A 72,089-nucleotide genomic window follows, 5' to 3' on the forward strand; every position below is an offset into this window, starting at 1 on the left:
GGCCCAGTTTTTAAAACTACAGTGTTCAAGGTGAAGCTACTCTGATAGAACCAGAGCTAGCTGGCTCTGGCTCATGTTATCTGGCACAGTATGTTGAAACAGCTTCACAGGATCAGGCTGTGGATGTGAGGAGAATCATGGCTTACTATATACGGTACTAATAATCTGGGGCAGAGACACAACCTAAAACAAAACAAAACAATACAGCACAGTTGCCCCACTCCAGTTAAAAGATTTTCCAAATAGTTACAAGTTTGGTTGGATGAAATATTTTTTAAGACTTTAAAAGAAATTAAGTGGGTGTTTACAATTTAAGTATATAGTTTGAATATTGCAGGTATATTGCAGAATGTCATATGAATTTTTACATCACTATGAGTCGGGACAGACTGAACATGCTGGTCATGCTGTAGAAAAGATCAAAGAGCTAAATAAGAGCATCCCAGACTGTAATGAAAGAATCCTATTTGTATCACACATGCAAAGAGGCAGGCAAATTTATTTATATCCTATACTTTCCCCTACACAGGTGGCACTGTGGTCTAAACCACTGCGCCTCTTGGCCTTGCTGATCAGAAAGTCAGTGGTTCGAATCCCTGTGACGGGGTGAGCTCCCGTTGTTCTGTCCCAGCTCCTGCCAACCTAGCGGTTCAAAAGCAGACCAGTGCAAGTAGATAAATAGGTACTGCTGTGGCAGGAAGGTAAACAGCGTTTCCATGCGCTCTGGTTTCCATTGTGCCAGAAGCGGTTTAGTCATTCTGGCCACATGACCCGGAAAGCTGTCTCCCTCGGTCTGAAAGCAAGACGAGCGCTAAAACCCCAAAGTCACCTTTGACTGGACTTAACCATCCAGGGGTCCTTTACCTTTACCTACACTGGATGGATGGGAAAGTCCCCAGGACCTCATGTAAGTCATCTGCTCTGAGATTTCCACAAGGTGGTTTTTTTTTTTGGGGGGGGGAGTAAAAACAGTGTATTCATGTACAGTGATACCTTGGTTCTTGAACTTAATCTGTTCCAGGAGTCCATTTCGGCTTCCAAAAAACGTTCGCAAACCAGAACAGTCACTTCTGGGTTTGCAGCGTTTGGGAGCCGATTTGTTCGGGAGCCAAGCTGTTCGAGTACCAAGGTACCACCAAATTGATAAAGGTACTGTGGATGTTAGCACAAAATGGCTGCCATTGGCAGCAAAAAATAGTGAGCTGGTCATCTGCAGCAGTGATTATTGCCACCCCACGCTCCACACAAACCCTGGTTAAGACAACAAGGTTGGAGTGAGGTTAATGGGACCAGATGCTAGCTGTTAAACTTCTGCTGAAGTGCACCTTAGATGGTAACAAGCTTGTAAATTACTTTCTGTAATGAATGCCGGATGGTGTTCACACAATATTTAAGGATATCTGGGAAGAAAAGACTAGCAGCAATAAAAACTGCATCATGGACAACTCATGAGGCATGTTGTAAGAGCTGCAACACAGTGTCTGATAAATACTGAAGTAATTTGGAAATGCCCTTGAAATGCCTCAGACAATAAAATGCTGGCAACCATATTTAGCTGGACAGATGATTTTTGTTGTTTTGTGCAATATGCTTGCAGTTTGTCATCCTGCAAGAATTTGGTGAGGAAAAGGCAGCTCACTGGCTAAAAGTTGTCTGTTCCTGTCCTTTGGCTTTTCACAGTTCTTTGCTCACAGCAATATTGGAAAGCGGGTTGATGGGAAGAAAATAGAAATAGAAAATACAAAAACATCTGTGCGATCTCCTACTGGGGATGTGGAAATGTGCAGCTCCCAGTCACTTAAATTGAAAGGATCCGAGTTAACTAGAGACCTTATCCACTGGAAAAACTAAGCTTTGAAAGTTTGCCGCTTTACTACTCCCTCCAATCAAATATTCCTTGCCTCATTTTTCACATGATTAATTTTTATTCTTCTAAATCATACAGTTGATGCCATTGCCTTTGAGTTGTGTTTCCAAGTGGTTTCAAAGGGCTGTCTCTCAGTGCTCATCAGTTGATGGGAGTTGAGAGACTTTGCCTTTTAAGTGTGTTTTCAAGCAGTTACTTCTGAAGTGAAGGCCTGTACAGTGGTAGCTCTGGTTACGTACTTAATTCGTTCCGGAGGTCCGTTCTTAACCTGAAACTGTTCTTAACCTGAAGCACCACTTTAGCTAATGGGGCCTCTTACTGCTGCCGCGCCGCCGCTGTGCGATTTCTGTTCTCATCCTGAAGCAAAGTTCTTTACCCGAGGTACTATTTCTGGGTTAGCGGAGTCTGTAACCTGAAGCGTATGTAACCTGAAGCGTATGTAACCCGAGGTACCACAGTATATGATGCAGAGAGTGGGACAGGTGAATGTGTACTGGGAGCTATGGTCTTGTGGACCAAATATGGCCCCCATTGGGCCTAACAGGACACCTGGGCTCAATGATATTTTAGAAGGTGGGGGCACTATCTTTAATTAGACCACTGCAACTCCTGTTGTTGGAACTATTGGAGAGACATCCTTTCACTCTCTCATAGCAGAGTTAAGCATAATGGTGATTGATCCAAACACACTGAAACATGGTTAAATTTGCATTTGCCCACATCCAACTATAAACAAACATTCCTCACAAAAAATACTTAGGCTAGAATAAATCACAAACACTTAGCTTTGCAAATAAGTGAACGTTTTACTCACAGTTTCCAGAAGTTACCGCAAGCAAGTCTCCATCTTCTGGCAGTAAAATAAAGATGAGAAAAGTACTTTGCTTACAAAAAGAATCATGTGATCTTTGAGTTACCAAAGATGTAGATTTTAAAATCTCATTTTAGAGAGATTCTTCATTCATGTGCAGTAGAACTTCATTCAGTTCTACACACTGAACACATCAACAGAATAAGAGTGGGGCTGGCACACACAAGGACCAGGCCTGCACGTGCCCTTTATACAGCTTGAGCCCCCCTTCTCAGTGATTGAGTGTGAGTGAGTGAATGTGTGTGTGTGTATTTATGTAGCTCAATATATTTTTCCATAATGAATACATTCTTTGGTACCTTGCCATTGCCATGTCTTCTGTAATGACATAGAAATATCAGATAAGCCAGTAGTTGATAAAAAGTGTGGATTAAGAATGCTTATAAATAGAAGGTTTATTTTATTATAGGACCTGCCACAGCAGTTTTCTACTGCTTCAGAAGGCATTTCGTTAGCTGTTGCTGTAATTCTACATCTTGTTCCTCAGCAATCTGAAGATCTACCAAGAATATATGCATTTAGATAAGCATTTAGAAATTGCTGATTTTCGTAACGGTATGCTCCTTGCCAAAATGCTACTTCTAAGGGGATCCACATCTCATCTGTAGCACATACAAACTGAGAAATTCATATTATATGGTTCATTCCAGGGTCAGTGAGAATTAGCCACACAATCTAGGCAATGCTAGCCTATTATAAAACTGTGATACAAAGATCGGCCAGTGGAAGTAGTATTTTTAGTAGTAGTTACATGGTGACATATGAAAACAGCTCAATAATACAATGTAGATGACTATGGAGTGTGAGATAACATAGTAATTGTTACCTTGAAGAATATACAATGTTGAAACAATACAACTGGAAAAAAATATTTATATGGTTTATTGCAACATGGGCTTGATGACCCATGTCCTCAATGTGGCAGTACCACTGACCTCAATAAGAGTACTTTCCTGATGAAATCAACAGAGTTGCTCAAACATTGCAACAGTACTCTGTATGAATTATTATTTCTCAATCTGGAGAGAAATAAAAAGAGCTCTTTAGAATGGCCTAGATTCCTAAAATCTAAAATAAGAAAAACTGAAACACTGACCCAATGTGCAGAAGCTGCAAAAAAAAAGTGGTGTATCTGCTAGATATATTAGGAAAGGAATAAAAAAATTAAAACACTGATCCAGTGTATGCCAGCTATAAAAGGCTGAATTCCATCAGTCTCTCTTCACATCAAAACTGGTTTGTGAGGCTGTGTGCACACTACAGTTTAGTATGTATTTAGTGTGCACTGGTGGTGGTGTTTTCTATATTAACCTGGATCCAGACATATCCCGTTTCTTTCTATGATTTAATGCATTTCCCCCACAAACCAGCTTTGATAAACAAGCTCAAATATGAATAAACATCTCTCAGACATAAAGATTTCAAGCTTCTAAGGTCTTTAAAAGAGAAGCACCAGCACCTTATAGTCATATGAGAAAGGCCAAATCTGTGCCATATTCTGAATGTCTCTGCGGTGCTGTCAGGCTAGTCAACCATGAAGCATGAAAAATATTCACTAATGCATGAATAGATTAATATGCTGTAGATGGGTGTGTTTTCAATTTTTTTTTTTAATAAAAAAGTATGTATATATTGTGCAATCATTTCTAGGAACTAGCAATTACCGTGGTTTGTCATGAGCACTGTAGAATGATGCACTGGGAAAGGAATGTGATACTGTTTTCAAAATAGCCCATGACACTTTTTCAAATCAGCTATCAGTGCGGTAATACAATGAGTAATGTCTCTATAATGCTGAGTTTCATATTTTATGTGTGCCAGTTAAAATGGTAATATTCCACCATGCGCTAATACACTTTTTTTGTTTTGTTTTTTAAAAATGCTGTTTTCTCCTATAGATTAATAAGTACAGTGGTACCTCGGGTTACAGACGCTTCGGGTTACAGACTCCGCTAACCCAGAAATAGTACCTCGAGTTAAGAACTTTGCTTCAGGATGAGAACAGAAATCGCACGGCGGCAGTGGAAGGCCCCATTAGCTAAAGTGGTACCTCAGGTTAAGAACAGTTTCAGGTTAAGAACAAACCTCCAGAAAGAATTACGGTAAGTTCTTAACCCAAGGTACCACTGTACCACGTATCAGAACAAGCTGGCACGGGGGTCAGAGGCTGGCCTAAGTTTCTGCTACAAAATGCAACTGTGGTGAGATTCTTTTTGAGTACACCTTGCTCTGCTTATGTCACCTGTGCTCCTACTGTGAATGGACCCAGATAGGACCCAGTCAGTGACTGATGTTGGGTGCAACAATTTTTTGCGCTCAGTTTTCCCACATGCAGTGTTTTTTTGTCATTTCAGTAGAGGGACTAACACACACACGCACACACACACACACTTAAACCTTTATAAGTATGGATCAAGGTAGATACTGAACTTAGAATCCATATGAACAAATTCAGCCACATTTAATTCACATTGAAGCAATCATTCGCAATGCCTAACCACCCATGTTTACTTGGCAATAAGGCCCAAGTCACACGCCACCAGCTTCTTATAGGATTTGCACAGAAGGCATGTCTAACGTAATTAACTTGAATCCCTTATCTGTCATGGATGCTTTCGTCAAGATTCCTGCACCGCAGGGGGTTGGACTAGATGACCCTTGAGGTCCCTTACAACTCTAAAATTCTATGTTTCTATGATCTTAAATGTTCTTGAATCATAGAGTTGGAAGGGACGCTGAGGATCATCTAGTCCAATGATTATAAAAAGTCGATTCATTTGCTACCAAAGGCAGTAATGACATGAACTGGTGGACTTAAGCTGAAGTGTTGTTGTTGCTGCTGCTGCTGTTGTTAATGTGCAACAATTCTTGATTTTATCTGTAAGTTGCCTTGAGTCCCATCGGGGGGAAAAGTGGTATGTGTGTGTGTGAGAGAGAGAGAGAGAGAGAGGGAGAGGGAGAGAATAGTTCTTTTAAAAAAAAAAAAAAAAAGACAATCCCATAAAGTTTCTCTACATTTGGGGGCAAATGCTGGCTTGCCTGACTAATGATCCTACTGAGGTCAGGATAGTCTGGTACTTGGGCAGCAGGTGGGAAGGATTTAACTGTGCACAAGGCAATCCTTGTCCACTGTGCCAAAATTCCTCAGCAATTTCTATGGTCCCAGCTCGTTAAATATTCTCAAGTTGTAACATAATGGGTAGGTTAATTAGCATGTCCCAGATTGAACAGGCCAGCTGTCCATTTCAGAAATGTGAGATCCCTTCGGAAACCTTATAAGACAGACTAGTTTTTTTCCTTTGAGATGCAAAACGTATACTTACTCTCCATTGAACTACCATTTATTTCAGCACGTGAATCTTCTTCACAAGAGATCATTCCAGCCTGGGGTTGCCAAACGATCAGTGTCTCAAAGTTCTAATGCTCTATGACTCTTCATAGAGGCTGAAAGTGCCCCCAACCATATATGGCATCCCTCACACTTTTCATAATTTAAAGGGGTGCAAAGTTTCCCCTTTTCTGTGTCCTTGAAACCTCTCCCCCCTCAAAAAAACCAAAAACCCTTCAGTGTCCTCCTCCAGCGGCATTGCCGGAGGAAATCAAGCTACATCACATAAGCCTCTTGTGTGTGTTCCCTTCACACAATTATTCAGTGCAGTAGATCATGTAAATAAATATGCAAAATACATTAGTATTTCAATTTGCTATTGAGGAACGAAAGCAAATGGATTTATTCCAACTTGTCCCCCCCCCCGTTACTCTACACAATCTAGTTTCTCATACTCAGAGACGACCCACTGAAATCAAATTGATTACCTGGATGCTCAACGTATGACTTAGTTGAATATCACCCTAAGAGCCTATCCAAAGAGGTAGTAGAGAGCCAGTGTGGTGTAGTGGTTAAGAGCGGTAGTCACGTAATCTGGGAAACCGGGTTCGTGTCTCCGCTCCTCCACATGCAGCTGCTGGGTGACCTTGGGCCAGTCACACTTCTCTGAAGTCTCTCAGCCCCACTCACCTCACAGAGTGTTTGTTGTGGGGGAGGAAGGGAAAGGAGATTGTTAGCCGCTTTGAGACTCCTTTGGGTAGTGATAAAGCGGGATATCAAATCCAAACTCTTCTTCTTCTTCTTCTAGTAAACTCCATGGCTCAAGGGAATGTTGTGGACGCAGTGTATCTTGATTTCAGTAAGGCTTTTGACAGAGTCCCCTGGCCCCATGACATTCTTGTGGAGAAGCTGTTAAAATGTGGGCCGGACAAGGTAAAAGGTAGATTTTTTTAGCTGGTTGACTGACCAGACCCCAAGAGTGCTAAATAATGGTTCCTCATTGTTATGAAAAGAAGTTACAAAGTGGGTGCTTCAGGGTCCTGTCCAGGGACTGCTGTTGTTCAACCTCTTTATAAACGACTTGGACAAAGGAATTGAGGAGATGCTCATCCAATTTGCAGATGACACCAAACTGGGAGGGGTAGCTAATGTCACAGAAGACAGGATCGGGATTCAAGATCACCTTAACAGATTGGGAAACAGGGCCCAAACAAACAAAATGAATTTGAGCAGGGCTGGAAATGTCATATGTCTCCAGGGACATTATAAGGAAACTAACCCCAGGTAAACAGCAGAATCGCTGGAATTCCTCACCTCAGGGTGATGGGGTGCATGTCTCACACTATTAATTGAGCTGTTTTCCTTTCCTTTCTCATGCCTATCTTAAAGCACTTCTTTAGCAAAGCTTTTCCTGATCTACTGCCTCAGCATCCCTTCTTCTCCATATCCACAACTTCCTGATTCTCCTCCACAACCATTCCTTTTCAACCCTGAACTGTCCTTTTACGTTGCGTAAGAGATTATAAAACCTCTGTGCAAGGATTGTGTCAGTTATGCACAGCTATCAATCACACCATTGGACTGTGTACAAAATGCAATAGTTAGAAGTAGAGATTTGCATGATGACTATCATTCTTAGTTGCGGCCACCTGAGGGTACACATCTCCTGAATTTTGTAGCCACCCATTTCCTCAGCATTCTTACATAACATTTTATAGTGCAGGGGGGTATTTTAGATAGCTAGAAGATTAAAGGGCATCCTTGTTTACATTGTCTAGGCCTCAGGGCCTGGGGACTTGCCTTCAGAGAAGACTGCAGCCATGAGCTGTTCCTTGGTGATTCATTCTGTAAACCTTTTTCTGGAGCTGTAGGAGGAAATGATTCATAATTACTGACCTTTACCCTTGCAAAGCAAAGCACATATGTGAGGATTAAGAGAGCTGGGACCATAGCATTCAACCACTAAACAGATCATTTGGTTAAAATGAAAATCAGATAATGTATCATAAAGGTTACCTATGCTGTGCTATCAATTTGATACAGTATTTTAAAAATGGCCACAGTAGGAAGCACTGATTCTTGGAAATGCTTGACTTGAAAGAAGGTGGGATGAGTGGGAGAAAGAGTAGAGAAGGGAAATGGTCCTGTTTTGGAAAGAATTCTATGAAACTGATTCATCTAATTTCTACATTTGGGAAATGCAACACAAACAGCAGATTCATTTCAAGAAAAAAAGTTAAAGGCAAATGCAAAACCAAAACAGGTTTTTGTAAATGAAAAGGCTTTCCATAATTTGAGTAAGTGGCTGCTGCTTGCCACCAATTTGTTAGTCTGACTTTTTGTAGAGCTATAAACACATAATGAAGATGAATACAAAAAATAAAATTATTATTATTATTATTAATTAAAAGTCTATACCATCTGAGTATCACAGAGCAGTTTACAATATAAAAATACAAAAATACACAACATAGTGACAAATAAAAACAATAACCCACTACACACACACAGTTTAAAAGGCTATAGATTATTTAATTAATCAAAGGTTTGGGAATACAGGAAAGAAAGATAGCCTGGTCTTTTTTAAAAAATACCGAATTCCAGAGGGTGCTGCACTGATCAGGGATAGACTGGGAAGAAGTTGATACTGCACCTGGCTACCTATAACCAGAAAGACTTTATAGCATCACAAGGAGTGAAAAGTGAAGGCATTACCACTCGGCGGGCACCTTTAGCGCCCCCCCAACCCACAAATGAACCCACTAACGGGCTCCGGAGTGAAGAGGGGGAAGTGGCGCGGTGCTGAGAGTCAACTGCTTCTTCCGTGGAGAGAAGCCGCACAGCCGTTGCCGGAGAGCGCTGCCTTTTTCCTGGGACAATTTGGCTTCTAAAATAATCACCCGTGAGTACCTAAATTTCAGACAATTGGACTTTAAATAAGGACTTGCATGCAGAAAGGAAAATTGGACTTAAAAGTTTATTTTAATTTGGCACTGAAACGGGAAGGTCTAAACAGGAAGTCAGCCTTCCGTTTCTTTGTAGATAGATTAAAGCAAAGACATGGCAAACTAGAGTTCAGAAAATCGCTTGTAAAAGATTAACTTCCATCATCTAAAATTGTTGAACCCCCTTCGGAAGCAGGAGAAGAGGGGGGATTTTTTCCGGACTGTTTAAACCTGCAGAAGTGAGTGTAAAGTAAAGTAACTTTCCACCGTCCTGATCCTGGGGCAGGGTGTCAGGACTGACGTTTTTTGAAGCTCATTGACCAGAGACATACGTTTTTGACAGATAGCTAAAAGAAGAGAAACATAGTGATTCCATTGTTCCCCTTCGCATTTTAAAGGAACAATTATTGACAAAATATCTGAAAAAGGAAACTTTGTTGTTGGATTGGTCTTTAAAAGAAAAGAACAAATAGAAGTTTTCCCCCTAGAGAGAGTCTGTGAAACTGTAACCAATTCTAAATCGGGGAGCTTGCAGCTGTTACAGATTACGATCATGGGAATAGGCTTCTGACCTTGCAGGACAATGTATTCAGAAGCTCTGTTGGGAGCTCTCTGTAAAACAAGTGCCCTACTGGAACAGCTACATGAGAAGACGGACTTGATGAACTGATGCGATCAGAAATTTTGAACAGGCAGTGGAAAATTATATGGAGCCCACCCAGGAATTAAATCAGGAGTGTGCCCTGACAGAACAGATGAGGGAAGAGGACGTTGCTGAATCTTGGGCGCCAGAGATGGAGGGAGCTGCGGCCCAGCAGGAACATGAGCTCTCGGATTTGACAAATGAACTTGGAAAAAGCCAGATTTGGAAAGATAAAGTTTGGTCTGGTCTGGAAATGGGGGGTTGGATAGACCCCCCTATGCAGGGATGCTTGGACTTTTCAAATCTGGAAATGGGCCAGGAGATGTTTGGAGTTGTGGGGGCTCTTAATTTTGGAGGGACTTTGAAACATGTTCTTAAATACCACATGGAGTTTAGTGTGGACCATGGAAAAGGGGCTGATTTGTCGAGAAGGGTCAAAAACATTGTTAAGCTGGAGTTCCCACGAGTGAAAGGAGCAGGTGACAAAGGAAAATATAGCTATAAATATGAAGAAGAGCCGCGGAAGGGACATGGAAGGGACTTAAGGGCCTCGGATATAAGGCTACCAGGTTAATGCGCTAGATTGATGGGACAAAAAGGACTGACAAAACCCGGGACCAGGAGGAAGGGACGCTGGATGAAGATTGGATTGTTGTTGTTTTTTACTTCTTTTTATTATTAGGATTGTTTTATAAAATGGATGAATGTTAGAAAAATGTTGGAATGAAATTATTTGGCGTTAGTAAAAATGTTTAAAGAATTATGCAAGAATATTATGGTTATGAGAAGTTGGTAAAAATAAGATTTAAGTTTTAAACTTTAAGGTTTTTTATAGTAAGATAAGATTAAAACAGATTAAGGTAATGTAATGACAGAATATTATGAAATATGGAAAGGATTTGCTGCGACAATTAACAATTAGGATACAAAAAAAGGGAGGAGGAGGAGGTCAAAGAAAGAAGGTAATGACAGTTAAGGATTTGAGAATATTGGACTTGTTTTTAATTGTTTGTGATATATTTTTGTGTTTTGAATTTGTATTGTTTGATGTGGTTTGTTTTTTCTTGTTTTTTCTTGTTTTTTCTTGTTTTTTCTTTCTCTTTTTCTACTTTGCTTTCTTTTGTAACTCTAAAAAAATTTCAATAAATATCATTTTAAAAAGAAAAGAAAAGTGAAGGCATTACCACAGCTCCAGTTCACTACTAACTTGCACAATCATAATCCCATTATCTGTAGTGGTGTGCAAGAGTTGCATTCACTAGCTCCCTCAGGTAAGTGAGCTAGAAGCTTTTCTGACATTCAGACTGGACAATTATCATTCATGCATTTGAAGCCTCAAATACTAGACTCTTCTTAGGTGCTTTATGCAGAACTGCCTTTGAAAGCTTTGTAGCAATTGGAAGGGACAAAAGAAGAAGAAGTGTGAAGTTGTAATGATGTGTTCTTTTTAGATACTTTAAATCCTGGGTGCTGTGGACAGAGCATCTTTTATTTTAGGGAAGGATAAATAGCACCTGCTTTAGGGTTCTTTGCAGAATTCACAATTTGACTGCCTCTAAATAATTAGTTGGTGCATGTTTGCTCTCCTGTCTCAGGGATGTTGACAGTGGCTTGTTCATGTCCACAGAATGAAAGATGGCAGGATCCACAAAGACATACTCTGCAGGGAACTGGCTTCAGGCACTAGGCCTGCTGGCAGACCAACTCTTGTGTTATAAAGATGTCCGCGAACATGTAAAGAAGGCTGGCAACATTAACCCCACCATGTGGGAATCCCTTGCAGACAACCTCAGTGCCTGGAGACTGGCAGTCAAATCGTATAGTCACAGCAATGAACAGAGGAGGAATCAACACTGGGAGGAGTGCAGAAAGAAGAAACACCATGCTGTCCCTGCAGCAGCACAACTGGATGCCTTCATCTGCACCAGCTGCAACAAAACATGTCTCTCCCGTATCGGCCTCTACAGCCACAGCAGGCGCTGTAACTCTTCAATGGTTTGACTTCACCCCCAAAGGCACACTGCTTCATTGTCTCTCGAGACAGATATATGCCAACAAAATCATGTTAGAATCCTGAGCTAAAGAACTGAACAAAGGAAACATAAGCAATACAGTTTCTAGTACGTTCTCATGAAAAACATGTGTGTGTGGAGCAGGATGGGATACTATTGATTACCGTAAATTACAGTTAATGCTGCAAAACCCAAATGTCAGTCCTTCCTTTATATACAATTTATTTTGACCCCTAACACTGTAGTGGTGAATTTTCAGGTTGCCCATTAAAACCTTAATTGGAAATATCTCATTAAACACACAGGGATGTCCACAGACAGTTAACAATAAGCTATGCTATTCTATTTAATTTTCTATACGTTTCCTCTGACCTATTGCTGCAGTAAAGAATGGTAATGTCAAACGCAAATATATGCAAAACAAGTTTTCAACTGGTGACTAAGCACAATATTATTTTTCTTCTTACGAGACTGGGATGATGTTGTGTTGTTGATCTCTATGGGCGAGATCAGTTCATTAAAAGTAAAGGTAGTAATGTCAGTCCATAATAATAAAAAATCCATATTGGGCCATTATTAGGCTAAGCCAAAAATGTCGCAAAATAGCATGCAAATTTTCGAGTTCTCCATAACTCTTCAGCAGGCTAGATGGTAAACAAAACAGGTGTGTGTGAGGGACCACAGCTCAGTGGTAGAGCATCTGCTTTTGAACACAGAAGGTACTGTGTTAAACCCGTGGCTGTAATAAAGAGAAACTGGGTAGTGTATTTATTAACAAAACTAGGTATTAATTGTAGGTGGTGTCCTAAATGATAGAAGCCAAACTGAGCAGATTTGCTTAGCGGTTGGAGTGAATGTTCCCTCAGAGAATAAAGTACATTTTAAAGTGGTATAAAGAGTTTAGGATCCCACTGGTGGTCATCTATTTTGTTGAATTAATTCAGACACCATGTCTGAATTACTGGTTGCTGAATTATGGGCTGCTGGTTTGTTTTGTTTTGTTAAAAAAAGAATTTGTGGGAATCCTTATTTTCTGGAGAAATTAACATTGCCAACCTGCCCAAGTTTCGATTTCAGTGTTTTTCCTTTAATTAAAAATCCACGTTCCCTCTGAAGTGTACTTATTTAGGCAGACTAGCTGTCCAGCACTTTTGGCTAGATTAGAGTACACAAATGCACACACCCCATTTTCTTACGGGACTCATGCCGAGAAAGTGGGAATGGGGCCACTAGAAGGTTACTCACATAACTGCAGCTCAGCAAGACATTTGTGCGGAGCAATTGCTGTGTGGAGAACTTGGCACTTGTTTACATCCTCAATGTGAATTTGCAGCAGCGCATTAAACAATCCAATGCAGTACTGCACACAAAGGACTCTCCACAAGCTGAGAATCACTGCACAAATTGGTTTGAAGCAACTGCCAAGTCTAGCCTCCCCTCCTAAAAGCTGGGTTGCCTGCATCAGAGGGGGATTTTGGTAATCTTTCATAATATGGCACCTTGTGTAAGGCTCACATTCAGTGCACCCAAGTGGATCTTTCTCAATATGGATCTTCTCAATGTCGCACGCCTTCTGCGGAGAAACCACCCACCCCACACCCCACAGTGGCTTTCCAGGCTGATTCACACAGTTGATTCGTGCATGCATATGAACTATCAATGTAATATGGAACCAAAAAAGCAGAAGTGCAGAAGTTGTATTAATTAGGCGGGATGTACCTGGTGAAAAGGGACGCGGGTGGCGCTGTGGGTTAAACCACAGAGCCTAGGACTTGCCAATCAGAAGGTCGGCGGTTCGAATCCCCGCGACGGGGTGATCTCCCGTTGCTCGGTCCTTGCTCTTGCCAACCTAGCAGTTCGAAAACACGTCAAAGTGCAAGTAGATAAATAGGTACCGCTCCAGCGGGAAGGTAAAAGGCGTTTACGTGCGCTGCTCTGGTTTGCCAGAAGCGGCTTAGTCATGCTGGCCACATGACCCGGAAAAACTGTCTGCGGACAAACGTCGGCTCCCTTGGCCAGTAAAGTGAGATGAGCATGCAACCCCAGAGTCAGTCACGACTAGACCTAATGGTCAGGGGTCCCTTTACCAGAGGTACCTTTACCTGGTAAAAACAAAGGAATCTACACTCTCGTACCATGTAAAAATCTGTTGAAGGCATTGACACAATCTAGGAGACATAAGGCATAAGGAAGTGGAAGTGGGGGATAAAAACCAAACTCTGTGTTTCCCTGGGTCTCCTAGACTCCTTTCTCTGATACTTGGTCAAAGGCCCTTTACCCTGCAGTCTTGATATTAATTACAATGAACATGTCACTCCAATTCCGGTGAGATGGCTCCAAGTATGTGCTTTTTGGAGTGCAGCCAAGATTTCTACTTACATTAATTGCAGTTGGGCGAAAGAGATCCAAAGGTCCTGTAAGCTGCAGTCCCGTGAGGCTTTTTCTACATTAGGATTTTCCTGCATGTTCAAATACATCTGGCCTCAACTTCTCTGTACTGGGAATACCTTGGGAACATGTGTTACCCTGGTTCATCTTACTCCACTTCCAATAGTCACTTTTGCTGAGGGAGTATTGCCTTTCTGAAAGTTAGATGTAGTTGGAATTTCCGTGTGTAAAACTGAGCAATCTGTATTCCAGAAACAGCTGAAACACTTCTCCAGTCTTTAAAGGCGTAAGCAACCATTAGAATGGCCATTAGAAAGGGAGCCAGGTGCTTTATATGATGTAGATTAAAACCTACAATTAAAACTGAAAGGCTGGAAAGAAAACTGGATTGGGGGAAAGACCACAGCTATCAAAAAGGAGATATTTATTTATGTGAATGCACAATTTATGACTGGAATTCTGGAGGGTGATTTAAAAAAAAAAATGCAAATTGTTACTATGATGATTTCCATCAATTTTTTGTATAAATATCTTTATTGCCAGCCAAATACCATTACTACCACCTGTTTAGTGAATATCAGAAAACAGTCAACCATTTGTTTAGGACAATTAAAGTATATATAGCCAGCCTTTTAAGGCATAACACCCACAAGGACATGTACCCAATGAGATGCAAAACATTAAGCTATATTTTTATCCTGTATTTTTATCTTGTGAACTGCCCTGAGCTCTTTGGATGAAGGGTGATATATAAATTTTAAAATAAATAAATAATATTTGAAGTGTCAAATCATAAGAATACACTATTGTAAGGCAGCTCAAAGTCTCAAGAAACACAGTTAAGGAAAAGCAACATGGAACAGACACGTTTTTAAGACCCAGTTGAACCCAGTGGGGGAAGATGAGCAAGCACCGTCCAGAAAGGGAGTTCTATAACAACAGAGCCACCATCAAGAAGGATCCGTCTTTCATGCCACCAGCCTAATAGATTTTACTGGCAGGCATACAAGCTGGACCTTCGTAGCTGTTCTTAGTATATGGGCAGGATTATACAGGGATTGATGGTTCTTTAGTTATCCTGGCCCAACCCAATTTAGGAATCTAAGGGTTATTAACACTGTACTTTTAATTCTGCCTGGGAACACACCACTAACGCATGCAACTGGTGCAAAATTGGTGCTATGAGTTCAGGGAAACCCCCCCCCCGCCCCGTTGGCTCCCGTCAACATCTGGACAGTTACATTTTGCACAAACTGGAGCTTTTGAACCCTCCTCAAAACCAGTCCTCCGTAGAGTAGCTTACAGTAGTCATCTTTGAAAGTAACTCGTGTATGAATAACTGTAGCAGGTCCAAGCACTGATACCAGTCACAGATGGCGTATCAACCTAAGCTGGTAAACAGAGCTCTCTTTACCACTGATGCACTTATATTAATTCATCATTTATATGTTGTGTTAAAATGGTACTCAGAAACTATATTGTTAAAAATTCTGTTGAGAATAGTATTGCATAAAAAGCGTGGGATAAGATTGAAGCTATGATCATGCATGTGAAAGGAAGAGGTCTTGGAAATACCACAGGGTAAATCGTTGCTATTTCACTTCTTTTCTTCCCTTTATTATTGTTGCTTGAGGCTATAGATATTTTAAAAAATAAAGGGAACTTAGGAAGCAGACAGCTGCAAATTCAAACCAGATTATACCTTAATGAGTACCATTCAGTTTGCAGCTGTGAAAGGGGATGAACAATCCAGACTCGCTACTTACTTCTAATTGCTTTTAAGAACTGTGGAAAGGAGTCTTGAAGGCCATGAAGCATAATTGTCATTGAATGATTCTCTCTCTCTCTCTCTCTCTCTCTCTCTCTCTCTCTCTCTCTCGTCACTTGCAGCGGAGTTTTAATTATTTTCAAAGCTTTTAGCTGTACGTGAAATAATTGCTCTTGGAAGAGTTGCAAAATAAGCAATTCAAAACCCCTCCTCTATATTTTCCAACCACAAGCAAAGTGACCACAAGCATAGTCTATCTATGGGCATAGCCTAAGCACAGTTGTGTTGACAATTCAGTTTTCAAAGGTCTAAGTCACCGTTCCCCATACTTTTTAAATTCAGGTATCTCCTAAGTTAGTATCGCCTGCCAATGCAACCACAACCACCAGTTACAAGAACCTTGCATCTAACCACACTGCCTTCTGAAAGAAACTCCATGAGGTATTTCTATCCATCATGGTGATTATTTCTTACCCTTTCCAGTAAGTAGCCTGCCCCATGAGAAATAAAACACACAATCTAATCTTGTATAACGGCAAGATGAAAATGACAAGTAGGACTCCCTGTATGAAAATGTTACTCTCTTCAGAGGTGAGACAAGTCCCTTTGTCACATGAAGGTATTGTTTGCAGTATCATAGCATGTAGCAGAGCCGTAGCTAGGTGATCTTGCGCCCTTGGCAGAACTTTCCGGATTGCACCCCCTAGCCACGGACTAATTAGCTCTTCTTCCTGCCTCTCCTCCAACATCCCTCCCCCCCCCCCCGCCCTTCCACCCATTCAATTCACCCTCTATTGAAAACCATTTCTTATGAGGCAATAATCAATATTTATATTAATGGATATATTTTTAGCTGATTTTGCACCCCTCCACCGCCTGTGCCCCTGGTGGGGGCCCACCTCACCACCCCCTAGCTATGACCCTGGCATGCAGCAGGGCATTGTCTTTTCTGAGGCCCATAATGTCACATTACCTTGGCAACTACACATTTACCTTCATAAGACAAGGAGATCAAAGGTAAAATGTACATGCTGAAGATACAATAAAACCTCAAAATACATTTAGAAACCCATCCACAACTTTAATGCCATCTTCATTACGGGGAAGCCAGTAGAAAAATGTTCACATGAAAATCTTGTTCAAGTTGGATATTGCTGTGTGGCAAAGGCTCTCGGGAAGTTTTTCACCATTTTGCTCTTATTTTCATAGGGGAAAGAGCAAGATACACATTTATTTTAAATGAAAGCATATGTCTTACCAGTCTTCTGGCAGAACTTAAAGGTCATCCTATACCCTAGGGACCTTTTACATTCCTTAACTGCGAGTGAACAACTTCTTAAGTTTGCCTTTTGCTTCCCATAACAGTCCTGTGAAGCACATTTCGCACAATCTTTTTATGGAACCGTTTGTAAATATGACAAATGCAACATTGTGCTAATGAGAAAGTAGGTGCTGCCACATGACCTTAAGGGGTCATCTGCACAACAGCTTCTCAGATGACTTGAAATGGCCTTGGCTGAAATGAAGTTTGGGGCAATGTGGAGTTAGCACATGGACTGCTGCAAGACCAATATACATCCCATTCTTCTCTCTGTTTGGCATGTGCATAGGCATGTAATTGACATAATACATGCAAAGGGACCAAATAGCTTGCTAAAGTGCATTCGTTGAATAAACTCATCAGAGACCTTAAAAACAGCATTGCAATTCCCCCATCCCCTTTTACCAAAGTGCTTTTATTAGCTGTGTGACAGCCAGAAATTAAGCAAGTGTAGTAGCTTCTGGCATGAAGATAAACATGTTGAAATGCAAGAACACAGAAAACTCAGCAAAAATTGAAAGAAAACTGAAGCGGGGGGGGGAGAGGAATAAATGTTGGCTAAAGGGCAGTACTGGGAAGCTCGAAAACTTGTACTGAGTTTACATTTCCCAAAGATATCAAAGCCTCCAATTTTTAGCACAATCACAGCAATGAGACCTTGATCTAAACATTTCCAAGCAAACTTATCTTTGACTTTTTACTGTCGGGCCCAGAATAGAATCAGAAACATTTCTTGACTCTCTGCAAGTAATTTAGACTGTGGGAAATGCACGTTAGCTTGTCTTTCATAATACAATTAATGGTGTACAGTGCACTGCATTATGATAAACCTTAGTTCAGGAAAGCAAGCGCCAATCTGTTCCCAAAAATGCATCGTAATTCAGAAGATTGCTTGGAAATTATTACATACTTCTTCTCATAAGTGTCTTTATTTAAATATTTACAAACTGTACTTTCATGGATACTGTAAGTATACAGGCTAAAAACAAAGTATTAACAACAAAAACAATAAAAACATCGAACACACCAATAAGAGCTTGACGTCAAAAACCTCACGTGTGAAAGGTTTGTGAATAATGTGACTTTTAGAAAATGCCTAAAACTGAGCAGCGTTTGCCACAGTAAAGGCTCAATCCAGCTGAACCTTCAGGGGGCATTTGGGACCACTGAAATTGCTCCATCTAAAGAGCTTAGCAACTAAGGGGTGGGGAGCGTAAGGATTCAGGCAGTCCTTAAGGTACTTGGAGTCCAAGTTGTTTAGGGAACTAACTTAAAAACCTCAGAGTTGGCCCAAAAACAGATTGGTAACCAGCAGTGGAGTGCAAGTAGCCCATGGTTTCTAGGGAGGCCCCCAAAGCTTTGGAGCTAGCAGAGAGAAAGTTTTCCCAGCTCCAGGCAAGACTAGCCCAGACTAGACCCTGAGGCTCTAGGATGAGGTGTCCTCCAGCCAGGTGAGAAACGGTTTGACCACTTCAGCAGTTCCTTCTACTACATATCTCCACCTGACAGATACAAAACCACAGAGGGAGAATATAAGTCTGTGAGTTTGTCGAGTTGTGTTGTGAGAGAGTGAGAGGAACTGTTAGGTGGAGTCAGACAGATAGTTGGGATAATCAGTTTGACGTTGTTAGGAACGTATAGGACAGTAAAGGAACTAAGATTAAGAAACTGCCAAGAAAAATTAACTGAAACCATAAACTTGTTCATGCCTATAAAATAAACTTGATTATTTGTTAATGTTAACAACTGTCTGGACTCCGTGTGTACCCGAGAGAAATGGGTTGGTGGCAGCGGGGAAGCAATCACAGTGGTGGCACAGGCTCAATAGACTGTCAAACGTCTGGGGACCCTGTGTGATCTCCACAAAAGTGGAGATGGATGGGCCAGGTTAAACAGACCCCTGTCACTCCTTTAACGTAAGTACACATTGTCTTCAGTCAAGCTGAAGGTAAAGGAGAGCAACACGGAGAAGAATGAGCCAAAGAGAGTTTGAGTGAGACTTCTCTCTCTCTTTTTAATAGAAAAGGGGTGGCATGTTTCGAAATAATGTCATCTGCCTTACTGTTATCAGAAAAGAAACCAACGTTTATAGAATGGATTAGGGACTTGTTTTCAGCAAAGGAAAAAGAAACCTTTCCAGAGTCACCATTCAGTCATCCAAGACGACTATGATGTATTCCTCCCACTGATTTGCAGAACTGCTGTGTGATGATGACTAAGCAATTCCTTTTGCAATTCCCTTGGGTAATAGGGAGGTCACAATGTTTTGATGCTGGCTGAATGCATGCCAGGCGCTAGAGTGCTGAAAATTGCCATGCATGGACAGACAAGGCCTTGTTTCAAAACATACAGTATTTTCAGTGTCTTCCCCTCCCTCCTTACTGGAAATGAGCTAACTTGTGATGTGACGGCTCCTAGTCACATAATAACACATACTTTAGTGAACTACCAAATTCCCTCTTTTTATATGAACATCATATTCAGCCTGGACCTTTGGAAATATGGAATCAAATTCTGGCTCAATCACGAACCTGTTGGGTGGTCTTGTGCAATCGCTACCTCCCAGCCTCTATTACTCTTTTGTAAAATGGAAATATTAAAAAGTCAACCTGAAAGCAAAGCTTATAGCCTGTGGCAAGCACAATTTTCTCCAAAAGGACCATGCTGTGAAGGAGGAAAGGAACAGACGCTACAGATGAAGGTTGTCCTGTTGAGCAGAGTGTTATTGATGCACCTTGCATTCAAGTGAGTCATAAAGGGGGAAAACCCTTCTTGAAAAGATCCACTGTAATTATTAGTTTTTTGTCACCTAGCCTCTCTCTTAGGAGGCCTCTCTCTAATGAAAACCAATTATAGATTTTCTTTAAAAACAAGCTACCTTCTATGTTGTGATCTCAAAATGGTTGAATCAATGAAAATGATATTCCACAGATGTAAGCTTTACAGCAGTCTATTGATTATGTCCAGAAATTTTGTTTCCATCTTCCTTTGAAGATGTAGTCTTTTCATACCATATCAAGGGAACATTTCAATGAATATTTCTTTATTTGAAATGGAATGCATATTGAAAAATAAATCACATCTCTCAGAAATCATTTGCATCATATTTACACATATTTTGTTTGATAACACTTGTTTCAGCTCACAATGTGCCAGAAAACATTTGGTACATCACTGCAGCTACTTTGCAAAAGCCAGTAATTTAAAACAATGAACTAAAAAAGAAAAGGGTGGGGAGTTTTTTACTTCCAAAATGTAACAGAAAAACCACAGGGGTGATTTCCTTTCTTCTGAAAACTGAAAACAGGCATCTCCTACTGAGAAACAAATGTCCAGTTTGCACATCATTATAAAGTTTATAATGAATGTGGAGATTGCTCCAGCTTCACTCCTCCCCTAGGATGAGTAAACAAACCATGACCCCTGACTTTGTGATAAATCCAAGCAGGTGATTTTGTTTTGTTTTGCTCAAACAAACCACAATTAGTAAGCCAATACGAAATTGTGGCTTCATACTGTAGTTTGTTTGGCATGAAAGAAGCCCTGATCCCTAGTTCCAATGTAATTCTAAGTCAGGGACCGTGGTTGGTTGCTCCTGGTTTTGTTCAAGAAGGAGCGAAGTACGAAAAACCTCTGCAGTTCATAGGTTTACCATGATGCGGAAATTTGTTTGTTTTATTAAAGTTCTATCTTCATCCGAGGAGAATCACAGGTGGCCTACCTGTTACTCCCCCCCACCACCATTAATTTGCAACACTAATGTAAAACTTTTCACTGGGACCTTATTTGGAGACAGGCTGGTAGTGAAGCCACTGTAACAGGCTCCGTTTGTGGGGTGTCTGCATCATGCAGAACATCACACAGAGGGAGGAGAAGCTCAAAAAAGCACATGTGCAAAACCATCCATTATTACTAAGTAACTATACCCTGAATTTCCTTGGTAAAATTTGTCCTTTCCTCATGAAACTTGTAATATTATTGAGGTTCATTAATTAAAATGGGTGTGTTCTGAGTAAAGCATAGTTGGAGACATCCCTAAAGTTGTTGCCCTCTGTCATAGTCTCAAACAGTCTAGGAATGACCTCTGTTTTATACACTGCAAAGACATTTCTTAGCAACAGAGACGCAGCGGAGCAATTCCTGTGGATATTTCTTCTAAGTCTTAAAGGTAATACAAAATGAAGCAATCCTAAAGAAGCACAAAGCCACAGCCAACTTGATCATACAAGTCACATATTCTCAGTACAAAAAAATGAACTTGGGATGGGAAGGAAGTTTGTCCTTAAGATACGCCCAACAGGAGGCCACAAAAAGTGAAGATGTTTACTCCTCATATCACAGAATAAGCATGATTCCTTCACACTTCTCATATTTTTCCTACAATTTGTTCTGAGGTGACTGGGGGTAATGTCTGTGGGCTTTTAGTCTAGTCAGTCATGCATTAAAGGCAGTAGCATCAGCTGAATCCACCATTACAAGGCTTAAAGGTAAAGGTAAAGGGACTCCTGACAGTTAGGCCCAGTCACGAACAACTCTGGGGTTGTGGTGTTCATCTCGCTTTATTGGCCGAGGGAGCCAAAGTACAGCTTCCGGGTCATGTGGCCAGCATGACTAAGCCGCTTCTGGCAAACCAGAGCAACGCACAGAAACGCTATTTACCTTCCCGCCGGAGCTTACAAGGCTTAGCTAGCATCAAAGTTTTCCAATACATTGTGAAAAATAGCAAAAGTTGGCATGACTGAAGACTTCTGCCACCATTTTTTAAAAAAAACACAGTATACAGTGGTACCTCGGGTTACAAACACCTCGAGTTACAGACTCCGCCAACCCAGAAGTAGTACCTCAGGTTAAGAACTTTACCTCAGGATGAGAACAAAATTGTGCGGCGGCGGCGTGGCAGCAGCAGGACGCACTATTAGCTAAAGTGATACTCAGGCTAAGAACAGTTTCAGGTTAAAAACGGACCTCCGGAACGAATTAAGTTTGTAACCAGAGGTACCACCGTATTGAGAAGTTATGACAACATCAGTTAACCTCAAGAAACTGAGCATGGAATTTAATATTTTGGTCCAATTCCCCATTCCATAACATTAAACAGTGGAAGTGGAGGTAGACACGGAGAGAGGCTCTCAATGATTTGGGTGGGAAAAGGAGACTGGCAAAACTAATCATGTTAAGTCCTGTTTCTGAAACCACTGGACGTTTCGGGGTAATTTATTTTACAAACATTTAAACACTATTTAGATAAGGTTGAGGAAGGAAGCCAGGAATACTGCCAACAGACATGAAGATTAGACCCACTGAAATCAATAGACTTAAGCCTGTTGATTTCAATAGGTCTACTCAGGGTATGACGAACACTGGGTATCACCAAACCTAAGACAGGCCATTCATAACTTACTATGTATAGGCCTACATTCTTAACAGAGTGTGCTCTGCAGTACTAATCTGTTGTTAATGGGGGCAGAGTAAGTTCTCATTATTTGTTGTTGGCAGACTTAGACTAACTTGGATAAAAGGAACCACAAGGTACCCTTTATAAAGGGTTGGCTTTTGGGAAGCCTTTGGGCAAGGCATGCTTCATAAGGTCCCTCCCTGAATGGCTTCAATGGTTGTTGCTGCAATCTATTCACTTGCCCAGTCCACATATCTACCTAGAGCGCTTGCATGCTCAGGTAAACAGGTTTTAACAGCAAAGAGGAGAACCTATGCTTTCAGTATCAGCAGGTGCCCAACAATGTCTTCTCCTGATTCAGGACTGGTTAAGTTTGGATTTCAGTTCAACACATGCTTGCAAAACCCAAGGCCTTCCCTTATCCAATTAACTACGTTAGGCTCCTTGTAACTGAATGAACCAATTTAAAAATAACTTTTGAAAAGAAACAATGTTATTAGAAGCCTTACTTTTTCCATATTAAGACTGTAAATAGAAACAAACAACAAAAGCAGAATCTTTGCTTAGTTTTTGTTTTTTTAAAATAAGTGCTGCTCCCTGACTGAAATGTCCTATGTTCTTAGAGGCTATGGCAGGGGGCAATGGAAAATGTTGCGCTGAGGCTCATCTAGGGAACTCAATTACAGGAATTCTGGGAAAGTTCCTCAGTTAAACAGTAAGACATTTACTGGATGGGATGATTAGGGTAGCATTTGAAGACGTTTTAGAATGATTTGAACAGAATCAAGTAACAGCTCTGAGAAACATTACAGACAGGGTCCCAAACTTAAACAAAGAAGTGCAATGAACAGTTCTCTGCATGGTTCTATTATCTGAATAAAAGAACATAGCATGATTGTATTTTTAAATCGATTATCCTTGATCATGAAGTCAGATTTCCTTAGCCTCTTCACGAAGTAGGAATACATACAAGTGGCATACCCAAATGCATTTACTACTGGATACAAAATATAATACTCTCCAAATGAACATATAATAAACATTAAAGCAACCTAGAAATCAGGTTCCAAGTCATTGCTTTCCTTATTCCAGGACATATTTCACACATTTGTTTCATAATAGTCTCTCACTTGTGGCAACGGAAAACGGATGTAAAAAGTGACGTGGGGGGGGGGGACTAGTTGTAAAGTCCATATTCTGGTACATCTCTTCATTTCACCAACATCACCTTCTCTCCTCTGCCTTCCTCCTCCCTTCAAGTGTAGCAATATAGCCAATGCAACTATACTCTGTGTGTGATTCCTTTCTAAATGGCCTACATTCAGAAATACCTTGCAAAAGTCTCCACTAATAAATTAACATAAAAAAGAAAACAGATTGGGGGGTGGAATATGGCAGCAACAATCTTATATTTTTTGAGGCCCGGCAGGCCAAATAATCCTTTCATATCTTCATAAGCAGTAGTCAAAGTTACAAGAGTTAAAACGCTTCCCCCGCAGTAATCATGGGCAGTATCAAAAGTGGAAAGACTCCAGCAGCAGAACTGATGCTCTCCCTTGTGTCTGCAGTCCCTTTGTTTGCCAAGGTTGTGATCGATGGAGAGGGTCCACCTTGCTTCCAGAAGCATTGCTTGAATTCCATCTATAACAACACAGGACAGTGATCTGAATAACTGAGCAGCATTCTTCTTTTACAGCCACAGAACACTTCCTACCTAAAACAGCGCCAATACAAACAACAGGGTCTCTTGCAAAGTGTCCTTGCAAGAGGCAACAACCTGAGGCACGGACAGCTATTTCCATAACTAGGCTTCAGCACCAGGAAGATGCTAGCTCTAACCACCCCCACCCCCACCCCAATTCCTTTTACAGTTACATGCAAAGGGTCACTAACTGTTCTCAGCCCCATTGCTTGGAAGGAGAAGCATGACATGTGAACTGAATGATTTGCAGATACGGGTAGGGATTAAAAAAAAATATTTTTTTTGGTGTTCGCTAAAGCACAGCAATCATGGTTGCAAATTCACCTGATTGACTTTGGGTGCTCTTCACCTTGACTTGCGGAGGAGGGCATTTCTTGCTCTGTCTCCGGTGGCAAAGTACTTGGGCCAGGCTTGATCTAGCAGCTGCACAATAATCCATCATGCCACAGCACACTGCAAGCACATGCTGTTTGAGAAGGGCCGGAAGAGCTGTCCACTGAGGCTATTAGTCCAGCGAGCAAGACAAACAACATGCTCTAGGGTTGCTAGAGGGATCCAATCAAGCGCTTCAAGCCTTACTCTTAATTACAGAAGAGAATTTCAGGGCAGGGAAAGGAATGAAAGTCACCCAGTGACTCTCTCTTTTATACAAACAGCTAAGGCAACACACACACGTGCACGAACCACAGGAGAGCATCTGCGCGTGTTTTTCGTGCTTGAGCCTCATGCACAACTTCTCTCAGCGGGCAGCTCAGCCGGTTACAGGCTGGTGCTGATAACCGCCAAGGTTGCAATTTCGACCCCAATGCATGGGGCAGCTGCATATTCCTGCAGTGCAGAGTGGGGGGGGGGACCCAGCCAGATGAGCAGGGTATAAAGAATAAATTATTATTATTTTATTATTGGACTAGATGATCCTCAGGGTCCCTTCCAACTCTATGATTCCAAGCAAAACATCGCGCGCGTGAAGCGGGCTGCCCATCCAGACGCGCGCTTCAGGGAAGCAACACGAGTTTGCAACCCACACGGCACTTTTCGCCGGGCAAAACTAAGACAGCAGAGAGAGGTGATTGTTAGGGAATCCGTCTGGAAGGCTTTTCCCAGAGAGGCGCTGGGGAAGGGCTGCAAAGGGGAGCGGGGCGATCGGCGGCAGGAGAGCTGCCCTCTCCCCGCCTGGCTCCTACCTGCCCTGGCTGGGGCCCGGCTAGGCGGAGTTGGAGGCGCTCCGCAGGCGCGGCCCGTGCTGCTGGACGAGGTGCTGCTGCTTCTGCCGCGTGGACTTGACGGCCAGGATGGCCTGGCGGTTCTTGTACTGCACCAGCTGCAGCGTGATCTCGGCGTTCCAGCCCTGCTCCTGCGGGCACCGAAAGTCGATCTCTTTGCCCTCGGCCATCACCACCGTGAAGTACACGTACTTGCCTTTGCGCTCCACGCAGTCCACCGTCTTCATGGTGGAGAAGGGCAGCTCCTTGATCTTGGCCACCACGGAGGGCGCCGCGCTCGTCGTCGTCGTCGTCGTCTCCAGGCCGGGGAGAGGAGCAGCAGGCGGCGGAGCAGGAGCCGCCGCCGCCGCCGCCAGCTCCGGCTGCTTGGGCGGGATGAGCAGGAGCCCTTCCTCGGTGAGGATGCAGCGCTTCTTCTTCCACAGCTGCAGCAAGCCGTCGCTCCGCTTCTCCAGCACGCCCTCCTTCACGGCTTTGCAGCCGCCCTCCAGCATCCTCCCGCCGGCGCCGCCGGAACAAAGTTCCCGCAAGACCCGGGCAAGGAGAGGAGCCTTCGGGGTCCCGGGAGCCTTTCCTCCGACGACGCCCGGGCGTCCCCCGCAGCCACTGAGGGAAGCGGCTGGGCTCGCGCTGCTTTTGAACGCGGTTCCTCCACCCCAGCAGGGCGCGTCAAGGGGGCCGAGGGCGCTCGCGGAAGAAGAGGAGGGAAGAAGCCCCGCCGCGCTCTCGCTCGCACACCCTTCGCCTCAGGGCCGGCGCGCCTCCCCGCCTCGCTCGCTGCTCCGTCTCCTGCCCTCCCGCCAGAGAGGCCTGGAGCGCCTCACGCGAACCGCCGCGCCGCCGCCACTGCCAAAGAACAAAGCGCTTCTCCCGCGCTGGCCATTTCCGCTCCTCAAACTCGAGGCGGCGAGGAACCCGGCGCGCTCGGGGCTGGAGCACTTTTTAAATGGCATCGGCAGGCAGGCAGGCTGCAGTCCTGGCGCCCCCTGGAGAATGCGCCGCCCACAGGAGCTGATTCACCGCGGGAGGGGGGCCGCCCTCCCGACGCCTCCCTCCCTGCCCGCCCAACTTCTCCTCCCGACGGAAGGCAACAGTTCTGCTGAGGAGCTGCTTGTGTCACGACGCGGGGCTTCCTTTTTAAAAAAGAAGGTGCCTCCCGAATCATCCAGAACAGAGTTTTGTTTCTTTCTGCACTCCTCCGCAGTGCGATCGTTATATTGGATCGAGGGAGGCACGCACGGTGTGAAAAAACGCCCGGAGGCATTTATATGGTACTTGTGCTGATGTGGAGACTAAAAGTCCTAGGGGCCCGAACGCAGACATACGCAGTCTCAAGACTGAAGATATAGAGGAGTGTCATAGTCACTATCCAATGTACCTTCTCATAGGTAAAGGTAAAGGTACCCCTGCCCGAACGGGCCAGTCTTGACAGACTCTGGGGTTTGTGCGCTCATCTCACTCTATAGGCCGGGGGCCAGCGCTGTCCGGGGACACTTCCGGGTCACGTGGCCAGCGTGACAAAGCTGTTCTGGCGAGCCAGCGCAGCACACGGAACGCCGTTTACCTTCCCGCTGGTAAGCGGTACCTATTTATCTACTTGCACCCGGGGGTGCTTTCGAACTGCTAGGTTGGCAGGCGCTGGGACCGAGCAGTGGGAGCGCACCCCGCCGCGGGGATTCGAACTGCCGACCTTTCGATCGGCAAGCCCTAGGCGCTGAGGCTTTAACCCACAGCGCCACCCGCGTCCCTTCTCATAGGATCACCAAATAACACCATCCTTTCTTCAGCCTACCTTGGCTAGCAAGTGAGAGCCCACACTGCAGACCCCCAATCTTTTAGGAGACATTTGAAAATCAATGAAATGCTTTTTGCACAGACAAATGAGTGATGCTCAGACACTTGTCCCCAATAAAACAGGTAACATACACCTTCCCCAAACAATACATACAGTGAAGCAGGCAACCTCCTAACAAAACAAAGCACCCAAACTCCTCACTTTGAAGTAAACAAATGAGAAGGGCGGGGAGGGCTTAGTAGGCAGGGGGGTTGACGCTGAGGGCACGAGTGGGGACCCAAGATACACACCAACTTCTTGTGATCTAAACTGGGTATGGGGAACCTACAGCCCTCTAGATGCTGGAGGAGTCCAGCTCCCATCAGCTCACAGCCACCGTGGCTAATGGCCAGGGATTATAGGCACTGCTCCAAATTGTAAGAGCTTGAGTTGTTTTAGCTCAGGGTAGGCCACCTAAGGCCCGTGGGCCGGATGCAGCCCAATCGCCTTCTCAGGAATGTGTTTTTACATGAGTAGAATGTGCCCTTTTATTTAAAATGCATCTCTTTGAGTTATTTGTGGGGCATAGGAATTCGTTTTGGGTCGTCCCCCGCAAATATCGTCTGGCCTACCACATGGTCTGAGGGGCGGTGGACCGGCCCACAGCTGAAAAAGGTTGCTGACCCCTGTTTTAGCAGGAGTGCTGGAGAAAGCCTTTTAGAGGTATCTTTTTCAGGGACTCAAAGACCGTGGAAGTAGTCAAGATTCTTCTGAATCTATTTCAGAGGAAGGCTGCATTCATCTACTTTGTACCAAGTGATAGACTGACAACAGGAAAATCAAAGAAAGAATCGGATACAAGCCAGCACTTTGTGACTGAAAAAATACAGAAGAAAAATAAACAGAATTGTTGCTTGCACCCAAGTTATATCTGTCAGCGGTCAAGGAAGTGTACAAATCTACGTAATCATGTGAACACAGCAGCTGAGACTTGGATCAAAACACCCCGAGTGCAACTCATGCTTTCTGAAGCCTCTCTATAAATACCTTCGTTAAAATAGCTCTAAAATATATGTTGAAGGAAGCTACAGCACAATCCTTGCTAGTGAAGGAAGGGAAGCTAGTTCATAATGCCTTCTTAAAAATATACCAGGGTTTCCAAATGCATCAAATCCCTTTGCAGACCCTTTTTATGACTTGAGAGCCTACATCGTTTATAAGCAGCAAAGCTTTTTAGTTAAAATTGTAAAGCCCGCTCAAATTTACCCTCTCCCTCTCTACCCATCTCATAGCTTACCCCTTCTTTCCACTCCCATTTCTCGTTTTAGTCCACGGATCTTAAAGCGTGGTTAAATCCCCTTTTCCTCTGGCATCTTACGTCAGCCTCCATTTTTGCTGTTCTGCTTATCTTACATAGCCTTGTTTCTATTACTTGTAGCAGAGTTCAGCAGCAACATCTGGCTGCAAAAATGGGTGTCAACTCCCTCATACACTTCTGAATGCATGCATTAGCATTCTGCCACTCCAAGCTATCAACGTTTATTTAGATTTCCTCTGTGGGGGAAGGCTTTATGATATGCAGGTCTAATATAATGAATTCTTCCTGTATTAGGAAACAGCACCACTCTAGCTACCATGGCAGTCCTATATAAAATGTCTTAACATTCATACAAGCAGAATACATTTGGTAGGGATACTTATTCAATACCATTTTAAAATTCAACGCATCCATGAGCATAGCATATATTCCAAAGATTATGTTCAGGTGCTACTGGAAGGAATTTTTTTATCATGATAATGGAAGTAAATGATGTTTAGACACACGGATACCTCATTATTTGAATTTGTGTGACTGGACCTAACAGTCAGGGGTCCCTTTACATTTAAGTTCTGCTAATTAGCACTTTCAAAAACCATAGTTCAATCAGCTTTGTCTGCATCTTCATATCAGGTGCATTACGAAAACAAGCAGCAAGCCTAAGTAATTTGGCCTTGGATACTGTAGCACACAGACGCCCTCTAGTGTCAAACTAAATTTTGTGTTTATGCTCAACATAAAAAATGTGGTACACCTATAGCTCTCACTTGACCTGTTGAGTCTGCTGTAGTAAAAGTGTTTCCCCTCCACCTCCCCAAAAGTCTTCTGTACTCAATGTACATATATATAACCCAGACATCAAATCAAGTTGCTTTGGCCAATGCAGGCTTATGCTAAAATAATTTACTTTTCAAAGAGGAACATAATTTAGCTGTTTTTTCCTGCAGCAAATACAGCCACTTGTCTGAAAACTAAACATAGCACCAACAAACTCTAACAATCTCTAAAGGTAAAGGGACCCCTGACCATTAGGTCCAGTCGTGACCAACTCTGGGGTTGCAGCGCTCATCTTGCTTTATTGGCCGAGGGAGCCAGCGTACAGCTTCCAGGTCATGTGGCCAGCATGACTAAGCCGCTTCTGGCGAACCAGAGCAGTGCACGAAAATGCTGGAGTGGTACCTATTTATCTACTTGCACTTTGACGTGCTTTCGAACTGCTAAGTTGGCAGGAGCAGGGACTGAACAACGGGAGCTCACCCTGTCACGGGGATTCGAACCGCCGACCTTCTGAGGCTCCGCAGTCTAGACCACAGCGCCACCCGCATCCCTAACCATCTCTAGGATCCTGTAAAAGCCCCTGCTTCAGTAGTATGCAAAGTGTGATACTTACTGCACTTTCCATTCACTTGTCAGGTAACCGCATTGTCAGTGGTCAAATACGAGTGGTATGTACAAAACATTCTTAAATGTCACACTTGAAATATTTCATCCGTTAGGAATGTTGCAAAATGTAATTGCTCATATTACTCTGTGCAAAATAAATTCCTTTAAATGCAACTCAACGTGCATGGAAGTTGCAAAACTAGTGTTGGGAAATGCTGAACTGAAAACGAACTGTAATTTTAAAGGCGTTGGCTGCCTGTCTTTATCCTTTCCTACAAACTTGCCAAATTTGTTCCTTGTGGAAAAGCAGAGCTACCAGAAATACACAAACAGAACATGTTACTGGAACATTTTTACCTCGGGCCAGATGTACAGGGAATGGAGCCTTGATGAATCCTGCTACATGGAGTTAAAACTGAATTTGTTCAGTTAAGAGCCTTTTCAGTGACTGCAGTTGAACTTGTGCCTACAATCTGTTGCACTGCATCAGACCACCCCAGCAGCCACCCTGTAACCAGCTGAAAGTTATTTAGCTATTGGAGTCACAGCTGGTACTTGAGGGAGTACTAACAGAAGGCACCTCCCACCCTCCTCCAAGAGGTAGCATTTCTAAGGAAGCTGCAGGTTCTGAGACTCGTTGCTTCCACTGAATCTGCTTTGACACAGGATCAATATGCTCTCTAATAAGAATCTAAAAACTCATCTAAACAGTGAAGCTACTGCCTTTGAATAAGCAATGTTTCAATCTTTTCCACACACAAACTGTACAGAGCCTTTGCAGAATCCCCGCCCCCCCATGCTTGTTTGCTTCACACATACTCTCCCCCCCCACCAGTGAAGGGCAATATATAGTTGGGAGCTTTTTGTAGGGGTTTTCTTGCTTTTAAGAGTTTGGCTCCTGCACCCACTGTTCTTTATGCTGCATTTCTTCTTGGGAGCCCAAGGTCTATTTCTGGAATTCTTGTATTAAGAGTAGGCCTGCCAATAAACAGGAAAAGATATATATTCAGCAGTGGGGGGGGTAATATATGTATGTAGTATGAAAATACATTTGTTGCTTAAGTGGTGAAATATAACTTCTTCCGGCAATTGTGGTATTGGTGTGAAAAACCCTGCCATGTACTAAAGACAGGGATGGCCCAAGACATTTTGGCACCTGAAGCAAGCTGCAAAATGGTGGCTCCCTCCCTGCCGGGGAAGAAGGGGTGAGTAAAGATCTACATCATGAAGGTGGGGTGGGGGGAAGGGACAAGAGAGAAAGTTCAATATCAGGATCTGCTGCCCCTGTGGACCCTGCTGCCTGAAGCAGTTGCTTCATCTTGCCTCATAGGTGGGCTGGCCCTGGCTAAATATATCCTTGTTTTGCAGAAAGAATTCTGTTGTAAGGCTTAGGACGCCTATTCAGTTTCTCCTGACTGTGGTTCCTCATGCTTTATCAGGTGCCAGGCAAAAGTGTTTTTCCATCTTTCAGAAGCATCTTTTCAGGTGGCACTAGAATTACAATAGAAAGTAGGGCATCAATAGCATCAGAGTATTCACCAAAACTCTGCATCTCTGAGTTTGCCCAATTATCCTGAGTCTGAATAGTTTTGACACACTACTTCTAAAAAAAGAAGTAGTCCTGGACAAATTGTAAAGTTGGGAAAGTTTCAAGCTGACTGAAAGTTTATTTCTTTGGGTGTGATAGTTTACTTCTCCCCAACGCATATCCAGATGGAATATAAGGAAGTAGTGAAGGAAAAAGCAAATGGCATACCTAAATTGGCTAAACTTCCAGGTGGATGTTCTGATAAAGAATGGTTAGTAGTTTACAGCTGAGAAGTTTGTCAGACAATCACCAGCTTAACTCAAAACTGGGCGTACAAAATTTATTCTTTTTTGTTGTCTGGAGCACACTGGAGATAGGATGAATCTCAAATCATCTACAAGTAAAGACCATCTTAAAGGAGTAATTGAAGACGCCCAGCCTCTGTGAAACATGTCAAAGAAGTACCTAATCCTATAACCTTATTTGAACAAACCGGGAATGGGGAACCTATAGCCTTCCAGATGTTCAACTGTGATTCCCATCATTCTTGACCACTGATCATGCTGGTTGGGATAGGAGTCCAAAAACATGGATGGTCAGAGGTTCTCCTGTCCTACTTTTAAGGGGATAAGGCAGTTAAAAAGTTATATTACTACTGGAGCTTCAAAGTTTCTAGGCAGGAAAGTGCTACAGTTGTAGTGCAAAAGTCCTTTGAGATAGTTTATGCAAGCCTACTGAAACAAACCTGTGCAGGAGTACAACCCTGAAGGCATTTCACTGGTGCTTGTGCACATAACCCTCAGGGGCTGGTCCTGTTCAGCAAAAACATCTTAGTGATATGCTTGTAAGATTTTTTTTTTTAAATGTACACAGGCACACAACTAATTTCTGAAAATACTAGGTTTATTCACACCCCAGTGGTAAACAACCTTAATATGATGTCTCTAGTTTTTTTTTCTGTAGGTCACCATCACAAAATACAAAAACCTAGAGCATAAACAAGCAGACAGTTATGAACGTCCAATGTGGTCTTGATGGAAATTGACAGATTTGGTTGGTTCTTCAGGAAAGGAGGCAAAGATTGGTCTCCGTCAACAGTTCTGGTTATCTTCACAGCTGCAGTCTAATAGCTACATGACAACAGACTTCACAAGAACCAAACTATATATAGCAATGAATTAACTATTCATGCTTTAGGGATTTACTGCATTCTACATTTTGGCAGAAAAGTACTATTAAAATGCTAGGTACAAGGAACCTACATTTTAAACTGGTTCTGTCAGTTTGTTTTAACAAATTGTTTACTTAATTCTACCAAGATACAAAACATAAGGCTGTAAGTAACTAATAGTTGTGTTTAGGCTATTACAGTGCAGATAATCCTCAAGGCCACATACACAGTTTCACTGCTGCTTGCATTCTGCTGGGTTTTGATCCTTCTGTTGGAAGAAAAAACACACCAACATATCAGTGTGAAGACCACAGCTGTGCTACAGGACTTTGATAACTTTATTGGAGGGAAATGATTTACAAAGATCATATGCATCAATTACTGACCTTGGGGTCATAATCTGGATCATTTTCCTCATCCGCTTCTTCTTCCCCTTCCTGAAATATACAGGACATACATTGAATGCGCACTTGACGTCATAAAGAGCAAAGCTGAGAGTCTGACATTCCAGGATTCGTAAGCACCTTTGTGCTACGTTTTAACTACTGAAACCAGTTAAGCCACCATGAAACTCACCTCATCATCGGCCTCCTCACCCTCTTCGTCATACTGGGGGGAGAAGGAGGGAGACAAAAATTAAGATAAGAGGACAGTAATACTTTAAGGACATTACTCTGCAAATTAGAGTTTTTGAGTTGCAGTTATTTCCAGACATACAATGTTAATTTACATTGCACAGGAGCACTTTGCAAAGCATGGGAACTTTTAGCAAAAACCCAATTAATGCCACAATTCTATATACACTTAAACCTTAGCATGAAAACAAAATCTGCACTCTAAACCCAAATTGCTTTGACATCTAATTATTGCGCCTGCTTAGGGGGGAAACTCATTCTGATTGTATCCCAATTCGTACTTTACGTGTTCTAAAAACAAGCTCTTGCATGAAGAACATAAAGCACCCAGCCTGAAATTCAGCCCTATATGTAACCGTACAATCTAGCACCGTAACGTAACATGCACTTTCATCTATGTTTAATTCTATTATAATTAATGAAGTCTGTGTGGTATGTTATAGCTCCGTTTAAGCCCTGGGGTACAGCTACTGTTCCAAAGTAATTTTGGCACAGCTGAAAACAAGCACCACTTACATCATCATCATCATCCTCAATGGCTTCTCCTGTGAAATACAATACTGATCGTGGAACTATGCGCTCCCGTAGAAAGTGACCGATTTCAAAATCAGCTGCCAGAATTGCTTCAGCATCATCATCCTGCACAGGTAATAGGAATTCAAAGCTTTATGACTTTGCATTTAAGGGGGGAAATAATACCATTCTATGACACAAAATTTGTCTAAAGCCATATTCTCCCCAATTATTTATAACAGATTGCAAAATTAATTCATTATCTCCACAAAAATAAATAAATCTTTATTTGTGCCCCGACTGAGTGCTGAATTCTCAATTTCAGTCACCAAAAATAACACATTTAATTTGGGTTTGAAAACTTGAAATACTGCTTAAATCACTTCAAATTATCTTAAAGAAGCCTAAAATTTATCTCTTGCTACTGCTTTTATCTTAAATATTCTCCAAGTTATATTTATTAGGAAATTAAACCAGAGGGACTTACCAAGTCTCCACTTTCAGGAACTGCAAAGGAAAAGTAGTAAGATATAGGATTATACTTATATTTAAAAATCCACAATATTCAGATTTTACTATAATAAAAAAAAACATCAGAAACCATTTACCTTCAGGAGGACTGAAAAAATTGAAGAAAGAATCGTTGGAAACTGTTTTCGTCACTGTTCTAACTGTTCCACGCCCCTTGTGCTTCTGTTTCTTTTTGATAGTTTTCAAAGTAACATTTTTTCCCTTTTTCCAATCTATTTGGCACCTATGAGAAAATTAAATTAATAAATCAATGATATCCTTATATAAGCATTTCAGCTAGTTAAGTACTTGTTGGGTTGGAGTCCAATTCAATCCTATGAATAACAAGCCAGTGTCAGGCCTGTTCTCATGCTATTTTTCCCAGAGCCGTCTAGTATGAGGAAGAAAGTAACACCTGAATTAAATGAATCAATTACATTTTTCTTTCCCTCTTAACAGTATTAATATTTATTGAATTTATATACCGCCCTATACCTGCAGGTCTCAGGGCGGTTCACAGGGGGAGGGGTCATAAAACCGCAAAATACGTAGTTTGAAAATTAGTTCTCTCATCATACAGTATTTCAACACATATCCCACCTGCAATACATCTAAGCTGAAAGGCTGCAGGGTCTCTCTTGTTCCAGGACATTCAGTCCTCCAATAGGCTGTCCTTGCCCTTAAACCCCCTATTTGAATCTTCTCCATAAAGCCTCTCAAGTGTATTGCAGGCAGCACTGTAGTATCAAAGGTGTTACCATCACTTTGAAACTCTGCCACTAATTACTTCAAGTAATGCTGAACATGCTGGGGGTGGGTGGGGGGGAATTCCTCTGCTTATGCAGAGAAGGTCTGGATGTTTTAAAGTAACCATCTTGGAACATCCAGATGTCTTTAAGTAACTTCCTTTGAACATGTTGCAATACAAGTTACTTTTGTCTTTAGGCTGGCAAGACAAAGCTGGGTGGATTAGTATCTAGGCACTCGTGATGATCGTGCACAGGCAGGATAACAAGCACCATTCAACTACCAGAAACTAGGTTCATAACTCTGGTTCAAATACCAGGATCAGAAGAACCTGACTTCAAAGCAATGCACAAGGCCCTAAATCAAAAAGTGAGCAATCTCAAGCTAAACCCCCAGCAACCTTTCCAGCATGCATATTACACAAGGAATTCAGCATATAGGCAAGGCATTAATGTTCCTAGAGGTTAGGAGAGATAAAATTGCTAATTAAAATGTAATAGTGAATATTGCAATGCCTTAAATATGGGCTGGACTTTGGTCCTGAGTAAGAGCCAGGAAATATCTGTGAATTTAAATGGTTTGTATCAGGTTTAAATGTTTGTAATTTTCTGCACTGCGATTGCTGGGTGTAGAGCATGCACATATAATTTATATCTATCTTATCTCTCTCTCTTTAGAGTAAGGGGTATATCACTCACAAGTTAAAACATTTTGTGTCCATTAAAATATGATCTATTGTACTAAAGCAAATTTACATTGTGAAGTAAGCAGGCACACATTCATAAACACCCATACTGACTTCAACAGAGGCCCTGGTTTGGGTGCTCCCACCTTCAGGGGCAAGGTGGGTAACAACAAGTGAAAGTTCTTTTCAGGTGATAGAACATTGCCTATTAAAACTCTGTTTATTTGTCAGGCACCTACTTGCTAGCCTTTAGATTGACAGCTAAAAAAACTCTTCTTTTACTTGAGAACTTAATAGCAGCTGCCATTAGTGGAATTTATGTTACTCTTTGTTTTTCTTTGCCTCACTTTTTTAATTTACTGGATTGTCATAGTTTACTTGTATATATTCTTACAATATATTACAGATTTTGTCCTCATTTGCAGACATGCCGGTAAACCAAGCAGGTAAACTTTGGTTATAGCTCTTGATTTGCCTGGAGAGAGCTAAACTATGAATGTGAATTTGAACAGGATGCTAAGCAAAACCACAGCTTGGCTCAGCATAGTCGCTAAATGACTGGGCTGCTATCTCCTTTTGAGGAGCCTGCAAAGAGTTTGGCTTAGAATTACATGCAAACTGGGGAAGTCTCATGTTATGGAAGACTGTCAACCACTTATTTAAAGAGAACATCACACTTACCCTGTGCAACCCATAATTTCTGGTCCATCGAAGGAGAAAGGATCAGAATCATCAGGTTCTGACCTCATTCTGTATGTTTTTGTCACCACGTCATTTGTGAAATATTCATTGGGTTCAAAGTGGAACTCTAATGTGAAAGTCTTTTTAAAAAATATAGAAAGACTGTGTTAGAAAGAAGTGAGTAATGCATCATTAAGCACCGCAGGTCAGCTATCCAATATGTCAAAACAATGGAATTACTTTAGTACAATGAAGGAGCAAACAGTGCTGCTTAAGTTCTATTTCTTGCTCAAATGGATACATTGGATAGAGCAGCCTTCTACACCTTCAATGTCCTCCAGATGTTTTGGACACATCAGCTGAATGGCTCAGTTGGTCAGAGTGTGGTGCTGATAATGCCAAGGTTGCAGGTTCAGTCCCCGTAAGGGACGGCTGCATATTCCTGAACTACAGGGGGCTGGACTAGAGAATTTTCAGGGTTCCTTCCAACTCTATGATTCTGTGACTGTAACTTCCATCAGTCTCAGACAGCAGGGAGTTGGCTGGGTTAGGAGTTGGAGTCTAAAACATCAGGAGGGTATCAAGTGGGGAAAGCAGGTCTACACAATGTTTTGTTATACTTCAAAAGTATAACCAAACTGTTATACTTCAATTTTGCAAAACAAACACGTAAATGTAAATTTCATTTTCTGCATGGCATTCATTTGTGTTCCCCATTTTTTCAGGGAACTTACACTGGTGGGATCCCATTTTCAGTAAAGCTCTCATTTAGCAATGCCCAACTGGAAACACAGATCTTTATAAAGTTCTTAGGGAATCTTCACATATCCATATTCATAATATATCCTTTTCAAATGGAGCCAGTCCACACATTCAGCCGCAAATCAGAGATAAGTCTTTGCATGATTAAGTATCAAAATCCTACGTATGTAACTCAACCCTAATTTTAAGCTAACAAGTCATGTGGACCATAAAGTTTATGACTCCCTCCTACAAGCATAGAATAGATTGCAAAATTTTCAAGTGTTACAGTTGATTACTGTACGGTACTGAACAGAAGCAGAGTTTATGTATCTCAATATTCAATGTACTCTCATCAAGAACTTACCATAGGCTGCCCAGCCTCTGAAAACTTCACTTTAATATCTTTCAAGTGTTTCAGAATTGGTTCATCATGTTCCTACAAAAAACATGACAATTATCATGTAGCTACAAGAAGAAAAAGCAGTGTAACATATCAAAAGGAAGCAAATACAAATAATCTGGGGTGAGCATTTGATTCATAAATCCATATTTCAATCAAAGCTAGTTCTCCAGGTAGTGGCAACCATCGAACAAGTACTCTCATAAAACACAAGTTTCTGAGAAATGAAAAAGCATACCACATGCCCAGGGCTGTATGTACTTTGCAATTTGATTCAAATGTGGAATGTGATATTGAGTGAGGTATCCAGCTTTTCAAGAATCAGAGTGTTTGTTGTATGACATGTTACTTTCAAGCCCTTATGACAGCTTCTAATGTAGACTCATGTGAGAGCAATGACAGCTGAATAACATTCAATGTAGGTGGTAGAAAGTTCAGAAACTTAAGAGGAATTCACTGCCACAGCATGTAACCAGGACCACTAGTTTAAAAAGCTTTTAGATTAGCACTTGATGTCCATGAAATTAACTGGGTCATCCATGTTGAGGCAGTATGCCATCAAATATGAGATACTGGGGACCAACTTTAAATAGCTGCACCCATCACCCCCTAACTTGTGGGTTTCCTAAAAGGCACTGCTGAAACACTTAGGAACAAAATATTGGACGAGATTCCACTGTAGATCTAAGACAACTATGTCATGTTCTTATGGTGTAGAATTTTGAGTTCATAAAGACAAATGATCTATTCTTTCTGAATGTTTCTCAGAAAAAATGGATTACTGGATTACTAGAAACTAAAGCTGAATTCCAGAAAAAAACCAGGCTCCTTAAAGTCTGGAGCTAAATTCTACTCTAAGTGGACTCACTTAAATCAGTGAACCTGGGAAAGTCACGCCCATAATTTTCAGTGGGTCTACTCTAAGCAAGACAACACTGGATGCAACACTTAGCTTACCAGCAAAATTGCAAGAAATTAAAAGTCATTCTTTTACCTGAACCATATCACTGAGTAAGTCAACATTCTTGAACACAGTCAGCCAAAATTCAGGAATTCCTTTAGGGTCATCTTTTTCTTCATCTTTTTTCTCTTCTTCAAGCTTGGCTTTCTCTTTCATTTCCTCCTTGTTAAAATTAAGAAGTTACTCTTTCTAAAATTTGAGTGCTGCACACTAACCAAGAAATCTAGTGTTATACTAGTAACCACAACAAACAGGAAAACCTTCAGTCAAATACTATCAGATTAGTGGCTGTATATTTCAATATTTATGTAAGACAGGCATCTTACTATTTAAAGCTACACAGAACCTCTCAAGGCACACATAGGATATCAGAACATTTTAACTCTTTTAAATATGAGTTGTAAAATGTTTTATGCTGTTTTTATGCTGCATCTGTACAGGAAGATTTTTGGCTGTCTCGTTTAAATTACTTTTTTATATATTGGTTCAGTATGCATATAGTAAGCCTAATCATGGCTTAGTGTGAATGCACTCTCCACTGGTCCTTCTGCTACTGTACTGGTGTGAGGTAAACCATGGTACGATGTGCTGTCTGAACCGAGGCTCTTTGTTTGTCTCATCCCAGACAAACCATGAGTTATAAACCCCCAAACAAATTTTGGTTGCAAGTACATGTTTTCTCTGGAGGAGGCAAACCATGAATCCTGGTTCACATAGCACACTAAGTGTTTCAGACCTCTTGGCAGCAGGAGGACCAGGGAAGAGTGCAGCAGCTGCAATCTGCTCTTTGGAAATCCACATGTTTGCACTAAGCCATGTCTTATCTTAGAGCCACATGAGAACGGGGTCACTGTGTTTAATTGTTGTAAGACACACAGGAAATGTTTATTGGTGGGCTGCTATATCAATCCAATACAAAACAACATCAACCCGATCAAAATGTTTACTAGCCATCAAGGTTACTTATAAATTGAATGATTTGTCTGCATTTACTACTAGAATAAGTCTACAGTACTTCAAACTTGTAAAGCACGAATACACAATTAATCCCAGCCACAATCATATTTAAGTACTCACTGAAATTTCTTCTTCAACATCTGTTTTCCATTCACATTCTTCTTCAGTAGGTTCATAAACTGCATTGATGATTTCACTCCTCTGGAAGAGTAAATTGTTTGTTTACTCAGGTTACCAGAATTTAGTTTGACCCAATACCCAACAAAAGCAACAAACAAGTATTATTATTAATTTTTTTGCAAATAAAAGGTTACAGAATTACTGAAGCAGTGGGAATTTGGTCCCATTTGACTCTGCACAATTAAACTCTCATCCCTAGAGGTAAAAGTATAAAGAGTACCTTGTCAAACAAGGGCTGATAAAGAGCAGCATATTTCCTTTCCAATTCATGAACTTCTTCATAGAACTTTGCTTCTATCTGTGCACATTTAACTTGAAGATTCTTGAGTGCATTTACGCGTCTCTTAACTACTTTAGGCAAGCTGAGGGAGGAAAATAATACTGCATTGTTACATCAATGACAATCATGTGGATTCATTCTCCTAATAAAGTTTCCTTTAAACAAGTTGGATTATCCTGTTAACTTTTATTTCCAAGAGCAACAGCAGAGCAAAATTGTGATATTAACACAAGAGTGATTTTTATTTTTGAAGGTTTTATGGATATTAACATAAACAGTATCAATTCTGAATCACTTACATATAGAACAAGATAAACCCCATAATCGCCCCTCCCAGGAAATTCCTTAAGTGTTTCAGACCATATTTCTTTGTGGAAAATATTGTTCAATTTGAACACAATTCTTAATATCAATTATCAACTGAAATTTCAGAATTCAAGGTGTATATGTTTTAGAAACTAACTTTTTAAATAATTTAATTTAGCATCTGAAAAGACAGATTAAACAACTATCTGTGACTTCTTTGCAAGTAGTATATTAGGTGCACTCCATGCAGTTCAAAAGTTAAAGTGACATGACACTAACAGCTGAAAAGTTGAGTAAACACATTAAAAATGCTGTTCAGGTCAGCTGATTTTAGGATAAAGGATTCGACTGAGCGCTGAACATTGAGAGAATTTTGGAATTCTCTGGATTCTAAGAACCCATTGTTTTCTTTAATAATTCAGCACATACTGAAGTAAAGGTGAATTCAGACAACAAAGATCTATTACAGTATTCTGAGCTGGTAATTTTAATTTGTGACAAGGATAACAATTTAAGAGAGTCCAGCCTGGGCCACCTTTACCCAACTCATCATGCCCCCTAGCCTTACACTGTTTAAGCAACTTCAGGTGTGCTTTGCACATGTCAACTTTCCAAAGATCACCAGTCAAGACTTAAGCATGCCTCCGGCACTTCGTCATATACAAGCAGAAGACACGGGAGAAGTACAGCATGTTAAGTTCCTTAACTTCCCCAACACTGCTGTCTCACCAAGCGTGTCCAATAGCCAATTGCTTAAACCCTGCAGCACCAATGCTTAGGACAAAACTTGCCATTTCTTGAATAGATGAGACTTGTTTAAAAAGAACATCTATACATACATGCACACACACATATGCAACAATAGTGATAGAAGTTCCTGCACTGATATTTCATTCAAAATATTAACATTATACACCTACTTTTTTCTCAATCCAACCCCCCATTTTCACATTATAAGTTACCATATTTTTCGCCCTATAGGACGCACCGGCCCATAGGACGCACCTAGATTGGGGGGGGGGGGGAAATAAAGGGAAAAAAATTATTTCCCCCCCTCCAGGCGCGGGGCTGGGGAAGCTCGGGCTTTGGCAGCTTTGGCATCGCTCTGGGAGCTTGCGGGGCTGGAGGAGGGGAAAGCGGAGCTTCCCCCTCCGCCAGCCCCCAGAACGGGACCCAGAGCCATGTGGAAGCTGCGTGCAGCTTTGGCATCGCTCTGGGAGCTTGCGGGGCTGGAGGAGGGGAAAGCCCTCCGCCAGCCTTCTCCCGCTGTCCCCCGAGTTTGTGGGGCTGGTGACGGGGAGGAGCAGGCTTCTCCCCCCGCCAGCCTTCTAGCCAAGTCGGGGAACAGTGGGAAAGGCGCGCTGCGCCTCTCCCGCTGTCCCCCGAGTTTGTGGGGCTGGCGACGGGGAGGAGCAGGCTTCTCCCCCCCCCGCCAGCCTTCTAGCCAAGTCGGGGGACAGCGGGAAAGGCGCGCTGCGCCTCTCCCGCTGTCCCCCGAGTTTGCAGGGCTGCGGCGGGCTCTCCTGAAGCCTGGAGAGCAAGAGGGGTCGGTGCGCACCAACCCCTCTCGCTCTCCAGGCTTCAGCGAAAGCCTGCATTTGCCCCATAGGACGCACACACATTTCCCCTTCATTTTTGGAGGGGGAAAAGTGCGTCCTATAGGGCGAAAAATACAGTAGTCTTGGGTGGACTTAAGGACAGTTAGTAAGCAAAAGCTCCAAATTCAATGCTCTATCTAGTAATTTATTTATATAGAGTTTACTGTAGCCAGTTAGATAAAAACAATCTGTTACATGATCCCTTGGACTGATACACCAGCACACAACTGCTTTACATTACAAGCTATGTCAGTATTAGGTATGCTTTGTAATAAATAACATGATGACACCTTTCAGGTAGAATTTGTAAGCAAAACCTTATAAAGCTGCAAGCCAGTAAAATTCAAGGTTAATTTTATATTGTTGTATCTGTTCACACCAAGTTGATATATAGTATGAAAGCTGCATATTTCAATATTGAGGCCAAAACTACAGCTTCTTACAGAAACACATTCAGATGACTTCATTTCAGTAATGAATGTGAGTGGACATGTGCCTTCTTTCAGATTCAGGCCACTACCCACCTTCCTGGATCCCCAACACTGGGCATTCAGGAGAGGGCTCCGGTTCTTACTGAGACAAGGTGGTCAATGGGTGGAGAATTTTAGATAGGCAATTATTTGGCTCAGAAGTCTATGAAATTGAAATTCTAGTAATTATTTCTAAATTTGATCACCATATATAACCTAGCGTTTGAATATTGTCCTTGCTTTCAGTTATTCATATCCTATTTTTGGTAATGTGAAAATGTTCTGAAACACGACCAAAACCAGAAAAGAGAAAAAGATTGCAACACATAAAAAGCAATTTTACAAGCTGCAGAAGTGAGACCCAGGTTTACTGTGAAGGCTATTTAAAAAAGGGGTAAGCAATATTCTTCCAGAAACCTTGGGGGGGGGGGAAGAACCCCAAGTGAATGCTTCTTAAGTACAGCAACACTCCAAAAAAATACCACATGGTGATATACCCTGTTGCAATCAATGGGACACTCTACTGTGTCTTTTTTCAAAATTGGGTAACTTTGCTGCCTACTCTGTTTGGGCTAATGTGGCCTATACTGGTCAATCACAAAAGCAGGGGGAATTAGTAAACACACACAAAAAGGAGGAAATACAACAATTCCTCTTTACATAACAAGAAATCAGGTTCTTAATAACCACTCCATATTAAATCATACAAAAATAGGACTCTATTAATGGGCATTTTTTATCTAAATGTGTATGCGAAACTCTTTTTCCAGAAATCCAATACCAATCATTTTTGCTTCTGAGGCACTGTGGAGTAATTAAACTACTGAAGAGCCTTTTTTACAACAGGGATTCCAAAGCAGCAACTCACAGCTGGTCATAGGATGGGTTTAGGGAGGGGGAGCATCCAGATTTTGCTGGACTTTAACTTTCATCAGACATGATTTGCAGCCAAACAACACCTGGAGGTCACAATATTTGTTACCTTTAGTTTATGGTCAAGAGAAAAACATTTAAATATTTGTAAAGAGTATTGAAAGCAGAAGCTGTGTTTCCCCACAATTTTTTAATGAGATACCAGTTTTTGTTTGGCTTCAGTAAAATTTCTTTATGTTGGGTTGAAAAAACAGAGACCAACAAATAATGACAGAGAACTTCTTGTTCCTTTGCATTTTTGCACACCCACCAAGAGCCCCTGTTTGCATGAGTAAGCTGTTACAAATCAAAGGTAAGTGGCATTTGTCCTCTGCAGACTCTTTACAGACAGGTTTGCAGTGGGGGGAAATGTCCTGTCTCCAGACATGGTTTGAATCCAAACACTGCCTGTAAATGGACTAAATGGGGTTCACAGTGCCAATAAGCTAATAAACGCTGATAGCGAGCCCATTTTATGCTGTCACCTGATGGCTTAATGACAACAAGTGATTGACAGGTGGGCGCCTCAATAACTGAGTAGCAGTTGGGCCAGCCTAAGGGTAGTTAACACTGTGCCCTCAGATGCTTCGACTACAGCTATCACCAGTCCTAGCCAGTATGGTAAATGGTCAGGGATTATGGGGCACCAGCCAGTTATATCAGCTGGCCAGGGGACAGTGGCTGACTACTTACAATCAGGAAATGACATAGCTGAGCAATATTTCTTTAGCTTGATATGGGAGACTATATTTCAGTGCACTAGATCAAGCTAAAAATTGACAAAGGAGTAAAAGTTAAAGTAATAAATAAGGGCTCCCAATTCTCCATCTGTCAGTTTGTGTAACAGAGAGTAGCTTCTCTTGAATCAATTTAGGCAAGGAATACATTGCATATTCTATAGATAAGTAGTCAAAACCTGTCCTAGTTCATATTCAGAGGCAATATCAAGTATGAAATGCAAAAGACATCTACAAAACATTTTAAGATCAAGCAAACGTGCAAGCATTAGACAAAGCTCAAACACAGTACTCCTGTTAATTTATTTTGCTTCAAATGCTTTAGTTGACATGCTATATAAGCTTTAGGGATGAGCTACTGTACTTGAAGTGATGAAGAGCTGGCTTTTTGAAAACTCTCAAAAAGGTATAGTATCTCAGTGAAAGCACAGCATGAAACTCAGTAAGGACTTGCTGATCTTGGATCAAGGACCTTGCAGGTTACTTAAATATGCTACAAGAGAAAAGAAAGCAAGTTCATAGCAGATGTGAGATCAATTGTGGCCAGCGATTAGATGGTGTGGGGCCTTTTTAGTCAGAGCAGCAGCTCTAGGGTGCTTGACCTTCTCCTTGCTTGCCATTTCTGCTCCAAACTGATTGCCCAGTTGCTTCCTTCCTACAGAATTCCACTTCTACGCTTGCATAGAAGTAAAATGCTTATGTGGCACCTCAGGATGGGACACTTTTGGAACAGAAAAAGCCTGGAGGTAACAAACCAGACATGCCTCATTCTGTGGTCAAAATTGCAGCTTCCCATTACATTTTTTATTCAGAAAAACAGTTACCAGGGAATCATTATAGACATTTGCATGTAAAAAGGAAAAGGAAAAGAAAGGGGAGGGGAGAAAAAAATTTGCAGGTGCTTCTTGGGGACAACACTTGTACAGATGTCTTCCCAAAAAGTGAGAAACTTTCTTTATTGAAGCTCTATTCAAATGCATACCTGCTTTTTCCTTTTTCAAAAGTAATTCTCACATTTTGGATTTATCTAAAGGACATATCATTTGAAACTTGTTTCCTTCTTCCAATCTAAAAGCAGTATATTCTACCCAGCATCCATCAGTCCAATCTTGCAGATGATCTGAAGGTAGTGTCATTAATACTTTTCTGAAGTAGCCCACAAAATGATAGTGATGGAGATCACTGCCCTTACAGCGGTGAGGATTGTTACTACTTGTACTACCTACCTACCAAAAACCTGTGGCTCTCCATTGTGTGGAAAGCAGTGGACTTGGGGCCTATTACACTGGCACAACATTCACTTTTATACCTGAAGCCTGAAATAGTACATGAGTTGTGAATTTTCAGCAGTATGGTCAATCAGTTTCAATCTTCCATCCCCACTCTTACAAAATGCATACCAAGAAAATTTTATCATTTTATTACACTGACAAGGAGTCAGTGTAACCTGAGATAAATCAGAAGTTACTCAAGAGGGGCAGAATGTGCAATATGGAGAGCACACATATGCTCTGCAAATTTCAAAGGAAACAAACTCTGTATATGTCTCAAAAATGAAATACCTGTATAGACTGCTCAAACATACAACACCCACAAAACAGATATGTGGTTCAGCAACCACATTCTGATCTTCAATACTAAAAGTGAAATTGTTTCCATGCCCAACTGAGTTCAGTTATACTTATTCTCAAGCAGTGTGTGTGTGTGTGTGTGTGTGTGTGTGTGTGTGTGTGTGTGTGTGTAACTGCAGCCTTAATTAATTAAGTTTTCTGAAGCAGCAGTCACTATTACTCTCTCAAGCAGATTGTTATGTCCTGATTTTAGACTACCTTCCAACATCACTATTTCTAACCTGTAGGTCATACTTCTGTACTTAATATTGCAGAACAATGACCATTTAACATAATGCAAACAATTTTATCTATTAAAGAGGTAAGAACAAAGAGGAATTAATATATGTAACTGCAGAACACTCTACCTCTCTATATATCCTGTAGGTGTTCCAACCAGACCGTCAAGTCTTTCCTGAAGGGCTGCAAGAATTTGAGGATTCTGCATCATTTGTACAGTCAGCTGGCGTGCTTAACAAAACAAAAGAAGTTTTAAAAAACACTATTATACTCCCCCATTATGAAATTTTAGCCCAGTGCTTGCAATTCAGATTTTACCAAATGATAGAACATAAAATGTCAAGATTTTGCATTACTTATTGTCTAGAAGTCAAGCATCAAAAGAAACCTGCCTGAACAGATCTAATGTAATAGCAGAAGGATAACTATTTATAAATGTCTACCTCCCATGTTAAGTAACCAAGAGGTAGCACATATAATTAGGATACATAAGGTCTAACACACACCTCAAGAGTCGCAAAATTAAATGCTAAATATCCATGTTTATAAAGACAGCAATCCTATACACACTACTTGGGCAGCAATACTTGCCTCCAAGTAAGCATGTACAGGAAAAGCTAGATTATGAGATGGGAAACAAAAATCACACTAGCATTTAATACAAGGACAATTTTGCCTAAAGCATTTAAGGTAAGCATTGCACTAAACAATCAATTTGTTTTTCCTCTGAATGGCAAGATCTGCTGAAGGTGAATATTTAACCAGCAGGTATCAGACTGAGCCAAGAAAAGCACTTCTTCCATTATGCCTACAGAAGAAAACCTTTGCCTGGGCTCATTTTCCCCTTACCTTTACTGTTAGCATCCTCTCCAGTTTCTTCCTCTTCTACCTCTTCAACATCTTCCATATCTTGCTGGTCCAGCTCAGCCTGTTCTTTGCTATTAAATTCCAAGTCAAAACAGGAATTTAATTCTCTTTAACCCAAAAAATTTAGTATGAAAGTACATCTAGCAAGTTACCAATTCAGATTTAATCTAGCATATTAAAGTTCAGAAAATGCCCAGAAGCTAGTGTCTTTCAAACCATTTCTCTAATGCACATTCCATATGTTATCTCTAAGTTGGCAGGGACTTGAGCTTTTTAAGGCTCTCATTGCAAAAGCACATGCAACATGCAAAAAGCCAGTATAATCAGAGACAAACACTGTTCTAATTAAGGTGTATATTCATGATCCATAAGAGGCACTGTGCATGACAGATATAGCCAATGATTTCCTCTCATCTGCAATATCCTAACTTTCCCTCCAGTTTGATTTAAAAAGCAATTATCACTGGAGGAAGAGGAGAGATGCACACTTACTCCAGCTACACAGAGAACCTTTGGATAGTTTGCAATTGCACGTATGTTATTGGAAGGTGTTAGGTGCAGTGCAAAGCACCAGAGATCCATCACAAGTAGAAGGAAGGATATAACTTGTCAAACCCTTTGGCATCAGGAGATTGAGCATAACTATACTCTGTAATGGTCACATCCTGATAATAAGCCAGACTAATACTTCTGGACTGAGCGCCACAGCACAGCTTAACTGGTGGGCAACAGAACAAAGGTTTGATAAGACCCTCCAAGAGTGATAAATGATTATTAGAATCAGACTTCTACAAGCTGACTGTTTGATTTTTTAACTTTATTGAGGGAGGGGATGAAGTAAAATTTGTATTCACAACTTGCAACCCATGTTCTACATAGACATACTGAAAATTAATTGATGTTCTACCTTCCTTGCATAAATGTTTCTACTTGCATCTTTCCCCAACTCTGCACTACCTTGCCTTTAGCATCAAAAGCAACTGTAACTGACATTTTCAGGAGGAGGTAAGACAACACTGTCTTTCTGATTTAACATTATTATCCTAACTGAAGAGAAAACACCCTGTCCTCACTGTGACAGGACTGAAGGCATGCAATGTTCTCTAGTTTGCACCTGATATGTACGTCTATTGGGTAAACCACAAGCCTGCTTGCAAATAGCTACATAAGAAATGACCAGTACACACCTCTTTCTGAGTCCATGTATGTGGTTTATAATTATTGCCAACCCTTTAAGGGACCAGGATCCATACGTACAATTAAATTGCTAATACTCAATCGAACCTGCTGAATATGTCCCTAAGTCCCAAGTAAAGTTTACTATGAATACAGTATACACTTTGCATAAATGTGCAATAGCATTTGATATGGGAAAAGCACCAAGAGAGCCCTTACATGCAGGCCTGATACACACACAAAATTGAGTGGGAAGAACAGGTTATATCATGTGCGTGGTCAAAATAAGCGGTATTTGCTCCTCCCAACATAAACACTGCTGGGCTTTGGCTAACTATATGAACTAAGTCTAGGATTAAAAAGTATTGCCTATAAATTTACAAATTTATATTAACAGCTGGAAGACCTAGAACATTGTTTGCTACTAACTATATATGCCCTTGTAAGAAAGAACACAATTGCAGATTTCACACAATAGAACCTTTTAAAGATAGAACGACACATTAGCCAAAATTTAGCATGCTTACTTGTCAATGTCTGCCATTTTCCCAGACCTCAGAAAACCCCTAGAAAAGAACAGAAAACATTATTTTACATTAAATTGCAGCTTAAACAATAAAATAAACAGAACAATAAAATAATAAAACAGGATAGGACCCTTTTATAATGCCTTTGGGAAACATATTCAGCCTGAAGTTTTGTCATACTGTCAATCATTTCGTATTCTAACATTACAACTAACGTCGGAGACTGCTTGAAAAAAGCTAATGATTGTATGACATTACTACTGAGTGCAATGTGTCTAAACTTTGTACTCCCACCCCAAAATCATATACAAAAGGTTTTAGCATTGCTAGGTTTGTGCACATTCTGAATTACAGGACTATTTGTCAGTCGAGAGACAGTACAATTTAAGGCAAATTCTTCCACTGCAGCCATCAGATGGGAGACCACTTAAAAGGCTTCTGCATGGAAGACTTAACATAGTGGTCTCACCAGGGCTGATCACTCAACCAGCCACCATTTATTTTAATGTCTCCAATTTCCAGCCGTTTTTGGCTATGTGAGGCATGTCCCATTTCAATTCCTTCTCTGATGTCCATTTCCTTCTTTTCACAAACCCCTCTCACCCATATCACCTATTTGGTCACATCCTTTCATACTCATATGAAATAATCCTGTACCTAGTGTCACAGGCCTAAGATTCAGCAGATGAAGATACAAGATTTGAAGGCTTCTGCATGATACAAAACCTTTTATATGGCAGTATTTCATGTTATCTGGAAGTACAACTTTAAATACTATGTGTAAATACTATTTTAATTTCATAATCTTAGGGTGTTCCTTCTCACATCTCATGATATATACATTTTGGGGATAAACTGCAGCATTGTGCATTATCAGCATGAGAAAAACTATGGTGACTCTAAGAAATTCAGGTGTGAACCGCATGGATGTAACTGCAGGATCCCTGTGACTATCCTGGCAAAAGAAAAATGTATTGTTAAGGAAGTGGCTGTCAGCAATTTCCATCTACAACTTGATAAAATGCTTTCTTACAGCATTAGTGTGGAAACATTCTGGGTCCGTGGACCAAAATAAGTGGTGTCAAAAATTATGTCAGGTGATTTGAAGTTTGGTGCTTTGAGGTCCTGAAGTTGGACTTCAAAGCACCTTGCAGACAAGGAAAAGTTCCAATCTCCCAGCACATTGCCGACTTCAGGACTCCAATGCTCAGCATAACCTTTTTTCCCCTTAATGAATGGTGACATGGACCATTCATAATGTAGGGATATTCTTCACAACTGTAAGGAGGGCAATGGGGTGGAGTAAGCTACAACACTTAACTAACGTTGTTCACTGCTCCTGCTCAAGCTGCACAGAAAAAGCATTTTGGTTCCTGAAATTTATTCCAACTGTGCAGATAAATTAGAATTGATAGAATTCTACAGGATGTGGCAGAAGTGTGTTAAAACAGTCCAGATCCAATGAACTCTAGGCATGGACTTCCAGATGGTGAAGATGTCAGCCAGCCCAGGCATCTTCATGTGGTTGCAAGTGGCCGATGGCCATTTGCAAAATGAGCTTGGTGAATTTCGAACACTGCTCTTCACTGAGCAGATGCTCTGCAAGCCAAGCCATAAGATGCATCTTAAATTGGAGTAACAAAGGCCATGGGAAGAACTTCAACCGAGCCTCCTGGAGCACAGGAGTAACTGTTCTTATGGTTGGAGTGCAAATATAGAAGCAACAGTGGCATGGCATAGGATTTATCAAGAGTGCCTGAGTCTTCACTACATGATCAATGATTGCATCCCAGAGATGAACTGCAACCAGCAACTTCCATTTTCTTTTAAAAATATGTAAGGATAAGAGTGAATAAGAGATGGGAAAGAGTAGATTCATGAAGTATGTGCAACCAAGCATTGCATCCTGGGGGTTAAAAGAATGTGGAAATTATTGAATGTTCTCATTTTTTCTTAACAAACTTATGTATCCGCAAGTATGTGACCTTACCACAATTTCAACAGTGGTATTCAATAAATGATTCTGCCCCGCATCAAAAAACCTAATACCCACGAATCTTCCAGAACTACTGTTTCTCCATCATTCATTCCTTCTGCACTGCAGAGCAAGTCATTTAATCTCTCATTGGAATTCTCTATCAGAATTTTCTATCAAGTATTTTCACCCCAGCACTAGGACAGAAGCAGCAGTGATATTCAAGAGACCTTCAACTGAGATTCCAGAACAGTTTTCTGCCTTGCCAGAGTTGCTGGCACAAAGTAGCAAGACATGCTGACAATGCCAGGGCTCACTCTGAAGCCTTGCTTGGTAGTGTCATCAGGCTTTACCAATGATGATTAGAACAGCTGCTTATAAAGACCAAACCCAAAGTTCAATCTCTCATTTCTTAAGCACAGTTAAATACACTTAAGTTAAACTTGGAGGACAACTAAAATATTGATATGAGGAATTAAGTTACAAAAGCACTTCTATATTAATGGAATAAGTGAAAAAAGATGTAATACAACAGAAGCAGGTTCTCAGCCAAATGAACAGCCCGTTTCATCCTGAAACATCAGAATATGAACACTTGCTAACAAAATGTTGGGTTAGGCATGAGCCCTGTCACTTCCTGCATATTTCATGCATGCAGGATGTCCATTTAAAATAAATAAATAAATAAATAAATAAATAAAGACCATGGCATATACATAAGCTTTTAAAAGTGCAAAACCATGGCTAGATTTTTCTTGGGGGTAAAATCAATCTGCTCAAGACTCAAGTCTGCAAAGACTTGGGGTAAAGAAAGACATAACATTGATTTTCCCCTCCCTTGAAATTTTCCTCACAGCCTTCAACTGGACTGTACGTTTCCTCTTTGAACTCTTGGGTGGATGGGGAGTAAATTTCAAGTTTGTGACAGTAGCTGTCTTACTTAGTGAAAACATTGTAGTTGGATGGCCTTCTATAAAACTATTCCTGGTACAAGTTTATTCTTTAGAAAGCAATCTGCAGAAGTTAATGTATTTCAAACAAAAGTCAAACAATAACATTCATACTTTGTCATTGCTCTGTTAGCTTCAACCTGCTAGAAAAGGATAATTAACATAAGCATGGTACCTTCTCTTTAGCTTTGAAGCAAATCTTATCTGAGATGTTCTTGGGCAGAGAGGGAGAAAAAGTATTGTTATATACCTTATGGTTTGAAGTCTAAAGGCAGCTTAAGAAATGAAAATGAAGCTGAATGCAAGACAGCATATTTGGCTAAACACAAAGGATTGCCAGATCCAAAGTTGCTTCAAATGCCAATTCTATCTACTCTTTTCATATGAATTTCTCTTTTTAAAGTAAACACGTACATATTTGACAGGGCAATTTGCTAAGATGGTATGTCAACAGAAATGTACTAAGGAACAGATCTAAACATTAAATGGTATAGAAATATTAGTTTCTGAAACTATAGGGGTGGGGGGATAAAATGTATTTCCTAAAAGAGACTTTAAAATATTTGGAATAATTTTTTTGAAATATTTTATGTACATGTTAAGATGGTCTCCTTCTACAGTCCCCTACTATCCTCCCATCAGCTCTTGAGGGTCACCCAACATCCAGAGCAGGTTTTGGGGAGACATTGGGTCTGCAGGGGACCAAAAGGACGGGTAAGTCCCACCTGAATGAGCAGAAGTCAATTTACAAGCATTTCAGTGAATGCCCCATAGAATACACAGCTCATATTCTACACTACCTAAAATCCAAAACTTGTAGAGTGGTACCTTGGGTTACGAACTTAATTCATTTCAGAAGTCCATTCTTAACCCAAGGCGCACATTCCCTGCATAGGCCCCAGAAGCGGATTATATTCGTATTCAGGGGCAAAGTTCGCAACCCAGAACACCTACTTCTGAGTTTGCGGAGTTCGTAACCCAAAGCATTCGTAAGCAGGACAGTTCATAACCCAAGGTACCACTGTATTTCAAATCACTTGCACCAGGAAATCAAAATGACCATAACTTTGTTTTTTCACCTAGGTGAATGAAATCTGTAGAATAGCTGCTCAAAAGGAGATTAACCCTGCCAAATGTAAGACTAGTAGCTCTAGGGGTTTTGTGCTACCCATCTATGAAGTTTGCTTTTTTGAAAAAAAATTAAAATGCTGATGTATGCGCTATTATACTATATGTGTGCTCCTTGTGCACCGACTGCACACAATGTACTTACAAGACTTACCAACACAAAAGCACAAATAAAGAGACACAGAAAACAGAACACCGATGTAAATAAAATGCAAACCTAACCTTAAAAAACTAGGGTCGAAATGGGAGGGGCGTGTGACACTGCTTAAGTAACTAAGACAAAGACAAATATGTTTATGTTATTGTGTAGGTATGGGACTGGGATTGATCAAGAAACAATGGAAAACGAATAAGCCGAAGGACAGGTAGAGTACTGTGCAGGAAAAAGAACATAAATGCCACCAAACTACTTCTAAGAGTCAGAACTCCTAAGTGACAATGGTGGATGAGATTCTGACCCTTAATGAACAATGTCCTGCTCCACTTCCACTCCTACCTCATCTGAATGTTCTCCTTAAATGATGTTGCAATAATTGCACAACTTTGGAGACAGTCTATCTGGAGTTTTGAGAGACTGTTTTAAGCTCCAGATCAGCACATATCACTACAAATCAATTTGGGTCTACCTGACATGTTCTATAGCTGCCTTGACCCTATCCAGATTCAGCACAAATCAGTCTGATTCAGTGTGGGATTCAAACAAGTCTGTTGTTCAATCCTAGCTGGGAAAGTTACAAGTTGCAGTCCATATATCTGACAACTACTATGTTTGCTACCCCTGTTAAGAACTACAGTCATACCTCGGGTTGCAGACACTTCAGGTAGAGGTTTTTTTTGGGGGGGTACGCACGTGCCAAAACCTGGAAGTACCAGAACGGGTTACATCCAGGTTGCGGCGGTCGCACATGCGCAGACTGCTGCCAATCATTCAGAAGTAACAAAGTATATTCCGGAACAATACACTAATAATAATAATAAATTTTATTTATATCCCGCCCTCCCCAGCCAAAGCCGGGCTCAGGGCGGCTAACAACAATCAAATAATCAGTCAAATAATCACACAATCTAAAAATATTTCATTATAAAATTAATTAAATCAAATAGAACCCTCTCAGATCCATTCAATCAACATGCACTAGGTTAAATGTTCCAACAGGCATTTCAATGTAAAGGGGGATAGCCTCTAGAAGTGGACAAAGGCAAAGGACAACCTGAGGAGAGGTATGGAACTAATTCCTCCACCTCAAACTTTCACACATTATATTCCCTTCCTGGTATTCAAGGGAACTGAAAGACAAAGGCATCTAAGTGCCCCCTCCTTACTTGTTTTCTGAGATTTCCCCCAAACGTTTTGGTTACAGCTCACACCATCCTTACAAAATAAAAAGAGAATTCCTGCCAATATAAGCAATAGAGAAGGATTTAGTTGTAAGGGAAATAATTTTATACTTAATTGAACTATGAAAACAAAATCGTATCAGGGGACCTTACTGGTTAATAGAACAAGCTGTGACATTGTACTGTGCTACAAGTATGTTAAAAAGACTAGCAGAAATACATACACTAGTCATCGAAGTGTAAAAAGTGCTGTTTTCAGGATAGTAAAAAGAGACCTGGAGTTACTTTGTCAACAAAAAAGAACTGCTAAAGAGCAAATAAAAGAGTTCGGACATAGAAGAGTCATATGAACTAAAGGCAGAAAGAACAGCATCATAGCAGGTGTGGCTGTATTTTGGTCTCAATGTTTGGCCAGTTCTCTCTGTCAACATTATGCATAGTTTGCTGCTAGTCTACCTAGTGTCACCTTCTTTCAACAATTTTTACCCATATTAAGAAGTTTTATAGTAGATAGGGATGCACTAGAGCCAGTGCGGTGTGGTGGTTAAGAGCGGTAGACTCAAAATCTGGTGAACTGGGTTCGTGTCAACGCTCCTCCACATGCAGCTTCTGGGTGACCTTGGGCTAGTCATACTTCTCTGAAGTCTCTCAGCCCCACTCACCTCACAGAGTGTTTGTTGTGGGGGAGGAAGGGAAAGGAGAATATTAGCCACTTTGAGGCTCCTTTGGGTAGTGATAAAGCGGGATATCAAATCCAAACTCCTCCTCCTCTTCTTTTCTCTACTGGGCTGGATAAGATTATTACATCCCTGTACTATAATTCCAAAATGCAGTCTAACTTCCACGTATTGACCCTGATACACAAGTTTCATTAAGCATCACTTTTGTTGATGCTATGAGTCTGGTGAAGTCACTGTACTAAGGTAAAATAGGATTGTCATTCATTTAAAGGTACATGCATGGTGCCATTTGCAACCTTCCAAGACAATGTTAAGATAGAAACCTCAAAGCAGACCACAAGCACATTCCGGGGTCCCCCCCCCATGCACAAGTGCCCTGCATCCTCATGGCACACATGCACGGGAACACAGAAAATGGAGGTCTGTGCAGAACTCCAATAATCCTGTTCAGCTCCCCTCACCCATAGGTTAAGGAATGCAAACAGCTGAACAAGATAAAAATCATACAGGGCCTTTGCACCTAGACACACAGCATCTGTGCATACACTGTCACAGGGGAAGGGAAACAGGGATCTTCCACGCCATATTATTATACCTCTTACTCAGTGGCGTAGCATGGGTTGTTAGCACGTAAAAGGCAAGTAATTTGCTCCCCCTCTGCCCTAGGGGCAGAGAGCTGCGAGTGCCCCCCCAGATGTTGCGCCCGGTGCAGCCGGCCCCCCTGCACCGCCCACACTACACCACTGCTCTTACTTATGGGAACAGCACTTACATAGGACTATCAATCTCAAACAAATTTCAACTCACATAGCATTGTTGAAATACACATTTCACCATCTTGAGGGGCCTAAGAAATACCCAATGTAACCACCATCACTTTAAACATAATCCCTTTACCTAGTCCTGAAGAGCAACTCTCCTCCATCTTAAGTGTGAATGTTTTTTATTTACTTTATTAAATCATACTTTATTAAATCCTGAAGCACAGGAACAAGTGAAGGGTCACTTTTGCAATTCTTATTTGAACTACACAGTGGTACGTAATATCAATTGTATATCCCTTTCAAATTCGTGCCTTATGAGATATGCAAGCCAAGCATGGTTAATCCTAAACACACCTATGTGGAATTAAGCCACAATGCATTCACTAACAGCACAATCCTATATATGCCTACTCAGAAGTAAGTCCCACCAAGTTCACCAGGGCTTGCTCCTAATTAACGGCTAAAAGAATTCCAGCTTTAGACCTCTATTAAAACATACACAATGGGAATCTGTTAAACTGATTAAACTGAGACTTTGTTATTCTGAATGTTTTATCACTGCCTGCTATGAATATCTAAATAACACGGGGAACAAAGTGCTTTACAATTCTGCAAATCCACCCTCAAATACCTTAAAATTCCCAACTTACAGAAGAGTAACTGAAGCAGAGACTGGTGACTTGCTTGAAGTTACCAACAAATCTATAGCATGTTTTTACACTGCCTATACTGCTGTAGCAAATATACTAAGGCGACAAAAATTGTCATTAGAGTCCATACACAAAATTTAATATTAGATCAGACACACAACATGGAGCCTAGAAGGGTCACTTTTGATCTTTAAAATCCCTGTTTGTGAAAAACTCAACATCTATTGTTCAATGAGATCTTCAAGGTAAATATGAACCTTGAAACCCACTGTTTGGAATCCAAGCCAATTTTAAAGCCTGCTTTGCTTGGTATTTACAATTGAAGAAAAGCCACCAACTCCAGCTGAGTGTCAGGCCTTCTCAGCACTTATCTGACCATCTACAGGCTGTTGCTGGATGTTAAACAAAGACTACAGAAAACAGCCATGTCTTGAAGGTCTTCGTTCCACAACAAGCTTTTCCACTTAGCTAGCCTATCATTACAGAGACAAATCCGTCTTTGGCTGCCTTTTCAGACCCACTTTTAACCTAACCCACAACACGGACCCTTCTTTTTATATTTTACATGGCACGTCTCTCCGCACCCGTAATCCACCGCTTCAAGAGGAGACCCACCTTGGATCAGACGCAACCCACGTGCGATGATCCATCTGCCAGTTGAAAACCAAGGCGGCAGTGGGCAGTACCTTCAAGACCGTAAGCCTCCCTGCCTCCGCCCAGCGTCATTCCGCGTGCCCTCTCGCCTTCAGTGCAACCCACCCAGGCGACTGTAAACTAACCAAATAAAAAGAAAACCTCGGGTTTTGTGGCACCTTTAAAAAAAACACCTAATAAAGGACGTTTGGAATAATTTAAAGGCAGCACAACTACCCCCCGAGCCAGAAACGGCCGATTATTTGTTACACTTAGTTGACACCTCAACAAGAGCAAAACGCCCATTTTTATTCACACACACTCACCCTGCAGCCTTTCAAGAGCGACAAGAAGGGCACACAAAATGCGGGAAACCGAGGCCAGCGGTTGTTTACTACCTGGCGAACCCAGCCCGGCCAGGCTCCGCCGGGGGGGAGCCTTTCCTCGAGCAGCACCCAGCCCTCCCGGAGCTGCTCTGGCCGGTCTCGCCTCTCCTCCGAACCAGTGGCGTAGCGTGGGGGGTGCAGGGGGGCCGGCCGCACCGGGCGCAACATCTGGGGTTAGGGTTAGGGGGCGCAAATCTACTGGTTAGGGGGCGCAAATTACTTGCCTTGCCCCGGGTGCTGACAACCCACGCTACGCCACTGCTCCGAACAGAAGGAGGAAACGTGGAGGGACTCTCAACCTTCCCGCCACAAGCGCGCCCCCCCTCCAAGCCCTGCCCCCCCTTCCCCATCGGGCCCTCCGCTTCCCTCCCACTCCTCCGCCCTCCCAACCCGCCACAGTCGCCGCGAGGCTTATTTACGTTCCGGCACCACGGCTCCTTTCTCCTCAACATGCCCGAGGCGGGCGGGCGGGCGGGAGGGGAGGCGGAGGCCGCCCAGCCAGAGCCCCGTCTCGTCCCCACGTGCTCGCCTGTGGCTCAGCCGGCCGGACTAGGCCAAGCCGGGGCGGCCCGCTTGACCGCAGCCTCGCCCCGAGGGAGAAGCGAAGGCGGGAGGGCGCACGTACTGCCGCCCCATCGAGAACGGCCACGGTGGGGGAACGTACCCCGCCTGCGGAGGGGCCGCCAGAGAAGGGGGCCGCCTCTGCTCCCTCCCTATTTTCTCCCCCTCCCTCCCTCCGCCTCAGAGCAGAGCGCGAGATCCCCCCCCCCTGCCAGGGCAGAGACTCCCCCTCCCTCCCTTCCCCCCGCCACCAACCGCCTCCTATTGTAACAGGCGGCCCCCACCCTCCGAGCCCACGCGCCCCGCTTGCCTACCTGCGCGAGGCCGGGTCTCGCAGTGACTCAGGAGCGAGGGAGAAGCGCCGCGCGGCTGGCGGTAAAAAGACCCGAGCTCCCGCCGCTCGCGCTCATATAGAATTAACGTCACCACGTAACATCCCCCCTCCTCCTCCTCCTCTCTGTCCTTCCCCCTCCCCTTCCTCTTCCCGCGCGCCCCTGTCTCCAGGCAACCCCGTGCGTGCGCGCGCGCGCCTTGGAACGGCGAGCCTTGCTTGCCTAGTGACAAGCAACGGGCTCTTCTTTCCTCTCGCCTCTTTCTCTCTCTCTCTCTCGCCCGCCAATCAGCCCGCCAACTAAAGTCCCAGCCAACCACCTCAGCCCGGGCGCGAGCCAGGCCTTGGGCACGCCACAGGCAAGGCCACGTGGTCCCGGGTTCCCTGGGACAAACAACAGAGCGCGAGCGCGCTTGGGTGTGTGGAGCGTGTGCGTGGAGTTGGGGGTGGGGGTGCGGGGGCGAGGAGGAGGAAGTGAAAAGGGGAGGAAGGATTGCAGCGCCGCCCGCGAGCCCGGGCTGACGGGCAGCTGGCAAGGAAAGGGAGAGCTGAGAGCTCGGGGCGCGCCTTGGGTGGTTCCCTCCGGCCCTGCGTGACGGCCAACCTGGCTAATCCTGGCCACAGACTGAGCAGCACTTCAAGCACATCCTGCTTGCGTTTCTTCTGTGCGCTTGCAGCCATCGTGTGTACAGAGAGGAGGTGGGAAGGGGCCACACTCAAGCACATGCACACGCGCTGTGCACAGTATATACACTTTGTGTGTGTGTGTGTGAGAGAGAGAGAGAGAGAGAGAGATCCCATCTTCCATTCTGTCCCATTTTGGCGCTGACTTGGTCAGTATTGCCATGTTGACCTGTTCTTCATCATCATTGTTATCATCTGTACCATCCACAAACAATGTGCGTTACAAAGTGTAAGAAGACAGATCTCTGCCCCGAAGAGTTTCCAGTTTGATACAGGGCAGGCGGCAGAGGAAGATGGAGCCAGGAGTAAAAAATGTGTTTATTTCAGTACTTAAGCTTGATTTCAGGTCAGTGTGAAATAAATTGTTCAGGCTTCGCTCAAAAAAGTGGGGGGGGGGGTTGAGAAAGATTTAAAGGAAATAACGCAGGTGTCCTTCTGGGTCTGAGTTCTAGGCCAAAGGGTCAGCAAAGGACAAAGGATGGACTCATTTGAGGAAGCTGGAGACTTGGGACAATTGAGGATTATGGAGATGGACGAGTGAAGGTCATAGGGCGCCATTTTATCGCCAATGCTTCTAAACAGCTATATAAATCTGTTGGAAGCTTCATTAGGAGTTTTCGGGTGGGAAATCATCAGTATGCTGATGACACAGCTCTACTCTATTACATCTGCATCAGGTGAGACTGTGCAAGCCCTGGACCAATGCCAGGATGCAGTGGTGGGATGGATGGGGGGCAATAAACAGAGTTTGAGTCCCGGTAAGATGGAGGCACAGTGGGTGAGTGGTTTCTGTGTTTAGGAGACAGGTAAAGTGCCTATCCTCAATGGGGTTATCCTAAGGAAACAGGATGCAGTGGTGGGATGGATGGGGGGCAATAAACAGAGTTTGAGTCCCGGTAAGATGGAGGCACAGTGGGTGAGTGGTTTCTGTGTTTAGGAGACAGGTAAAGTGCCTATCCTCAATGGGGTTATCCTAAGGAAACAGGTCTGAAGTGTGGAGGTCCTTCTGCATCCATCTTTATCACTAGAGGCCCAAGTGGTTTCAGTGGCTAGGAGCACCTTCTATAAACTTCATCTGGTAAGACAACTGCAGCCATTCCTGGATCAAGATAGCTTGGTCTCTGTGCTTCATGCATTGGTGATCTCAAAATTACACTACTACTTTATGTGGGACTTCCCTTGTGTTTGGTTGAGAAGCTACAAATTGTGTAAAATGCAACAGTCTGGCTACTGGTGGGGGATTCCCATCAACAGTATATAGCACTTCTGCATAAGGATCTGCACTGGTTGTCTAAATGTTAATGGACCAAATTCAAGGTACAGTGGTACCTCGGGTTACATACGCTTCAGGTTACATACGCTTCAGGTTACAGACTCCACTAACCCAGAAATAGTACCTCAGGTTAAGAACTTTGCTTCAGGATGAGAACAAAAATCATGCTTCAGCAGCGCACCATTAGCTAAAGTGGTGCTTCAGGTTAAGAATGGACCTCTGGAACAAATTAAGTACTTAACCTGAGGTATCACTGTATTGCTAGAAATATATAAAACCCTGAACAGGTTGGAACCAGTTAACTGAGGCACTGCCTTGCCCCATATAAATCTGCTCCATCATTACATTCAGCCAGGGAGGCACAGTTAAGGGTGCCATGTGATGTTTGCCTTGCTTCTACAAAGCAGAGGACATTTAGTGTCTGCACACACTAAACCTATTGCCCATTACTCCTTAGCAAGAATCATTTCATTTCAGATGGCTACTTAAGTCTACTTAAGGATTTTTAAGATGTATAGCTCAACAATCAGTTATTGTGCATCATTGTCCAGGTATTGGCTAAGTATTTTTTGCAGTTTTATAGATATGTTATGTTCAGCTAGATACTTTGTCCTGGACATAAGTAAATAAACAGGCAGGGATGTACAGGATTCAAAAGCAGAGCAATCAGAAAGGGGCGAGGCTATGAAGATTCTAAGCAGAGGTGTTGCATGTCAAAGCAGAGTGCTGAATAGACAGGAGGGGGGACCAAGGTGAGAACAGAAGACAGGAGAAATTTGCGGTGCTCAGACTTAACATCCTGATTTTTTTGTGTTTGGTCCTGCGAGGGAGTCTCGTATTCAGACATTTCTTCTGATCAGTTTCCTGACCTGCATATGTACTATGTCCAGCTTTTTATCTGTTGTAGAAATGCCTTAACAATGCTGATACCACCATCACAGAGTGCTTGTGAGCGCAAAGAGTGCATTCCCTTCACCCCCCTTGAACAGCCACAGCCTAATTCACATCTGGTGAATCAGGAGCAATAACCAAATGGTTTCAAAGCAAGCTTGAGCCCTGCTGCTTTCCACTACTGAGCAGTTAGGCTCAAAATACTCCATCAAGCCTTAATTTGCAGTAGGACTCAGCACCAGCATTGACTTTGTTTCAGGATTGGGAATGGCACACACCTTTGTGAATTTTATGTATTTACATCTGCTGTATCCTGTCCACACCAGTGCATGACTCAGTGCGCCTGTTTTGCATATGTAGGCCCTCTCCCTTTCTAAATGTTTCCCACTGACTATCTGCTTCACCTCATTGAGTGTATGTACAAATCACAAAGTACAGCAGGGATTTTGGAATTGTATGCCCACATGAAGTTCACTGTTGTACAGTTGTCACTGTCTGCCCACACTTATAACTCATGCAGCACCTATGGTAGCGGATGGAGGTGACAGCTGGACCTGAATGGGTTTTTTTCATGGTGGAGTAGGACTTATGCTTCATTGAAAAGCCTGGCATGCCTCTATTATTGGTTGCACAATAACTCACACAGGTGTCTCTCTCTCTCTCTCTCTCTCTCTCTCTCTCTCTCTCTGTCAGCTGCACCTGAATTATCCAAAGATCACAGGGCAATTTACAACAACATAGAATAGTTTCACTTTGAATTGTCCAGTTTTTGTGATTTTACTGGTCTTATCTCCCCCCCCCCCTTAGGTAAAGCTATATAATATGTTAGGTGGGGGAGGGGTTTGAATCAAGACATGCTCAACTCCAGCATGACATCATGTGGAAATATACAGTACCTAAAAATGAGTGCCTGGGACACTGCAAGCATGAAGTAAATGGCTAGCATGGAAGTGCCCAAAAATGAAGAATGCTGTGCACTCTTGAAACAAAAACCTGCTTTTTCTACAGTGGACCAGCAAGTATCCACCAAATTCTATGCATTTTAACTCAGAAGTAAATACCATTTAGTTCAATGAGTCTTATACTTTCCAGGTAGGATTGCAGCCTTACGGGAGACTTTACCAGAATAAAGTGAGTATTAATAGGACTGAATATATTACAGAACTCATAATTGAACTGACTGCAGACATATTTAGATGCTTTCACAATTGCAACATACAATACCTTCCCAGTTTTAGTTAAATTGTAGCAAAAAAGGATAAGGAGTCTTGTGGCACCTGAAAGACTTACCAACTTAATATGGCATGAGTGGATACAGTGGATAGGCAACTATCACGGGCGTGACTTCTTCCATCACTGCAACTTTGTGATGGGAAAAGCTGTGCCACTTAGTGAATTTTTCCACTAACAAAATTCTTAAAGCTGCGGGATCAGAGAATGTTCATTCATTGAGCTTGGTGACATTAGCATATGGATTATTTAGGGTTTCTTTGGATCTTATATTGTAATTTGTAATAAATGGCGGCAGCATTGTGCTAGAGAAATTGATGGCTCAGTAAATAGTCTGTTTGGAAGATATATTTTTCTATGGCAGTTGTGGGGCATCAAACATGACATGCTCACTTTTTCTTGGCAATGAAAATGCTACATATATAATCAGGACAGTAATTCAGTGAAGGACTCACAGTACCTTCCCTATTGTTCTTTACTTCCTGACTGATATTTTTAGAGCAGAGGCAGATTAGTGATTCATCAGGAAACGGGTTAGATTATAGTTTAATAGAGCCCCAGTGATACTATCACATTGCAGGGGATTCAGTTCTCCATGTAAGTTTAAATGAGATTCCCACCCATCTTTCTGTTTTCACTTGTTTCTTTTGTGTTAGCGAAAAAAGAGTAGTTTTCCACCCAGGGGACACAACAGTGAAGTAGAGAAATATAGGTAGAACCTCTTGGAACATGAGAAGAAAAGAAAAGAGAACAAGAATGTGGTATGGGGTGGAATGAAAAGTTGAAATGTGATTATACATTGTTTTGACATAAATATGAGTTTCTTTAAAGTATCTATTTCTCACTAGTTTTTCAACTCTTCAGGGACAAACCGTGATTCTTGCCTTAACACCACAAGGATTAATTATGCACACAGGGAGTACAGTGCATAGAGAAAATCAGAAAGTGGCATAAGATGCAAAGCAGTGCATTTTAGTAGCTTTGGATAACAATACTAAAGTGTGACACAGTCCTCTTCTGGGTCAAACTGCATGTTTTATGCAAATACCTCTGATGAAGCTTGACAGGGTTTGTTTGTTTCTTTAATGAAAGGAAGCATTGGAAGGATGCATTTCTGAATGAAGGCGTGGGGGTAGCCAGTGAGCCTGGCACTAGCATGGTCTCTGGGTGTTAACGAAAACCAAGTTGAAACAGATTTGCCTTGGGATGATCACAGGGCTACAAGCGACTGTTCTAATCAGGTTTTGGGATAGTAATATGATAGGAGGATAAAGGGTAACTGGAGAGGTACTGTAGATGTTAGAGAAACAGAGCCTGAACAGTTATTTACAAGATGCTATACGCGACGGGGTGAGCTCCCGTTGCTCGGTCCCTGCTCCTGCCAACCTAGCAGTTCGAAAGCACGTCAAAGTGCAAGTAGATAAATAGGTACCACTCCGGCGGGAAGGTAAACGGTGTTTCCGTGCACGGCTCTGGTTCACCAGAAGCAGCTTAGTCATGCTGGCCACATGACCCGGAAGCCGTACGCCGGCTCCCTCGGCCAATAAAGCGAGATGAGCGCCGCAACCCCAGAGTCGGCCACGACTGGACCTAAAGGTCAGGGGTCCCTTTACCTTTACAGCATAAGTTGGTAGCAGACATCATAGAAAAGGACTGGGAGACTTCCATGTCAGACTGAGCTGAAGGTCATGGGTTAGATATGAGTCAGTTCTAGATGACAAAGTATTGATTGAAAGAAAATTGCTGCATAAATTTGTTTTCTCAGTGTCTACAGTGCTATTCAGTCTGTGTAAAACACACTCATCTAAATCATATGATACAAAATCATAGAATCATAGAATCATTGAGTTGGAAGAGACCACAAGGGCCATCGAGTCCAACCCCCTGCCAAGCAGGAAACACCATCAGAGCACTCCTGACATATGGTTGTCAAGCCTCTGCTTAAAGACCTCCAAAATAGGAGACTCCACCACACTCCTTGGCAGCAAATTCCACTGTCGAACAGCTCTTACTGTCAGGAAGTTCTTCCTAATGTTTAGGTGGAATCTTCTTTCTTGTAGTTTGAAAAAATATTTACTGTGTTTCAGGATCAATACCTATATCATCCCAGTATAGTCCAAATTACTGCAATTGGAACTGCAGATATTACACAATAAACTGAAAGTGATTCATAAAAAATAAATAAGATCAATGTGCTGGTGAGGCATGTATAATATAGAAACATGCTCGGTGTTTATGTGTACAGTTTAAATGCTAGAGAGCAAGGGAAAGGGGTAATGCCTTACATTTTGTCACGAGCTGTTAAGAATCTGACATATAAAATGAACTGACATGCAGTAACTTACCCACAACAATTGTTTCACATATTTCCATTTGCAAGTTCTGCTGCAGTTGCGCAGAAACATGAATTTATCAAGCTGAAAATTCAGAGTCTAATGGACTGAGTTCTGGGACTGGGTTGCAATATTCTTCTCCTTAGTAAACTTACTTTATGGTGAACAGCAGGTGTGGGAAACATTTGGACCTCCGGATGTTGTTGAACACGCTAATAGCATGGGATGATGGGAGTTATAGTTCAGCAACAACTGGGAGCCCAAAGATTCCCACACCTGGTGTACAGCTTGCAGTTAGTACAGCTAGTTAGAAAAGAAAGCTCAGATGATGATAAGCAGCACCTTGTAAAGTTCCCTTGGCTGTAAACTTTTCCAGATATCGTTCAGTGTTATGCCATCATAGACAGTATTAGTTAAATGGCATGCCAATTGTGCAACAGCGATGGATGCACTGTCTAAGGAAAGCATCCCATTTCATCATGTACAAAATGCAGCTCATCTGTCGCTCAGAAAATGCAGTATCTCTGCAACAGAAGAATGACCTCAAGATAGAAGGCACTAGACTATGCACAGCAAATGAGTAAGCAAATTTGCATTTGTTGTGCTAAAATCCAATTGATAATGCTTTGACAAATATCTACAAAAGACAGACATATCCTTGTGCAAGAACCTCCACATGCTTGCATTGACCTTGTCTCAGTTATGTCAGATTCAGTGGTAATATTAGAGGTGGGTGGGATGAATATGATATGATATCATAAAACTCTTTCCATGTCAAATAGGTTTTTACAGTCACAAAACCTTGCCACTTGCAGCATGTCTCAGAAGAAAGAGGTGGAAAGCAGATATGGCTTGTTGGGCTCAATCAGCAGTTGTGGTTCCCGCTTTGGCCATCTTCTACCAATAGGGTGTTTTTTTTTCCAGAGGAAAGGGAAGAAAGGGGGGCATTTTCAGAGGAGGCACATGCCCACCTTCACTCTCTAGTAACACCTACTGGTAAGTTTGGATGGACAGGTTCAAGACTTGAATGCTTATTGGCAGACAATAAACTCTGCGGCTTCAAATACACCGAAAGAAGTACAGTAGCTACATTTTCATATACGTACTCCTGTGGAGTCCTGAAAACATACTGAATAGGAGCAGTGGGTGAACTCTACCTTTCTTTCACTGTCTTTGAAACATTCCACCTTCTCTTGGCTGCAGACTACTAAGAAGCCACTGGCTGAACTGTAGATCCTTAAGATTTCCTCAGGAAGAAAGCTCAGTTGGCTCTGTGGCTCTTACTCGGCAAAAAAACCCAACCCCTACTTGTTATTGTGTGGAAAGTTCACCTTTTAAAACTTGCTGGATCAGTTTCTATCTTTATCCAAAGCTTATCAAATGCCTCTTCTTTTCATTGGTCTCTCTGATCTGGGAACTGTCGTATCGTGTGCTGCTATCATAAATTATTAATTGGTGTTATAATTCAGTAGGCTCTATTTTTGAAGTTTGATTAATTCACTGCCTTTTTGCTTTATTATTTTAACTGCAGTGAGCCATGCTCAGATTAATATTTAGCATTGAAATCTCAGCCCTCTGGCATCACATCTCAAACTGAGTTCAAAGATTTATTGTTTATTTAAAAGATTTATATCCCATCTTTTCATTGAAGTGGTCCTTAAGGTGGCTTACAACTGAAGAAACTACACAGTGGAATAAAAAGCTTTTTAACTCCTCTCTTGGTGGTAGAAAATTTGTTTGTTATCTTACAGAACAGTATATAAGTTAAAGGCAATCTGGAGGGTTTCCTAAAATAGTTCACCGTCCAAAATTTAAATGCTAATTTTCTCTGAATATTCTCTGAGTATTCAGTTTGAAATAGTGGAGTCTTTCATATTGAAGTTTATTCTCAAATGGAGCTTTGTATTCAAGTCAAATTTCATTTTACATAGTTAAGAATAAAAAGATTATATTTCTGTGCATGATTGCCCACTTCGTATCATTGACTGGTGACACACAACATGATATGTCTTACTCCATAAAGTTCAAAAGTGAGGGACCTTTGGCCTTCCAAATGTTGCTGAATTAGACCTCAGCCCCAGAAAGTATGACCAGTGGCCAGAGATGAGGGGAGTTGTAAGTCATCAACATCTGGAGGGCAAAAAGTTCCCCACAGATTGCATACATGGTTCTCTCTAGCCCTTTTTTAGCACAACAATCTATGTGGTTGGTTAAGCTGAGATAGGGTAGGTTAGTTAGAGTCTTCGCAGATGTGCTCACTTAGTAAGTTATGGCATAGGATCTATGCCATATACACCTTGCACCTGAAGCAGTGGTCTCCTTTGTGTACATTAGTATACTTGAATAAAATAGCTGTTGCATTAAGATTCACCTTATCCTAATGCATTTTTAAGGTGTATCGTCTGCCTGTAATAAAGCTAATTGATGTTACTCAGCATCCTTATGCGGTATATCAGAAATGTCAAGGATGGCAATTCTTTCTGACTCACTCTGGCTATCAGATACCTATGCTGATAGAAAATAACCCTGCAGGAATCTATTTTTGTAGCCATGGAAAGAAGCAAAATAAGCTGGAAGGGGCCAAGCAGGTACACACCATAGAAAAGCCTTCCTCAATCTCATGCACTCAAGATGTGCTGGACTACAACTGTAGTCCTGACTGCTGTGCAAGCCATTTTCTGCCCATTGTGACCACACATATACAGAGAGCCAGGGAGGCTGTTTGGCAGGACAAAATCAAAGCGAGGGGTTCGTTCACTTAACTTCTAGTCCGCACAATATTTGCTCTGTGGGATGGATGTGTGAACCCTATTGGTTCCAGTCTATCATCAATTTGGATTTGCCAGTTACTTTTTCTGGACCTCTACTGGTCCTCAGTTTGTTATTATGGATCTGCATATGTATTCTGCAAGGGTGAAGGGGTGGGGGGAAGTAAGGAGAAACCACTATTACTTTATTGGCCCACATGATTAAAATAACAAACTACAGCTCACATTTTAAGTGTTTGGAGGTTTCAGAAATCTCCAAAGACAAAAGCAAGCAAACTCTGGGATCACTTACACAAGGAAGAATATTGGGTAGAATTCAACTTAAGGAGATTGTTCCATCAGTGAAAGCATTTCTGCTTGCCCAATGGACAACGAATATATTTGAAATAAGATGCTTAAATCATTACTGAAATAAATACCTGAATGTGTTGGGTACTGTCTTGGCTAGGAGCTTCCTTTGCTCCCATTCCCTTCCTTTGCTACAGAGGAGGAAGGTGCAAATTGAGGGGAAAGGGAGGAGCCAGAGCTGACCAAGGTATTTTGCTGCCTGAGGCAGAGTAGCAAATGGTACCATGTCCCCACAGCAAATGAAGGTGCATAGTACCTCAGCCCAGACCACGTTATTTGGGCACCTGAGCCAGAAAACCCCACAATCATCCTACTCCCTGGCAATGAAGTACAATAATTACAGTTTAAAGAGCTTGACAATTTGCTATCCTTTCATGTCGTCCAAAATCTGCTGCCTAACGTGGATGCCTCACCTTACCTCACAGTAGGGCCAGTCAGGATTACCTTGCAACTTTCTATGGGGAAAGCCTCAATTTTCTCCCTCAAAAGAGCTTCCAAGGCAGCCATTTAAATAAATAAATGAATGTTTTCCAGGCAAGTCGAAATGGGTTCACAGTCACTGTTCACCAGTCAGCTTGCAAATTGTGGACTATGTTTCTTTTTGACAAATATCTGGAAATCAGAAGAAAGAAGGTGTTTTGTTGCATGCCTACGGATTTTCCTCCTCTAAAAACTACGTGCATGTTATGGTCGGGTGCGTGTTATAGAGCGAAAAATACGGTATCTTAAAAAGAGCTGAGATCCCACAGAGAGTGTGAAGAGAAAGCTTACGCTGAAAATAGTATTTAGAGACAGTGATTGTGTGTAACCAATCAATGATGCACACACAGTCCCTGGCCTGGGAAGTGTTTCTCTTCTCCCACTCCTGCATGTACAGTACCACACAGCCTTAAGGTTTTTAGAAGAACTAGTGATATTCCAGTATGGGTTAAAATTGAATGGGAGAGGGAGAGAGATGGCACTGTAGGACCCCCTCTGCTGCAAGACCAGCAATTTTTGGCTTATCACCTTGAAATCACTTAATTGTACCTGGTCAGACTTTGAAACGTAAGGAACAGTGTCTTGAGTTTGCCTATTTTATCCTCCTGTTCAATCCCTTTTCCCTTTGTGCCATGTCTCTTAGATTGTCACTCTGAGGGCAGGGACTGTCTCATGACTGCCATTTATAAACCGCTTTGGGAGTCCTTATTCCAGAATAAACAAATGCATAAATACAATCTGACAGACCACTGAGACAAAGCGACAAAGCAGGGCATTACATCTTCATGGTCTCAGTGCCAATGTAAAAAGCAGATTTTTTTTATTTGTTTGTTTTACAGACAGTGTCTCTGGAGGTATTCTGTGCATTGGGCTACCTAAGCCACAGGTTGCAAGGAGTTTGCACATCTGGGGAGACAATTTATAAGTGATATAACAGAAGACTATGCATTTAATGCCTTCAGTAAAGCTATGCTATTATGTCTACTAAAATCATCAAATGGCCTATAAAGGAAATCAAGCATCTGTCAAATGGCCATATTTTAAAATCTGGGTATTTTCTTACAACAACCAAGGAAGTAACGGATGGATGAAAGGCTTGACTTTCCCGCACAGTTGTACAGTGGTGCCTCGCAAGACGAAATTAATTCGTTCCGCGAGTCTTTTCGTCTTGCGATGTTTTTCGTCTTGCGAAGCACGGTCCGTCGCAACTGTGCCTCTTCAAGCGGCTTTAAGAAAAAAGCGAACAAACTCGCAAGACGTTTTCGTCTTGCGAAGCAAGCCCATAGGGAAATTCTTCTAGCGAAGCAACGCAAAAACGGAAAAACCCTTTCGGCTAGCGAGTTTTTTGTTTTGCGAGGCATTCGTCTTGCGGGGCACCACTGTATTATAAAAAGATTGAATTCTTAGTGATAGGACTCAAGAATAGGTATATTTGCATTTGGCATAGCTTTTGCTTTTAAATATGAAAGAATGATGATCCTATACAGTGGTACATCAGGTTAAGTACTTAATTCATTCTGGAGGTCCGTTCTTAACCTGAAACTGTTCTTAACCTGAAGCACCACTTTAGCTAATGGGGCCTCCCGCTGCTGCCGCGCCACCGGAGCACGATTTCTGCTCTTATCCTGAAGCAAAGTTCTTAACCTGAAGCACTATTTCTGGGTTAGCGGAGTTTGTAACCTGAAGCGTATGTAACCTGAAGCGTATGTAACCCGAGGTACCACTGTAGTGATATGCTATCATCCAGCTGTGATACTAGCTTCTGAAATGAATTCATAGTGTGGTGGCAAAATGTAACTGTGTTCCTTTTGAATGATTACTAATAATTATGAGAGAGAAAAACTTACTATTAGGATCTCGCACAACAATGCATGCACTTTATTTAAAAAATGTGTTCACAGTAACACAATCATATTATTATATGTATTTCCTATAGTTTTATAGCAGTTATTTGCTGATTGTATTAAATATATACACCCACCCACACACCCCTTTTGTTTCTTCTTTTACAGATAACCCCAATTATAAAACTCTCTTTTTAGGCAAGAATATACAGAATACATTATTTTGGCATTCCTCTGTCTTGGCCTACTTAGCAGGCATATGAATAATAGCTGCCTTTCTCTCTAGAGCTATTTTTTGTAACTGAGTATTCTGGGAACTAGTATTAAACTTAGCAATCCACAAGCACCATAAAAGCCTCGCACTCCGCAACAGATACATCACTCTCTGAAACTGGGTGCATCAAACAATCTTACAACTAGGGTTGCTTCCCCACGGATTCTTTCTCAAAAGTTGCCATGTTTAGCTCATTCGCTTTTTATGGAGTATGCAAACATTGCTATCAAACCATTACAGTTCCAGTGTTTTCTGTGTTGCACTCCTGTGTTATTTGTGTGTGCAATAAAACACAATTGTAGCATTAGCCTGTCCAGTGCAGGCAGCAAGCTGTTAGTTTCAGAGCTCCTGTACCTTTCAGAGCTCTTGTACCTTGAATTAGAAGTCTCCTGTTTGCAGGTTCGGCCCATTCTAATGAGCAAAGAAACAAATTCTTGGTGATGGCTGGTGGATTACTGATGAATAGTCTTTTTATTGTCAACTGAATAATTTCTCTTAATTGTTGTAGTGTAAAACCTAGGGTCATCCCAAGGAAGCTGAATAGTGTTGATAGTGTGAGTTTCAGGACAGCCAGAATTGAGTACTTTTTCTCACAGCACATAGCTGTGAAATTCACTACCACATGATGTGCTGAGTGCAATCGCCTTAGATAGCTTTAAAGGTGGATTAGGGCAATTAAAAGTCTATATATTGCTGCTATATGCTATATATCACTACCCCAACCATGATCAAGAGAAATAAAAATAGAATAGGCAGGAATTGCACAGAGGAAACTTTTAAATGATTGTTAGAAAGGACTTCTGCTGAATGGGACTTACTTTATTTTAGAAAGCTCTTGAACATGGGGAAATGAATCAGATAATACCATCTTTATTAAGTGCTGTGTTGAATGCTCATATTATGTATTTATAATATTTCTAACCTGCCTTTCAAGATCATTATAGCATAGGCCCATTCCAGCTAATTCAAGCAAAGCAATGCTTCAGCAGTGCTAAAGGTCTCCAGCGTGGAAGAACAATCTGGTTCTATCACTTCTGATCAGGAGAAACCTGATAAGAAAAATGCCCAGTCATCTGAAGCAGCTGAGAAATAAAATAATACGTGGGTGTACTTCTAGCAAGCATTATATAAACTGCTCGTGCACCTGCAGTCATATTAGGTAAAGAAGAGGGATCAAAGCATAAAATAAAACAGTTACTATAATTACAGCACAGTTCTCTCTACAGGGTTGTCCCACACTGGTGAGGTAATATCAGGAGGGGCTATGGAGCAAGCCAGTGATGCCTTCAGGTGTTGTGGAGCACAACTCCCACCAGCCCCAGCCAAGATGGTGAATGGTCAGGGATAACAGGGGAGCTATAGCACAACAGCATCTGAAGGGCAGCACATTGATATCACATCACTGGAGTCTCGCTATCACTTCAGAGGACAAATCCTCTTTGGAGCAGTGGTAAATTCTGAAGCGCCGTTGCTCTTCATGGCAATCCCCACAGCTACACCCTTCCTAAGAATACACAACAAAAAATGAACTTTTGACCAATGCAGACATGCTGGCTTCAATACCAAGTAAGATGTCTTTTTGTTTATAGGTTTTATAGCCGCCACCCCCTGCCTCATTCCACACACATGGGCTCTTGTAGCAGGTCAGCACAAAGGCAAGGAACAGATACAACAAATACATTTTAAAACCAATAGTCACAAAGCATTACAGTCGTTCATTCTGAGCACACTGTTTCCCAAAGGCCTGCTAAGACAGAGGCCTTCAGTTGCCACCAAAAAATATTCAGAGTCGGGGACAACCAAAGCTTACAGTGGGGAGTTTTCCAGATCTGGAGTGTTATTGCTAAGAAGGCAGTAGAAGGGGTTGGGTAGGGAATGAGTTATTTGAGCAATGCTGTTCAACAGCAATAGACACCAACGAAGAAACAGGAGTATGCTGAATCCCATTTGTCTTGAGACACATTTTCAGATACTTTCTTGCTCTTTGTTAGGCATCCAGCCCTTTTCAGTTATGATGAACATGAAGTAGCTGACTGTATTGAACACTTCACTGGCTAGTTAAGCATGCAGATAATTGTGGGATTTTAAACACCACCACCCCATATGTGCTGCAGGTAAATCCTACGAAAGCCCATTTAATTAATTGATTGTAGCAAATCATGTAGAAGACTTTTTGCTGTATTTTAAGCAAACAT

At 42.0% G+C, this 72,089-nt stretch overlaps 2 protein-coding genes across 6 annotated transcripts; both read right to left on the minus strand.

The window, feature by feature from the left end:
- Nucleotides 1-20,169: 20,169 nt before the first annotated feature.
- On the minus strand, nucleotides 20,170-26,098 carry PHLDA1 (pleckstrin homology like domain family A member 1). Of its 3 annotated transcripts, none has more exons than XM_082241152.1 (2): nucleotides 25,660-26,098; nucleotides 20,170-24,179 (listed from the first exon to the last, which is right to left on the minus strand). In XM_082241152.1, the coding sequence occupies exons 1-2, from the start codon at nucleotides 25,955-25,957 to the stop codon at nucleotides 23,860-23,862; spliced, it is 618 nt and encodes a 205-aa protein (XP_082097278.1). In that variant the 5' UTR covers nucleotides 25,958-26,098; the 3' UTR covers nucleotides 20,170-23,859. The 3 variants fall into 3 exon arrangements, with proteins under 3 accessions (XP_082097278.1, XP_082097280.1, XP_082097279.1); XM_082241154.1 differs by having other exon boundaries at nucleotides 23,910-24,179; nucleotides 25,656-26,098; XM_082241153.1 differs by having other exon boundaries at nucleotides 24,043-24,179; nucleotides 25,425-26,098.
- A 6,253-nt stretch (nucleotides 26,099-32,351) lies between these two features.
- Nucleotides 32,352-57,888, minus strand: NAP1L1 (nucleosome assembly protein 1 like 1). 3 transcript variants are annotated; one of them, XM_082241130.1, is made up of 15 exons: nucleotides 57,753-57,888; nucleotides 48,374-48,412; nucleotides 46,653-46,741; nucleotides 45,932-45,986; nucleotides 39,871-40,012; nucleotides 39,591-39,671; nucleotides 38,547-38,675; nucleotides 37,517-37,588; nucleotides 36,409-36,548; nucleotides 34,394-34,539; nucleotides 34,273-34,292; nucleotides 33,789-33,911; nucleotides 33,214-33,246; nucleotides 33,024-33,074; nucleotides 32,352-32,905 (listed from the first exon to the last, which is right to left on the minus strand). In XM_082241130.1, exons 2-15 carry the CDS (start codon nucleotides 48,388-48,390, stop codon nucleotides 32,870-32,872), a joined length of 1,134 nt encoding a protein of 377 aa, XP_082097256.1. In that variant the 5' UTR covers nucleotides 48,391-48,412; nucleotides 57,753-57,888; the 3' UTR covers nucleotides 32,352-32,869. The 3 variants fall into 3 exon arrangements, with proteins under 3 accessions (XP_082097256.1, XP_082097255.1, XP_082097254.1); XM_082241129.1 differs by having other exon boundaries at nucleotides 38,547-38,672; nucleotides 45,932-46,034; nucleotides 57,753-57,886; XM_082241128.1 differs by having other exon boundaries at nucleotides 45,932-46,034; nucleotides 57,753-57,886.
- Between the last annotated feature and the right edge of the window lie 14,201 nt (nucleotides 57,889-72,089).

The sequence above is a fragment of the Podarcis vaucheri genome (assembly GCF_965113315.1).
Source record: "Podarcis vaucheri genome assembly, chromosome: 10".
Lineage (NCBI taxonomy): Eukaryota > Metazoa > Chordata > Lepidosauria > Squamata > Lacertidae > Podarcis > Podarcis vaucheri.

Excerpts from the sequence above, each read along its gene's own strand:
- PHLDA1 (XM_082241152.1), bottom strand. The coding sequence starts at position 25,957 with ATGCTGGAGGGCGGCTGCAAAGCCGTGAAGGAGGGCGTGCTGGAGAAG. Across the intron at positions 24,180-25,659 it reads GGACTGCGTGGAGCGCAAAG|ATGGAATTCAAGCAATGCTT; the intron begins GCAAGTACGTGT and ends GTGTTGTTATAG.
- NAP1L1 (XM_082241128.1), bottom strand. Across the intron at positions 38,676-39,590 it reads ATGTTGAAGAAGAAATTTCA|GAGGAAATGAAAGAGAAAGC; the intron begins GTGAGTACTTAA and ends AATTTTAACAAG. Across the intron at positions 33,912-34,272 it reads TTCCTGAAAGTGGAGACTTG|GATGATGATGCTGAAGCAAT; the intron begins GTAAGTCCCTCT and ends TTACCTGTGCAG.